Source organism: Hoplias malabaricus, chromosome Y, assembly GCF_029633855.1.
Source record: "Hoplias malabaricus isolate fHopMal1 chromosome Y, fHopMal1.hap1, whole genome shotgun sequence".
NCBI lineage: Eukaryota > Metazoa > Chordata > Actinopteri > Characiformes > Erythrinidae > Hoplias > Hoplias malabaricus.
Window position 1 is genome coordinate 68,464,476 of NC_089820.1, and position 71,672 is coordinate 68,536,147.

The 71,672-nt window shown below is 40.6% G+C and overlaps 5 protein-coding genes and 1 long non-coding RNA gene across 7 annotated transcripts; 4 read left to right on the forward strand and 2 right to left on the reverse strand.

Annotated features, from left to right (window-relative positions):
* Positions 1-2,314: 2,314 nt before the first annotated feature.
* Positions 2,315-7,279, reverse strand: LOC136678369 (proline-rich nuclear receptor coactivator 2-like). Its single transcript, XM_066656412.1, has 3 exons — positions 7,111-7,279; positions 5,841-6,057; positions 2,315-5,322 (listed from the first exon to the last, which is right to left on the reverse strand). Exon 3 carries the CDS (start codon positions 5,299-5,301, stop codon positions 4,825-4,827), a length of 477 nt encoding a protein of 158 aa, XP_066512509.1. The 5' UTR covers positions 5,302-5,322; positions 5,841-6,057; positions 7,111-7,279; the 3' UTR covers positions 2,315-4,824.
* Positions 7,280-11,440: 4,161 nt separating this feature from the next.
* Positions 11,441-16,033, reverse strand: LOC136678968 (uncharacterized). Its single transcript, XR_010796511.1, has 3 exons — positions 15,885-16,033; positions 14,564-15,156; positions 11,441-14,246 (listed from the first exon to the last, which is right to left on the reverse strand). It is a non-coding gene; the product is annotated as an uncharacterized lncRNA (long non-coding RNA).
* Positions 16,034-18,055: 2,022 nt separating this feature from the next.
* On the forward strand, positions 18,056-21,330 carry LOC136679769 (cannabinoid receptor 2-like). The gene is made up of 3 exons (XM_066658442.1): positions 18,056-18,106; positions 19,740-19,798; positions 20,154-21,330. Exons 2-3 carry the CDS (start codon positions 19,765-19,767, stop codon positions 21,194-21,196), a joined length of 1,077 nt encoding a protein of 358 aa, XP_066514539.1. The 5' UTR covers positions 18,056-18,106; positions 19,740-19,764; the 3' UTR covers positions 21,197-21,330.
* Positions 21,331-22,201: 871 nt separating this feature from the next.
* On the forward strand, positions 22,202-31,132 carry LOC136678290 (akirin-1B-like). The gene is made up of 5 exons (XM_066656289.1): positions 22,202-22,558; positions 27,653-27,799; positions 28,060-28,194; positions 29,322-29,393; positions 30,630-31,132. Exons 1-5 carry the CDS (start codon positions 22,360-22,362, stop codon positions 30,638-30,640), a joined length of 564 nt encoding a protein of 187 aa, XP_066512386.1. The 5' UTR covers positions 22,202-22,359; the 3' UTR covers positions 30,641-31,132.
* Positions 31,133-33,101: 1,969 nt separating this feature from the next.
* Positions 33,102-41,886, forward strand: LOC136679299 (rhomboid-related protein 2-like). 2 transcript variants are annotated; one of them, XM_066657746.1, is made up of 8 exons: positions 33,102-33,466; positions 35,141-35,363; positions 36,584-36,732; positions 37,575-37,687; positions 38,831-38,931; positions 39,586-39,646; positions 39,734-39,795; positions 40,191-41,886. In XM_066657746.1, exons 2-8 carry the CDS (start codon positions 35,145-35,147, stop codon positions 40,371-40,373), a joined length of 888 nt encoding a protein of 295 aa, XP_066513843.1. In that variant the 5' UTR covers positions 33,102-33,466; positions 35,141-35,144; the 3' UTR covers positions 40,374-41,886. The 2 variants fall into 2 exon arrangements, with proteins under 2 accessions (XP_066513843.1, XP_066513844.1); XM_066657747.1 differs by having other exon boundaries at positions 33,102-33,463.
* Positions 41,887-47,263: 5,377 nt separating this feature from the next.
* On the forward strand, positions 47,264-48,961 carry LOC136678257 (gap junction alpha-9 protein-like). The gene is given in 2 exon segments (XM_066656236.1): positions 47,264-47,506; positions 47,723-48,961. Coding segments are annotated over 2 exon segments (1,482 nt in total).
* Positions 48,962-71,672: the final 22,711 nt, after the last annotated feature.

The following is a 71,672-nucleotide window of genomic DNA, read 5'->3' on the forward strand; positions in this document are numbered from 1 at the left end:
CCGGAAGAAGGCATTATTTGAGTGGCTAATTATGTGGATCAGACACAGTGATAATTCTAGAGTTTTTAAACCCCTCAGTGTCACTGCTGGAATGAGAGTAGGTGTGGGGTAACAGTGTGGACAGTGAGGGGGAACAGTGTTTAAAAACTCCAGCAGCACTGCTGTGTCTGATCCACCCACACCAAGGCAACATACATGAACACACCACCATCAGTCAGTGTCACTGCGGCGCTGATAAAGATCCAGTGAGGGTCCAGACCACTGAAGAATATGGTGCCAAATAACAGATGGACTGTAGTATGTAATGGTAGTACTGCAGACTGAACCTATATGGTTAACGAAGCTGATAAAATGGACATTTGTTTTTTTCTCCTTACCGTAGATGTTACCAACCTCACCTTCATTTATGATGTAATCCTTGAGTCTAAGACCTGGTACGAAGCTCAGAGTCACTGCAGGGAGAACTACATTGATCTGGTCAGCATCAGAGATCAGACCCAAAATGAAAAAGTGAAGAAAGAAGGGAGGTACAGCAGTGGATCATTCTGGATCGGTCTGCTGAGGGACGACTGGGAGTGGGCTGATGGAGGACACTCTGCCTACAGGAACTGGGCGAGTGGTCAGCCTAAAGGAAATTTTAACTGTACCATGATGATGAATAATGTACTCCAGGACGGTAAATGGTATTCAGTAGAATGTGATCTGTCCTACTTTAATAATTCCACCAACTCTGGAGGACATTCCCACATTGCTGCTGAACTTATTTGTGTAATATTGACACTTCATTATTTTTACAATAGCATCTGCCATTAATAGAGAGGCTGCAGTGAAGTTGGAAAAACTATGCAGAACAAGAGCTAAGAAGTATGTATAGGAATTCCTTACAATGAATTATTCAGTTACTTTAAAAGGTGATGTTCATGATTGTAATAAAATAAACAAGAAGCTTCCTCGCCATTTGCTGCTCATCCGTCTGTTTGTGGAGGTGAAACCAGTTTAATGCGTTTATGAAGCCCTGGTGTTTGTAAATGAGTTATAAAAAAAAACTGGCTTGGTCCGGAATGCTAGGCTTTCTCTCTACGTTTTTTTAGACAATGGAGAGAACGCCAAATGTTTAAAAGCACAAACCGAGATGATGACATTGCTCTATTTATACTCGGTATGTGGGTAATATTGACTTATTTTTGCAGTTTCGAACCACTTACCAAAATTACAGAAAGTACTAGCTACAAAACTAAATAATGTGTGTTGCAAATGAGTTTCTGTGGTAATTAAACAGTTCGCCGGCTTCCTACGTTCCACCTTAAATGTGAGACTATGTGAGGCTTAAGATCGCACTAACTTGTGGACCACAAATTATTTAAAAATGTAATCACAATGCTATGGCAGTACCTCTATGTTTTGAGGGGAAGATAAATGAGTAGTGAGGTATGCGTTCCAAACTTGCGAAGGGACCCTTTTTTTACTTTATTATCTCAGTGTGGTTTTAAATAATTTTACAACTAGAATTTGTTATTTTTTTTTAAAGCATATGTCTTATAGATTTAACAGTGAACATGACACAGCTCTGGTACAGAAGACAATGCATTCAATGGATGCTAATGTAGAGGGACTTAATACATATTTCTGCATAAATAAAATATTTTCAAAATTTTTCATTTTCTTAATCATCCCAATTACTTCGTTAATACTAAAGTGTACCATAACAGCAGTAGTTTGATCAGAGGACGCGTCCCCCTTGAGTGTCTTGGTTCCTTCCTCCAGACTTGAGGGAGTTTTTCCTTGCCACTGTTGACATGTCTGTTCTGACACTAACTCTAAAGTTGCTTTGTGACATCAGTTGTAAAGAGCAATGTATAAATATTTTGATTTGATGAATCCACCTTCTGAACTTAAGTGTTTACGTCACTGAAACTGCAAAACAATTTAATTACTGGAAAATGTGTGGTCATAGTTAGAAAAAATTAGCAGTTAATTATTTTTTATTTTTATTTAACACCTTTGTTAAATTTATGCTTACTTTAACACTACAATGGAGACGGGAATGTCGCTTGGTTGGAACTGTAAGCGAGCAAGGGCTGAAAAAAAGTACCCACTGGCACAGTAAAAGAGCTGAGCCGGTTCAGAGTGTGTTCCTGCCGTGCGCCCAGTGATTGAGGGGATTCAGGATCCTCAATTGTAGAAGCAGTTAGACAAATGGGTGCATAATATGGGGGAAAAAAACCCACACCATTATTCACTTCATTTGACTGAAAGGTGGAGTATGAAAAATGAAGCCAGAGAAATTACGTAAAACACAGACAAGATATAGGGGGGGAGGGAAGAGGGATTTATTTATCTTTGTAAACCAAATTATTCAGCAATGTCAAAAACAAGTTTAGTAAACACCAATTACAATAAAAGGGCTTTAGTTTTTCCTCTAAGTGACATTTAAAAGTTTGGGACAAATACGAAGCCAATTCATTTCAGAGACTTTTACCCACACACAGAATTCAGAAACAATGTGTCCAGAAAAATATAAAATAAAAACAATAAAACCCCACACAGCGACATGTATCCAGAACATCACACTGCAGAGGAAAGTGTGACACATGGACACCAAGCTACTGTTACAATAAAAATATATAGTTTGAAGGAAATGACTTGAAATTTCATTAAAAATAATAAAAACCTGGTCCCTGTTATTTCTATTGCAGAAAGTGCTTGAAGTGTTATAAAATGAAATGTTAGGGCTGAGTGGGAGAGTAAAAGTCCCTGTTCAATTTTCAGATTTTCTTTTTTTTAATTTGCACTTAAAGCTTGTTTTCTCCCACTATACTGTGTATAATACAATATAAAAGCATCATGTGCAAGATCACTGTCAAGTGTGGCACAGTGCAGGGGTTTCCACGTGCTGTAGGCAAATATTCTTTTTTTCCACTTTTTTTTTTAAACAAAAATAATTTCAGCATTTTTAAAATCAAGCCACACCTTTGCATGGCTTACATTCAGTGTATTGCTAAAAAATACTTTATCAGCAGGTTTAAAACAACCCTGCACAATGTACAATATGCTACAATATTTTTTATACATTTCATTATTTACATGGCTCCATCACGCATCCGAATTTTCAGCTTTGTTTTGTCATCTTTCAGATGGCCGTTAATACTCTACACGCAACAGAGAGGTACCAAGAGCTCCACGTTGTTTAATACGCATTTAAACAAAACACGCAGGGATAAAGGGGGGCATCATTAAGGTTTTGCCACAGGAAGAACTTTGTGCTACTTTTAAAGACTAAGTGTAAAGTGGACACTGAGCATGAAAAGGAAGAAAGCGGAAGATTTTGGCTGGGTTTAAATAAAGACCTTTTGGTTTTTTCCTTTTTTAAAAACATGTAAACATTCTAAACTCATGTCCCACAGTGCTTCAAGACACCATCTCCTCACCCCACACCACATCGCAAACAAGGCCATGAAGCAAAACAAAAACAAGGACCATCAAAAACAGCCCTGCGTCCTGCAGCATGGACCTTCCTCTGTGGTTTGCCATGTAGAGGTTTCTAGAAGGTGGCGTCAAGCTCAGAGTGCTTAAAATATACAAACTGATTGTTTTCAATTCATCGATTTTCTAGAAAGAAGTGCACAGGCTTCAGCTGTGGCTCATGTATGGCACTTACAACCACGTAATCAGCAAAGGGGACTCGGTCCAGCTACACTGCTTTAGTAAACGTAAAACATTTGTGATTGATAACCTAACGCAACAGGGACAATGTTATGACAAACCTTGAATTTCAAAACCCATAGTGCAATGCGCACAGCGCATATTTTAAAAAAAGTACAGGTGTTGAAAGTACAAGGTCTGTGGGCAAGAATTGCACTCTTCAGTCTAACATGAAGTCATCAGCATATAGAACAAGAAAAAGAACAACAACACCACCACCACGGCCTGTTCTTCCATGATCAGTTCGCTCTGGTCTCTTCAGAACGTGGTCAAGCAGCTTATTCTTTCCCCATTACAGAAAGGGCATGGTATTCTCCACTCTACAGATCAGTCTGCTACAAATTGATGTGCTTTAGCACCAAGAGGCCCTTGCATAAAGACATGAAGACGACTAAAAACCCTCACACTGAGGGCTTACAAGAAGCCTCATAGTGAAAATGTACAATTTGGAGACTGAAGCATAGTCAAAGTACTGATGTGTAATCGCAGCATACGGTCATTAACGGCCAACAAAAAAGGAACAAAACAAAAAACAGGATCTGAGCAACAAAAGAGAGGAGGAAATCCAGTTAATGGTTCATCGAAAAAGGCGTAAGACTCCACCAATACCTCTCCCACCTGCAAGGCTGCTACAGCACAAAATCTCTTGGGTTACTACAAAAGGTGTTGGTCTCCTAGACCAGAAATAAGCCTAATTTACGTCTTAGAAATGTTCATATCAAAATGGTTAGCCACCATTAAAATTTTTTAGTGTAGGATTTATACTTAATCTTGGCTCAAGAAACTTATCTATTATCAGCATCCTAGACCAAGATTAAGCACGTTTGAGAGGATCTGATTGGAGTCTGGATTCATGTCTAATCTGGGCCTAAGACAGAAGTCTATCATTAGCCTCTTAGACAAAGGTCAAGTGTGGACTAATCCCTGAAAAGATTTAGGCTTAATCTAGGTCCAGAAAACCAGGTCAGACTTAAAATCAAAACCGGCAATTAAAAACATGTTTAAAATATTTTTGCACCACTGCAGCATTCCAGGGGGGGGTAAAAAGAATAAGTGGAGGCTTTTGTTTAACTAAAAGAAAACTTATCACTGGCTTTGAGAGGTCATGGTCAAGGGTGATTCTTATGCTTGCACTTTGAGAAGGCTCTTTATCTGAAAGGCCATCATTTCACGGCCATCACATGGGCCCATGGGTAGAGAAACCCAATGGCTGGGAGGTTTTGGCAAGACGCTAGGGGATGGTGGATCGCTGAACTTGGCCCCTGCGTAACTGTGCCCACACTGAGCTGCTAGGAGCTCATTCAGGTGGGACACAGCTCCTTCCCAATTTTGGTCATATGGAGAGGCAAACCGGACTGAGCTGCTGTTCTTTTTCTCCGCTGACACGGCCTGCCGCGCCTCAGGAGACCAAGAAAACGTGCCACTCTTCTCAAGCCTGCGGAGGAGGTGGGAGCCCATTGGGGCTCCAGGTGACCCTCCCACCACTCCGCTGTTTGAATTACGGTTCCTCATCCTGGAACGGCCGAGTTGGGGGTTCTTCTTCGGCGCCAAGTGATCGGGGTGTGGAGCTGGAATGTTGTATCTCTCCCCGCCTCCCATAATGCTCACACTGGATGTCACCTTAATGAGAAAAAACAGATTTATAAATAAAATACAAGTGAAACATGTGCACTGTGCTACAAAATATGTCATTTCCTAGTCAATTTCTTCTACAGTAAGCACAGAAGGCTAAAATTCCAGCAAAAAAGGTTAAAATTACACATTCAAACACATTACACATTACACAGAGCAGCAATAATAAAAAAAAATTGAATAAAAGAAAGAAAGGAACCAAGCTACTAAAAAAATGTTAAATCCATTAAAGTATTTAAAACGGCACTATTACAGCTGTAGAACTGTACATTGAAAGTGTGTGTTGGGGGGGGGGGGTGGCTGGAGCAGACTCAAAAGAGATATGAATTAGACATTCTACAGTACTAAGTGATTAGAAGGAAGTTTTCAAACTGAAGAATAAAAAGGAAAATGTTATATATCCGGCTGTGATACTTTCGCTTGCCAGTATCAAAGTGCTCTACGTGCAGAGCAGCCAGACGTTGGCCCATCCCCCCACTCCGACTTGTTTTTCTGCGCAGACATACCTCTTTGTGTTCAGCAAGCTGTGTGCGTAGATGTGTTTATTTCTTAATTTCTCTTCTCCGATCGGGCTCCAGGTCCTCGAAGTAGCAGCTCTACTTCTCACTGTACGCTTTAGGCCCACAGTGTCTGAGGTTTTCATGTGCTGGCGAGTGGTGTTTTGTCGTGAAGCCGAGCTGAACATCAGTTCACCCCGGCACACGGTGAACTGGGAAGTCAAATCTGTAGCAACAATAAATTAATGGACGTGTTACAAATTCTGGTCATTCAATTATAACAATAATACATTAGACACTACTGAAAAAAATACTCTTTACATAAATAAAAAGACATTCTGGATGCTTTTAAAACTCTGCCCCAAGATGTGCGCAGTAACAAAAGGAGGAAGCGAGTTCCACAGATTAGAACAAAAGGAGTCTCTTCCTATAACAACAAAACAGTTCAACATGGTCCTATATAAAATAAATTAATATTAATTAATTAATATGTCTATAAAAGCAAACATCTGGGTTTTTCCAGGAAGTCTTCTTGTACATTTATTTTCCAGTGATGCCCTTCTTGGAAGACAAAACCCGAATTGACTGAAAATAATGCTGTGGGACAACGTTTAAAGAAGCCATAAGTCAGTTCTTTTAAAGGAAACATCAATTGAAAAGACGTTAATGGGAGTTAACCTTTACTTGTGATGTTATGGACGCTAGAATTCGTACCAAGCGTGAAATATACATTTTTGCTTGCTAACTTGTGTTCCAAAACCATTCTCAAAACACATGGGTTGATAGCGTTAGGTTTTCCTACGTCACAACATTAAGCAACAATTTAAGGCTGCAGTTGTGAGGCAGACAGATATCCGGTGCAGTCCTGACAGCAAAAAAGTATTGGTTGAGAACAGAAAATAATTAACCCTTTCTGTAGACAAAGAATTAACAAAACATCAGCTGATATCTGAGTCTTGCTTTGGAAAACATGCTCGGTTACACAAGCAACATCTTAGTTAGCTACGTTACCCAAACACCTCAGAGGTAATTAAAACAACGTAATTAGAAGGTAAGAGACTAAAGTTGTTTAACCAACAGTGGTGACAATTAACCTCAAATCGTCCAGATATTAAAGGCCAATAAATGCAATAATTTCTTAAACGGAAAAAAACACGATAAGCAACATAAATTTAGGTAATTCATTCTGGCTCTAAACCAAAACAAAGGGCTCGCTCCCGACATGGCGGCGCAGAGCTTCGGTAACAGACAGAGGACCGACTGAAAAACATCCACTCACCGACTCCCCCCGGGTTTTGATGGTCAAAGCCCGCCGTTTGCTATAGGCCGGTTTTTTGTTCCACAACTCCAAAGGCAACCCTTATTTTCACGGCGTATAAGCAACCTCTGCAACCAAAAACAAATAGCAAATTCTCTCTTAATTCCTCCTCGGTCTTTCCTCCTCCGTCTCTATCTCACGTACAACAAAATGGCTTCTCCACCAAGAATATGTAGTTCACGTCTGGCAGAATCGAGCCTATCAGCGTTGAGTATCGAATCGCAACGACCAATAGGAAAGCGAGGCGGGCTTGTTGCTGCCTGCTCTGGTTGCTTTCGTTACGTCATTAGCTAGGAAACTGTGTCGTCTCACTTTCAAGTTTTTGTTTCCTCTATTTTACTTCACTCATAATTTTACATTTTTGGTACGCTTTTGTTTCCCAAGTCCCCCATAACTCAATTTTCCACTCCATGTTTCAATGGCAACTCACTTTAACCTTTTATTTCACTCTAGTTTTGAAAAACAACAACTGCTGTCTAACTCTCACGTTCAGATATTTAATAAATGAGATTATTGACTTGTAAATTATATTTTCAGATTTCCGAGACACACTAGGATGAAAAATTAGTAAATGATGAAGTGTGACATGAAATATGATCACATTTCCTTTCCAGTTAGGCATTTATAATATTATTTTAATTATAAAAACAATGGTGTAAAAATAGGTTACAGATAGACCTATATCTCATTAAGGAAATGATCAAATACATAAAAGTATACACTGGACTATGGCACTCAGTTCACAGTGCTTCCTGTAAGAAGTACTGAGCCTGAAAGTAACATGTTTGTTAGCTTTATCCTTGTACAAATGAGGTCCCAATATTTTAATTAATGAGACTAATGGGATTTTTATACTATTACATGTACATAAAGCCTCAAGAAAAATCCATGGGCCCCACACCCATCCTGGGTAATTTGTCTCAGGGGAGGAGTAAGTCTTTCACACCTCAGAACCTGAGGATAGGTGTGGAGATGAGGTTATTGCTGTGAAGATGGCAGGACAATGTCTTCTCACAGTCAGTGTGTGAAAGTTTGATGTTTTTGCAAATGTCCAGGGACTGTCTGGCCATTTGTGATTCTTCACACCAATAGATATTTTATTGTGAGTGATTAGTGGTAGGGGTAGAGAAGTTAAATTGATATAAACAGTTAAGTCTCTGCTAGGTTTGGTTTAGGGTGCCTTGCGTTTTGTCCATGTCAATCAGTAGGTGGGTGCGGTAATTATAATAACTGTTAAGAATGTACCTTGGTATTTTAGATCTGTTTTAGTTGTGCCCCATGCCATTTTAAGTTAGTTTCATACAGAAGATATCTACATTTCAATTGACTTCATTTAGATGAAGAGTGAGTAAACATTGCATCTGCTTTGCAAACTTTCACATGCTTCTTATCGTGTGTGGTACCGAAAGAGGCCATTTACAGAAGATTATTATCAATGTCAGCATATACACTATACACTGTTCAAATACTTCTTACATTTTTCCAAAATCAAGAGCATTTGAACAAGTGGAAAACCATATACAGTGTTAAAAACAATAAACATGAAGTCTGTATGGCTCTCGGATTATCCATATTCAGCACCCATCATTTCCAAAAATAATTACAAAAATATGATGTGTCAGATCAGGACACCAATTTACCTCAGCAATAATTAATCTGAAATGAGACAGGCACCCGAAAAGTCTGCAGGACTTCTGGATCCTTTTTATGTGTGTTGCCTTCTTTGCATTATAGAGTTTTAACATACATTTATGAATACAGCAAGACACTGTGTTCACAGACTATAGTTTTAGGAAGTGTTTCTAACACCATGCAGCTATTTACACTATATGTCTATTATTTAGTTTTGCATAAGGGCCAGAATATCACAGACAGCCAATATTTGTTTTGGGTCTTGTCACTTGCAAACAGAGACTTCTGCAGACTCTCTGAATGTTTCAATTATATTTTGTATCGTAATTGATGAAAATGGCACGGTGCTGCAGCAGGGAGTGTCAGTCACACAGCTCCAGGGACCTGGAGGTTGTGGGTTCAAGTCCTGCTCCGGGTGACTGTTTGTGAGGAGTTTGGTGTGTTCTCCCTGTGTCCTTGTGGGTTTCCTCAGGGTCCACCCACACACACGGTAGGTGGATTGGTGACTCAAAAGTTTCCATAGGTTTGAGTGTGCGAGTTGCCCTGAGATGGACTGGCGCCCCTTCCAGGTTGTATTCCTGCCTTGCACCTAATGATCTTCAGCGCTTCAATACTTCCAGGTCTTGATGTGAAAGTTTGTGGGGCCTCCCACTTCGGGGGAGAGGTGTTGGTGCTCCTCGACGTTTCCACCTCAAAATAACATTACCTATAGTTGACTGGGGCATGTCTAGAATGGCAGCAATTTCGCGAACAGACTTCTTTGAAAAGTGGCATCCTATGAGAACGCCACGCTTAAGGTCACTGAGCTCTGCATTTCGACCCATCCTTCTGCCAACAGAAAAGTTCATTTTACGATTTGCAAATTATAGGCCAAAAAATCATATATATTCCTTGTTTAAGTTGCAACAGACAATGTAAACTGTAGGCTTTGTTCACCCTACGGTGTTCACCAAACCCGAGGAACCAATTCTAACAAGTTGCAGGGCTGGGCTCCCAAGTTTCAGGTGAGTGGCTGGAGATAGAGGAAGGGACTAATTGCAGATTCAAAGGGTTACTGAATGATAGCAATGGAGCAGATATACAACTAAGTAATGATTTTTTAGGGGTTTAATCAATGACTGAAGGTGGGATATTAAGACAATATTAAAGATAATATTCTAGTGGGTTTTATATATGTTATATATTATGAGATATGTTTGATCTTATTATGATCAAAGTGCAATAATATTTAATAACACTGCACTTTTTCTAGAGTAGAACACAACTCACCTTTTTATACATTTTATACATTTATGGGTTTATAAATTTTATTTACACGGAACTAGTCAAGTCATTAACATATATGTTTGCGCTTTAAACAAACCTCGGGACTCAAAACTACGTAAAAACCCGTTATTACTATGTATTTATTCAATGTCCACGGCGAATCGCCTTTGTTTTCTCTCAAAGCTGCTGTAGCAGCGCCTTCCGCTAATGCAGCTCGCGCGGATGTATCTCAAATGGCTCCACGTGCCCTATGTAGTGCACTAGTGTAAGTTATGACTGCTACAAACAGTTATGGACGTGAATATGTGATATCTGCCTATATAAATTCGGTCGTAAACTGTCCAATACTTTAGAGGACACATTAAGTGTGGTGGACAATTTCGTGACATAGACAGTACACTATTTAAGGAGCCAGGAGCGATTAGAAAAGTACATTTTAACTCCCTAATGTCTGTTAATCAAATCAATACAGGACTGTGTAGAAGTTTTTTCAAATAGTCATTGGATGCTATTTCACTCTTACTACGTCTTCTAGAATGTACAGACAAGGTTTAAAACTTTATGTTTGTTTGTTTTTTTTTGTAATACACAGATGTGGTGTCAGCTGTGGCTTAATTCGATGCCTTTATATTCCTTGTGTTGTGAATTTTGTCACAGATTTAAAGAAAGATAATATTGGACATTTACATATTAAATATCAGGAACAGATCAAATCAGAATGTATTACTTAATTAGTTTATATTTTCAGACATGTTCTCAAATTCAGATTTATTCCCCACCCCCAGTTCCAGACAGGCCCTTAGGTGTGAGGAAACACAAATGGGCAAAACTCACTGGACATTCACAAAACCCTCAAAACTTCACACTAGGGCTGTGAGACGAGACATAATTGTGCTATCGTCAAATCTATGATCCAATCTCCACACCTTCCCTCAAATGCTGATCTAGAGAAGTGAGAAACCCTGGAATAAACCTCCTTCATAAATTATTCAGTAGGGGATGGGAGTGGGCATTTTAGCATTTCTATTGGTCTATTTATGACATTTTTACACAATTTGAAGGAGGACGGCTTCTGTGATGGATAGAATGATGCAGAAAACAAACAAACAAACAAAAATCGAGATACAGTTTTTTCTTTAGACAGCTGCGATATATAGATGTGATAATATTTTTAAAAAAATATTGGGGCACAGTTTTTACAATGATCACAGTCTAAAAGTTTATCAAATTTAATTTTGCAAAGGCATAGTAGTAACTGCTTTCACATTTAAAGATAGATTTGTGACTTTTATATTTATGATTTACGATTTAAAAAAAAAAAAAGAAGCAGAATTCATCAATGAGGATTTTAATGTGAACAAAGCCTTTGAGACTATTCTGGAACACTGCCAATTCAAAATGGTAATGGTCAGTGATAGGGGCTCATTGCAAATTTCATTCAAGATGTCTTCTAGTGTATAAACAGCACTACTTAAATATAAACCTCAAATCAGAATTTATATATGACCAAATACTACCAATACTGATAGAAATGTGTTTATTATAAACGTCAGGAAATGTTAAATGGAAAAACGATCACGAAATGAAGTATTATCTGGAATAGTGCCTACCAATAAAAAAAAAATCCCCGTCTGCACATTAATCACTAATAAACTAAAAGATTTAACTGAAAAAATAAAGATTTATTAAAATTTAAAAAGCCAGATTAAGACAAAAATATTGAGCAGTAGTGCTGGGCTTGTTTTCTGCCCTCTGACTATTTTCATAAAGGAATAACGACTATATACATGTAAATAATAAAGTAAAATATCTAATCACAGGTACCAAGTAACAATATGGAGACTCTGTTTAGCCCACACACAAGACCCAGCACGAACCATGTAATTTATTGAAATTAATCAACAAAAAAGTTCACAAGATTAACAAGGTCTCAAAAAAAAGACTAAGCCCACACAGCTTCTCAAAGTGGCCCAAACCTAATCATTCTATTCAACTGTTTGCATTATAATTTTCTTGTACTTAAGTAGTCAACCAACATTAGTGTGAACAGGTCACACTCCTACACTGACCCTGATGCACCTAAGAACAATGCTTTATGTGACATACTCCTCTAGAACAAAGGTCAGTGTATGTTTATTTGAAATGAATGATAATCGCGAATGAAAATAAGTGAGAAAATGATCCATTTTCAAGCAGCATTTATACTGACATAAAAATAAAAAAGTGAAAAAGATGTAGTGACACATTGATCTATTTTCTCAGATTTCTTTTAAAAGTCATATACCAATTTTCTTTTTCATTAATCAGCAACATGGTACTAGATTTATGTGGACAGTCCTTTTAGAAAAACAATATGATTGGAAACCATCTGTTTTCCCTTGCCTTATAATTCAATTTAAAACGAAATGCTTTGGACAAAGTACAATGACCACACTATTCTCCTCCATCTTTCCTTCCATGCAACAGGAAATTATTAGGATTATGTGGAGCTGGAATGGTGAAGAAATCACATGAATTCCAACCTGGCTGTTCAAACTGATTCACACTGCTGTGTACCAGATCTGTATTGAGTTACAATGCCACATCTAAAGTGGCTCCAATCAGAACTGAAAATGTCACAAAGCCACACAAACACATCTGTGTAAAACATGAGGGGGGAATAAGAGACGGAAAAAAAGGACAATCTGTGTCAAATATGAAGAGAAAATAAAGCCACTTTTATCTGCTGTGTGAATGTAGCCACAGGCTTCACAAAATCAGCTTTCAAACAGTTTCAAAGTCTTAGGCCTTAGTTTTAGCAGATGAAAGTGAACAAGTCTTAAGCTCAATAAACCAGCCTTCAAGTGATCACACCATCCAAGCAGCAGTATCCAGAAAACAAAGAAATTCTGATTACAGGAGATAATCGCACTTATTTCAAGGCCACGAGGGATGGGGAAAGAATTTTTTTTTCTTAAATTAAAAATCAACAAAAGACTTTAGAACAACTTCCACAACAAACGTGAATAATGACAAACAGCATGCAAAATCCTGATTCAATGGCTGTAGTAAGAAGGTGGATGAAAGGGGTGCACAAATATTTCCCCTTCCTGTCTCATGCTTGAGTATCTGCTTATACATATGATTGGTATTGGTACTCTGTATGTCAACTAACTCCGTTATAGGTGCCTGTAAGTGTAAGAGATAAGATGTATATATTTATTTATTTATTTAAAAAATAAATAAATAAATAAAAAAAAAATAAAAAAAAGCCTCTGTAGTCTTTGGCATAGTTATACTTTCAGTGCTTAATGGCATGTGATAAATTGAAATACTTCCTGATCACTCAACCCCTCTGTGGCATCATGTGTAGCATGTGTGGAAGTTGCTTCTTTTTATAAGTATTCTCTAATGTGGATACAGATTCTATAATTAACGCACCAGTATCATGGGCAAATGTAGTGTGGAAGACAGTCAGTGAGAAAACAAAGCTTAAAAAAAAGCAGAACCCATTACGCCCAGCAGAACTTTCATACAGTTTCCATTTAATTGAACAGTCATGAGAATATCTAAAACATCATTCATTTAACGCTGTAAATGCTCTGAAAATTATAATACGTTCATTGGGTCCCGATATTATGGCCACGAAGAACACACATGCGTTAATTATTGAGGCCAACTGTACGTCACTCAAACTGTGCCTCTGTTTATACTCTCTCGTGCTGTTGGGACAGGAGTCAACCTGTTAGTCTTTGACTGCAGATCAGTTCCATCAGTTCCGAGTTCTTCAGCTTTGGAGTCCATTGCTGTGGCTGAATGGGACTGAACAGTTCCCTTTGTTTGATAATTGGGAAATTGGTGCAGGTTGGAAACCTGGTGCAGTTGGGAACGCTGGTGAAGTTTGGAATACTGACGGAGAATGAAAAATTGATGCAGATTGGAATACCGACGAATGTGCCGATGGGAGGACTGGCAGAGATGGGAGGACTGGTTCAGGCTGGACAACTGGAGCAGACGATTGGACAACTGGAACAGATGCAGATTGTACAGCTAGCAAAGACGACTGGATGATTTGCGCAGACGTTTGGACAACTGGCGCAGATGCAGACTGAACAGCTGGTATAGAGTGGACAACGGTCACAGGCGCAGACTGGGAAATTGGCGTAGATGAGGAGCTGGCTGTCGTGTTTGCCTTACCCTCTTCACCACAACTGGACATCCTAATGGGAGAAATGTTTATTTATTTATTTTAAAAGATGACAAGACTGAAAAGTCTCAAAATCATAAATATCTATAAACAGGAAAGAAGGGTTAATAACATTTAACCCTTATTTAAGATTAAGAGACTTTTACTCATTAACTGCTTCAGTTCTACTGGATCAGGTTTAGTAACAAAACATATTAAAATAGCTGGATCTGGATGTGCCACCTCAAATAGAAACATACAAGGTTACACTGAAAAGAACATTTAGATATACAGATTAACAAAAATGCATCAGAAAAAAAAAATCATAACAGCTACATTTATGCAACTTACCCTCCCTCATTTTGGATGGTGTCCTGCTTTGCTTTAGTTTGTTTTTTGCTGGGCAATTTTGGGATAGAACTGGAATTGCGCCTGGTGATCTTGGTCTTGGCTGTTGGACCACGGAAACCCATTGAAATAAGTTCCCGACGAACAGTTCTTGAGCTGATATTGCTTCCAGATGCAACTTGGAACTCTGCAGTGAGTGCTGCTAGAGGGGACAGACGGTTTTCACTTGCTACACGCTCCAGAACTCGAAGGTCTCTTTCTGAGAGCTTGTGTGGCCTCCCGCTTCGTGGCAGGGCTGTTGTTGCTCCTAAGCGTTTCCACTTCAAAATGACTGCACCTACAGTTGAGCGGGGCAGCTCTAGCAAGGCAGCAATTTCACGTATTGACTTTTTGGAAAGATGGCATCCTATGACAGTGCCACGCTGAAAGTCACTGAGCTCAATAGTTCGACCCATTCTTCTGCCAACAGTGGTCTAATACTTGATTTTCTGCACCAGGTGGCACTTGAAATATCTAATGCCAAGGTCTGTCCACAAACCTTTGTTCATGTAGCGTATCTTTCACCTTTTCCACATACTGCACACACTGGACATCACCTTTAGGAGTAAGAACAAAACAACATATGAATGGCAGGCTTATAATTACATATTTATTATGTATAATTGCATATTTAGATATTTCCAATAAGTAAAAAAGCTTTAAAAAGTTGCTTAGATGTAACTGTACACCTTTTACATTTAATAGACAATCGGTGAATATGCCCCACAAGCTGATGGGATTGGTTCCTTAGGTCTGTGATGCAAGAAACCCTGGCTGCCAGATTCTGTGCTTTTGACACTGTCAAGCTGAAATGCTCAGCCATGGCGCTGATTGCTAATTTCACTCATGATGTGTCTTCTACGATATAAACACCACACAAATGTTAACAGGGTTACACACTTGACTTTCCCTGGTGGGGGGGACAGGTCTTTAAGAATGAAAGCAGTGGTCACAAATAGACTTTTGCTGCACTGATTAATGCCTGACATTATGAATGACTGAACAGTGAGACTGCCATTTGTGTCACATTCTTGACTGAAAGACACAAACACCGCCAAGTCGAGCTGAATTTAAAAGACTGTAAGCCACATCTCGTCCGCGTCTAATATAAATGTCAACATTAAACTCAAAGAGCTGAATGCTTGAACCAAACTAAAGAACAAAATAGAAAAGAGAAATCTAGGTCATTCTTACTGGCTCCAAACCAAAACAAGCTCGTTCCCGACATGGCGGCGCAGGGCTTCGTTATCAAACAGAGGAGAGACTGAAAAACACATCAACTCACCGACATCCCACGGATTTTGATGGTCAAAGCCCGCTGTTTAATACAGTCTGGCTATTTAAATCCCATCTCCAAGCGCAGGCATTGTTTTACGGGGTAAAACATTCTCTACGACCCGAAACTAACAGTAAATCTAGTAGCTGTAACCCTCCTCCCTCTATATTACAACAAAATGGTTTCTCTGTCCAGTATTTAACGTCTGGCAGAGACCCACCAATAAGCGTCGAGCATAGAAACGCAATGACCAATAGGAGAGCGAGACGGGTATGATGTCTGTTTTGTTACGTCATCAGCTAGGCAGCGGTTTTGGTAGCTTTTCACACCTTTTATTTTTTCTTTTTCTATTTTTTTGTACTATTTTCTTCATTATCCTGACTTTTTTTGTACACCTTTCATTTTTAAGTTTCTCCTTATTGGGTTTGCTATTATATAGCGCTCTGTTCAGTTTAATTTTTACTCTTATACTTTTCATAAAATAAATGTTTTCATGAGAAAAACAAGCATTTGAAAACATTACTAATGAAATGTTACTAATTTCCGAATCCCTTCCTCCGAACTAATAAAAAAAAAGACTTATTTTGTATTTGCAATGGGTGTCTGAAACACCTAAACACAACCATTAGTGTGTCCACAAACTTTGACCATGTATGTGAATCAAAAAAAAAAAAAGTTTAATATTAAACACAGACTAATGAAGCCAGAGTCATGTAACTGGATTCCAAGCATAACATATTGTATGTAATTTTATGTATTTTTCACTCTTCGCTAATGCAACCTAATAAAGCATCTTCATACTTACACAAAACATCATAATCTTATTGTGTTTGCACAGTGACAATGAAAATAATGTAATAAATTCTGATTCATTAAGGGTTAATTTTGCATTCTAGTGCAGAGTAATTTCATTCATTAAAGTTTAATTAAACACAGAAATGCAAAATCCTATGAGGGAACATTTTAGCAGCATACAGTCTTGTGTGCACAATAATTAAACAATATTTAATCTTATATGGATACATGCACACATACACAAATGGATTTGTAGTCAGTATGAGACTTTTACATTCAGCAAAGTTGAAAAAACAAACAAAAGTATATTTCATACACAAGGGGAATTCAAAGCCCTTTACAAAGTGGTGAAAAAACCCCCCAGTAAAAAGCAGATAAATTAAGAGCAAGAATAAAAATCATAAAAGGCATTTCAGATTAATTGACTCAGTTCACTTATGAGGGTCGACTCCTATTTCATGTTCCAAAAGATTCTTCAGACAGTAGCAGCTAATGATGTGCAATACCAGACATTTCCTTTCTGATCCGATAGTAAAACACAGGCACCAGCAGATGCGGATACCAGTGCTGATACTGATCTATTGAATAGTTTTTAAACCTGATTCACAAAGGGAATATAAAAAAATATAAAATGTATTTTTGTACAATTATTATAAATTTAATTAATTCATAAGTATTATATTTATTTAACAATAATACAAATTCATAACTATTTAAATAAAAAGGACATTCTGTTTCTCAAAAATCAGAGGATTTTCAGTTATATATAATCTGGATAAAGGCTGCCAAGTGGCTTTCTTTGGTATTTTTTCATCTTGTCTGTGAGAGAGAAGGTGGAAGGAAAAGTAGTTCCTATATTATGCCACTATTTATGGTGCCATTTTATTATTACTAGACAGCTAAGGTATACACCCATCCACATCAAATATCAAACCAATTGGATCTTTGGGCCAGAATCGATTCTTAAATATAAACCCAAAAAATTGGAAGTATTGATATTTAGGTATTGATCCGTCCATCCCTAGTAGAAACAAAAATTTAGCACAATGTTCAATATTTTTTTTCCTTTGAAGCAACTACTATGCAAACTACAATATGAGATCTCTAAATTTCAAGAAGATACACTCATCAGGTTCCTGGGATCATCACAGAATGACACAAGCTAAAGAATCCAGAAGCATTAAGGAAAATTGTAAGTGATATTAAAAATAAACTCTGGAGATATTTAAGATTACGTACAGAGATAATGAAAGGCAACTACACAGAAGGCTAACAGAGTGCGAAAAGTGTTTTTAGTGCCACACAAAATTGCACATGCCATTTCCTTTTCTTTTAGTTTTTATCTAACAGAGGAAGCATGTAGTGTTGTCATCGAATGCACATTGCGGTAAGATCATGTTTGTATCAGTTAGGGTTTCCAGAAGTGGAGCGTAAAAGTAAGTAGTTTACAGCTCAATATTTTATGTTAATTTTTTTGTTTCAGCAGATGAAAGACATTATGACATAATTCATTTAGTTTGATAATTAACTTGATATTTATCTGTGTGATTATTTATCTTTGATTAACTTTTTTTTTAAGCCTTGGCAAATGGTGTATTATTTTCTGTATAAATGTTTCTCATACCATCAGTTTTCAAAAGCATTTTGACTTGGAATTTAAAGGGTGAGGTTTTTAACCCGTTCCCATTTAGATTTAAAAGTGAACTAAGTGTTCAAAATATTAATAAATTCAGTAAAAAAAAAATTAATAAAAATAATAATAATAAAAAATAGAATATTCCAAAGACTTTGGATCATTTGATGCATGTGGGCTCTCACTCTGAAAATATATAATGGCACCAAAATAAATATATTTTAATATGAACAGTTTTAAATAATGTCTTAGTGTCACAAGGAAATAGTAGGGTTTAACAAAACAACAGACTACCCAAATTTTATAACACAATATATGTATGAACTTTACAAGAACTTCAAAAACAAAAACGGATCAAACAAGCGGCATGTTTCCTAATCAAGAAATGGCTGATATAAATGTTTTTCTCAAGAAAGAAAAACAGAAATTGCCTTGTGCAATAACAAACTGGGACCATAGTTGCCATAGTTTCAAACATGAACTCTAACGAAAATATCGCCGTCCTATCTGCAATCTCTTCTTCCTGCTCTTTACCTTCGCCTTCTACAACAGGGAGCAACACTCACCGGAATCCCTCACAATACAAACATTCATTCATTGTCTGTAACCCATTATCCAGTCGCGGTGGGTACAGAGCCTACCCAGAATCATTGGGCTCAAGGCCAGAACACACCCTGGAGGGGGCGCTACTCCTTCACAGGGCGACAGACACACACACACACTCACTCACACCTATGGACACTTTTGAGTTGCCAATCCACCTACCAATGTATGGGTGAGAACACACCAAACTCCTCACAAAAAGTCACCCAGAGCAGGACTTGAACCATGCCCAATGCAAAGAGTGGGTTAGAAGGGTAGAGATTACCTTTGGATGACTTGGGATCAAGACCTAAGCATTTAACCACAGTACCCATCCTCACTAATGCTCTCATGATAGCCATAGAATACTCACAGCAGTTTTCACAGACTATTTAACTATTTTAACATAGTTAATTATTTAACTATGGCAACAAACCACATAGGGTGGTACGGTGGCGCAGCAGGTAGTGTCGCAGTCACACAGCTCCAGGGACCTGGAGGTTGTGGGTTCAATTCCCGCTCCAGGTGACTGTCTTGGTGTGTTCTCCCCGTGTCCGCGTGGGTTTCCTCCCACAGTCCAAAAACACACGTTGGTAGGTGGATTGGCAACTCGAATGTGTGTATCTGTGTTGCCCTGTGAAGGACTGGCGCCCCCTCCAGGGTGTATCCCTGCCTTGCGCCCAATGATTCCAGGTAGGCTCTGGACCCACTGTGACCCTGAATTGGATAAGTGGTTACAGACAATGAATGAACAAGTCACATTCCAGAGTACAAATTAAAATCAATTTGTATTACCATACTTTATTGTTTAGTACCAGTGGTGTGTTTACTTTTTAAACTATCTTTTCATCTAGATCTCTCCAACCAAACTTGGCAAAAATGGCAACAGAGCAAAACTTCCCAGAAACCACAGGTAAAATTTGAAATCTATAAATGATGGATGTATTAGTGATTCATTCCTTTAGATTATTTATCTTAAACAATTTTTTGTAACAATGTTGTTGTCAGCAAACTGTGCACAAACTTATCTCAACCAATCAGATGCTAAATAAATATAAAAAAATATAAGAATTAAATTGTAAAATCATAGTTTGTACTGGTGGTGTTATATTTCACGGTCAATCATTTCTTTAAACATAATGACAATTCATACTCGTTGTCTTTGGTCACACAGTGGCTTACAACAGACATTTTTATTTCCAACGTGTTTGAAATGTGTCTCGCAGTTTCATAATTGGTGTTGATTTCATAAATTGGTGTTGATGCAGATGGCAGCAGCAGTGTGAACTTGTCGGGTTACATGGTGCTGACGGACATGGAGCAGGAGGTAATCAGCTGGCTCTGCTTCCTGACTGGACCCATCACATTCCTGGAGAATATCTTAGTGTTACTGGTCATTGGCTCTTCAGTTCGTTTACGTAAACGACCCACATATCTCTTCATCGGGAGCTTAGCTCTGGGTGATGTCTTAGCCAGTTCCTTTTTCCCCATAATTTTCTTGGAATTCCACATATATAAAAAAAACGACACACCAAAAATATATTTATTCAAGCTTGGGGGGGTCACCATGGCTTTCACTGTCTCGGTTGGAAGCCTGTTGTTAACTTCTATGGACAGATATCTTTGCATCTACCAGGCTCCACGCTATAAGCTTGTTTTGACGCGTTGTAGGGCCTTATTTGGGATTATGACCTTATGGGTCCTGGCTGCTGGAATCTCTTTTCTCCCTCTGATGGGCTGGAGATGTTATTCAAAAACCCCATGCTCTCAGCTATTCCCATACGTGGACCGGAGCTTTATGAGCTGCTGGGCAGGCATCATGCTGCTCGTGCTTCTCCTCATTGTGGTGGCATATGCTCTAATCCTATGGAAGGCCCACAAACATGAGGCAGCCATGGTTGTTTCAAAGGCAGGTCATTCTACAATAGCACGCCAGGCCCGAATGAGAATGGATATCCGCCTGGCTCGGACTTTGGGCATAATCCTCCTGATCCTGGTGCTCTGCTGGCTCCCTAGTCTTTCCATTATGCTGGTGGACGTCTCACGAATTCTCTCCAAAAAGGAGCAGCGGACCTTTGCCTTCTGTGGGATGCTTTGCTTAGTGAATTCAGCCATAAACCCCATACTGTATGCCCTCCGTTGCCGAGAGTTGCGACGAGCACTTGTAAATCTACTGAGGTGTGTGTTTCGAGTGTGCACTTTGAACAAGTGTGTTTCTACCCAACAAAGAGAAAATAATGTTGGACACATGGATAACAAAGACAGAGATACAGTCACCACTGAATCCCTAGACAGACAACACCTAGACTAGCTGGACATTTTGCTAGATGCTTAGTAAACAGAATATTTTTCTATGAAAATTGGTAAATATTGTTGAAATATAGGGATGTGCCTTACAATAAATTAAAGAACTGTGAAGAGAGAGAACTGCTGTTTAAAATGTAATAAAATCAAGTATATGTTGCCTCCATTTGCAATTTTCTGTTCATGTCCTAGTGAACTTTGTATTATCCTGTACACAAATGCAAGACTACTTTGTCTGTTTATCTCCTCAGTATTGTGTGTATAAATGCATAAGGTATTCATTGTTTTAAATAATTATTTTTTTTTGTAAAAAAAAAAAATAGAAATAAAAAATAAAAGCCTAACCTTACTCTTCTGGAGCTGACTGATGTCATAATGGCATTTTGATGAAGATACAATTTTGATGCAAAAATAAACAGATTACATTCAAACATACCTCAATATATCACACATCTTCATATGGGCAGATATGCTTCATTTTTTAGATATTATCAGCTTTGTGAGCAGTCAGTGCTCTTTAAATATTTTAAATAACATGGGCCCAAGCAATGAGCAATTTACATTAAAATATACAAAAGTTGTATAAATTCCTTAGAGAAACACTACAAATAGGAGATGCATCAGGCTCTGTGCTGGATAGGTGAGTAGAGCGCTGGACCTGCTATTTTTATTTATTTTTTTTCTTAGGTGATTGTCTTCGTCAATACATTGATGAGTTTGTAAATTCAGAACCAATCATCCAAAATCTGACCTCACCAAAGTCATTTGAATGCTGAATGCCATCAGCATTCCTCTACCTTAGCGTAAGGCCTTCCCGGTATGATAGCTAAGAAATACACTACCTATTAAAACAATTTGGTTCAGAAGAAGAAATCTTTGATGAGCGGATGTGAGGAAATATAACAAATAGTGACTCCCCTATTTGGGCGAAATGGTACAATCCAGGCATTGTGACGTATTGGCCCATTGGCTGAAGATTGGCAGTTGGAAAATACAAACCCGTGCGAGTAGGAGGGGGGAGGTGGCTAAAGTGTACGCTGATAAAGAAAAGCCTTACGGACTCAGAGAGAGAAAAACGCAGGATATTTTGGGGGGTTATTTTGGTTGTTTATTATCAGAACGCTTTGGTGTTTTTGCTGTTATTTTGTTTTATTAATCTGCTCAGTAATCATGGCCTGTGGTGCTACGTTAAAAAGATCCATGGAGTTTGAGGCCCTGCTCAGCCCGCAGTCGCCGAAACGGAGAAGGTGCAACCCGCTGCCGGGGAGCCCAGCCGCTCCTTCACCGCAGAGGTGCAGAGGTACAGAATCTCCGAGTACCCCCGTCGGTTCCTCCCAGCCTAGTGCTGGGGAGCACAGGTTAACACCAGGTAAGAGAGACGTGTCTCTTTGGGTATAAATAAGGTTCGTGTTACCTTTGTTTCTGGTAGGAGGCCCAGTAGTATAACGCTGGTCATGGGTAGCGTTAGTAATAACCCTAACTTAACAGTTGAGTTCTCCGTATAATTATCCGTGCTTTGTTTCTGGTCAGCTGAATTTATTGTTCTGATGAACGTCTTTTGGAGTAGCACAATTCCCGACAAAACATCTGAGGCCAGGGAATAACGTTAACGTAATGTTAACAAATCGTGTTATGTTAACCGTTTGTCTTCCCTCTCTTCCTGTTAAATTCATCCATTTTTCAGCTGTTCAGTCACACTGGCCAGATTTGATTTTATTGAATTCCAGTAGTAGCTCTACACTAAACAAAACACACATAAAAATACTAATAGAGTACTGTTGTTCTGTTGTGGTGGCAAACAATCACAACCAAAGGACTGGCAGATAAGCACGTTTTGACCGCTTTTGTGTTACACTGTTAAAGTAAGACAAGGGGAATTTTGTATGTAGCAGAAAGCACTTTTTATTTATTATTATTTTTACAGTAGGGACATTTTTTTTACATTAAGAAAACACAGAGTAAAATATAAAGATTGTAGCAATAGATTGCGTCCCAAACCTCAGCCAGTTTCTAAATTAGGACAGAAATGACACACATTTTCATTAGATTAATAGTAACATTGAGATTATGTTCGTTAAATGTAGCTATAGTTTCTGTTAGTAACGTTTACATTGTGATGGGAGGCGCAGCCACAGCCCGAAGAGGAGTCCATTTCAGGGGAAACAACGGATTTAATACAAAATCGGCCCCATATTGTTGAGCTTAGAAGACGTTAAACCGTTTTTACTACCTATTTCTCTGATAATCAGATCTAATTTCCATGCCCAGTATATGTTATTAATCGTTAAACGCGTTTATTTTGCCTGAAACTACGTTGATAAATCGGTTCCGTTTCGTTAGACGTGGTCACAACGTCTTTTGTTTGTTTGAGGTTAATAGCTTTCTGAGATCAGTTTCTTCGTATTCAAATCTCATTTCTAGCCCGTATTTATTCATTTAACGTAACCCATCACGTTATTCACTTTTGTAACTTCATTAAAACTATGTAAAATCGAATCAAAGCATTGGCTACACAAGCTAACCTGTGCTAAGCTAACGGTTAGCTATAGACGGTGGCATTTTAAAAAGTTTAACAACAATGTAAGCACTTTAAAAAGCAAAAATAAAAGGAGACATAAAACGAAGCCAGAGGCACGTCAACAGATAAAACACAACGAATATAAAATGTCAGAGGAAAGGGGGTGAATTTTAATAAACATAAATAAATAAACAAATACAAAGCTAGCCTCTAACCTCATTAAGGTTGAGGTTAATAAGCATTGCGTACACATTGGCTTCTCTATTTCTCTGTTTAACATTAGCCCAACTTTGGAAATCTGGATTTAATTTGTGCGTTTTTATATTTCAGTGAAATATCAGAAAATAAGCTTTAAAAATTATATATATGTATTTTTTTCCTGGAGTGTTCCTGTGACGACTTTTGCTTTTTAGTTCCTTTTAACTGTAAAGCTTTATAGACTGAAGCAAACTTTAACCTATATTCACTGAAGTTTTTGCAAACATTGGAAACAAACCTAATATCGTCTAGAAAGAGGTGAGCTTAAAGGGCAAGGGAATTTCACTGTATGTCCATACTCAGGTGTATGGTCTGTCCTTTGTTTCTTTGAGTTTTGTGTCAGTGTTTCTAGAGAAAGCAGGGGAGATTGTGTAGCTCTGAAATGCAGGTACCCCACCCGTTTGGGATTGGGAAGCTGTGGCTTGTGACCTAGGGACCAGAGGATCAATAACAATGATCACATGTTTCGCTAAAGACAGTTAGAACTTTTTGACTACTACTAAAATTGCGGCCTGACCATAGTGAACCATTATCTGTCAAAACATAAAAGTGCAGGGGTGTGTACGGAGTGGTTGGTACATTTACTGTTATTAAATGTTTTATATGACATTGTTTTGGATTCATGCATTTATTATGTAGGTAGATTAGGTGCTTGTATATTTATAGAAATAACTGCCAGGGTATGTTACCACTAAAAGAACAGTCTTTCCTAGAAAGACTTTGTTGTACATGTTCAGATGCAGGTGTTTAATGGCCTAAACATTCCCACGCTACTCTAGGTGACCTGCTTCTGTACGTGTTAACACTTTAATCTATAATGATATTACTTTACTCAGCACAATGATGGATGACTGTGTTTTTGCTGAGAATGACAGGTATTGATGATTAATCTTGTTGTTTCTGAGTATGCCGCTGTTTTACATTTGTTTACAGACTGACTGTGATGACACTCTGTAATTCAAGAATAATTTACCTGTACAGATCTTCCTTGTATTTGTTAATAATGGGATTCAAATGATTGGAAAGAGGAATGGATGCCTTGGTAATGGTTCTTCCATAGGATTATGTGTTTATAATGGGGTCTCATATCAACTTTCTCATGATTTCAACTAATAATTTGGTGTTCTGTTTTTGCTAGTGTGTGCTCTGCTGAAGTTAAAAAAATATCTCCACTAATTCATTTATTTGTTTGTTTATTTATTACATGTTTTCATTTCAAAATTGCAATTTGATGGCGTGTAATTTTCAAAGCATGGGAGCTGCAATCCAATTTATCTTTTATAACCTCAGCACTCAATTCAACATTCAAATTTGAAACAATTCTTATGCTGCTTTTGGTGGAGAAAATTCCTAGTTGTTAGCCTAATTAAGTAAAATTAATTGCGTTTATAATTGACATACCCATCTCCACAAGTTTACACATGAAGTTGCTGTAACATGCTTTTGTCAAAATACCACAGGGATCAAGCTCCACAGCACTGTTTATCGCCCTATCTAAACAACCCTGTTCAGAACAGGTGGTTTTAGTGCATGTTCCTTTAAGATAATTGAGCCATTGCTCCCCCCCACCCCCACTATAAGCATGCGGCAGTGAGAAGTAAGCAAGTAGAAGATCTTATTTTCTAAGTTTTTGCTTTGTCCCGCTCTTGTCCTGTCTTGTTTTACTCTGCCTTTGTGCTCAACGTAAGCAGGTACTAATGAGATACTCGGATGACGGGGTGGAACAATTCTAATGATTTCCATTAGGTCAGTAGGCGAGTGAAATCAGAATGGCTTGTTTTATCCCATGCTTTCTGACGTGGATGGCCCACAACGAAACTGAATTTTTTAAATATCACAATTTGCCTACGTTCACACAGCAGGTAAAAGTGGCCCAAATCTGATTTTGGTCTGCTGTTCACACTCTCAATATAACATGACCTATATCAGACATCATTCGGAACAGATCATGCTCCTAAACTGACCCGTATGCACAAAAGGACAGTGCTTCAGGCTCTGACCAGAACTAAATATCAAAGAACGGGACCAAATTTTTCATTGCGTAGCGCTTTATCGTAAAAGTTCTCTTTATGTTCCAAATGAGTTCTATGTTAAGAAAAGAGAATATAAAAATAAACACTGTCCAAACATGTTACTTTCATTCTAAGCACAAACTTTCCAGATCGCTCTCTAAAACACGGTCTCCCAAGAGAAGCCATGTATCATCAAAATTATTTTAATTTTTCCAAAATCCATATATAAGCAGCTTCATACCCATAAGAAAAAAAGTAAAACTAATATTGAGCTGTTTAGAATGAAGCTTTTCAGTTTGTTTTATAAAAACGTTAATTGAAATAAAATTAAAATAAAAATGCTTTGGATCGTAGTCCGGAGATCATTCTCAGCGACCGGAGTGACGTAAAAGTCATGAATTCTGATCTGGCCGTCCAGAGTCGCATTGCCACAGTTTGGATATAGGTCAGATCTCAATACCACATATAAATGTGGCCCAAATCTGATTTTTAAAAAGTGAGATTCAATTCGATTTGTTCTGTTCACACAGCCCCACAAGCTGTGTCACATCTGAACATGGTGGGTTAGTGGGCTCCGTATCCCAAATTAATGTGCTAATACACTTGAGACTGTGGGCTCTGTGGCAGAAGACCCAGAAAGGCCCCACTGTAGAAGGAAACGCATAAAAAAAATGCGAGACTGGACTTTGCTGAAATGAGTATTGACAAGCCACAATGTACCAGGAAGAATGTTCTTTGGACAGAGGAGACAAAACAGGAGCTTTTTTTGGCAAGTCCTTTTAGCTGTATGTTCACACACACACAAAAAAAATGCTTTCAAACAAAAGCACACCAAAGGTGTCGTGGGGCTCTGTTATGTTTTGGGGATGCTTGGCTGCGTCTGGCTTGGGCTCAGGGCGAAATGAAATCTGGAATATCGAGACATTCTGTTGTGAAACATACTGCCAAGTGCCAGTAAGCTATGTCTCCGTCTCAGGTTATGGGATCCTCCAACAGGATATTAACCCACAATACACAGCTAAAAGCGCTGAAGAATGGCTAAGAACAAAACACTGGACTATTGAGAACTAGCCTTTTATATGAGCATTGATCTGAATCCTAATGCATATCTGTGGAAATAAATGAGCAGTCTGGAAGAAACAGCCTTAAAATCTGAGACAGAGAGGTTTGCTCAGGAAGAGGGGGCCAAATTACCTGTTGACGGATGCAAAAGTCTTATTGAGAGCTACAGAAATAGATTTTCAGTGATTGCCTCTAAAGGTTGTGCAACACAATATTAGGTCAAAGGTCCTAACATGTTTGTCCTTGCCATTTTCTTTCTTTTTTTAATATAAATATTCAGATTTGTATTAAGTGTGATGGACAGTTATACAGTGATGGATGCCACATACTTTAGACAGTTTCAAGATATTTCTCAGAAGATGTTGTGGGTAGTTTCTTTTTATATGAGCATATGAACAAATGTGTTCACATTAATAATTATGTAAAAATGTACCTGTATTATAAATAGTTCCAAAAATTGGTGTCAAAGTGGCCAAAGCATATACTAGTTTATAATAAAGTTTAAATGTAAGCAATTGTTCTCCTCCTGTAACGCTTTAAATTGAGATACAATTTTTAGGAATCCTTGTTTCATGCCTCTGACTTTATTCCCCCCCGGTTGTGCAATCTACAGAGCAGATCTTCCAGAACATCCGGCAGGAGTACAGCCGCTACCAAAGACGGCGGCAACTAGAAGGAGCCTTCAACCAGGCGGAGGCATGTGGTGCTGCTGAGGGTTCAAGTTCCTGCCCCGTCATCTCCTCTCCCAGCTCACCCTCAGGTCAGTCAAGTCATGTTACTGATCGCTAATGGATACACCCTGTGTTTCGAAAGTGTTCTGAAAATAGGTTCCCCTTCTTACGATTTCCTACATGACACAACTAAGGTTTAGAAATTGTGCAGAGTTTTGTGTAAGCAGTAAAAACGAAAAAGAAAAACCCTCACAAAACTAAGAAGAAACGCTCCAAACAGGGATTTTAAAGCGCAGTGCTGAGAAAGTGTCAACATTGAAAGAAAGTCATTAAAGACATTGTTTCTCAGGTGCCTCGTCATTGAAGAAGGACCAGCCCACGTTTACGCTGCGCCAGGTTGGCTACCTGTGTGAGCGCCTCCTCAAAGATCACGAAGAGAAAATCCGTGAGGAGTATGAGCAGATCCTCAACACGAAACTGGCAGGTAAACAAGGCTAGACTGGCGTAATGTTTTGAACAATAAACACACATTCTTAGTTTGATGCCTCCAGCACATTTCAAAATGGGTTCGGACAGGGTCAGGTTGACCGTGCTGTATCACCTCTTCAACGTCACTCATAAGCTTTTGGGATAAAGGGGATGTATTGCCATAGACTTGATAGTGAAGCTCTTTCTGAGTATCATTTTTCCATGTTGTGCCCAATGTTGGGGTGGCAAATCTGAACTGTGTGCTTTTAACTTTATTACCTAGACTCCCTTACGTCAGAGCAATGATGTTAAAATACGTGCAGAATGTGGTTTGGCATTGTCTTACTGAAATAAGGAAGGCCTTCCCTGAAAAAGACGTCATCTTGATGGTAGCCCATCTCCCCTTAAGGGTTCTGTCTGTATGTGGTGCAGTGTTGTTTGAGGGCCCAGAGATCTCAGCCTTCAGGTCTAGTGTTGTTGTGTGTTTGGCCCTACGCTTCGCATACGGCGATTTCTCCAAAGAATCCTTTAATTTTATTATGTGCCATAGGTGATTTAAAAATGTTTATTTTGAAAAAATGTTAGTTGTTGCACTATTTGTCCATTCAGTTTTCGCAGAGTGGTGAAACCCTCTCTTTATTTCTGAAACACTCAGCGTCTCTGGGATGATACTGACCTGATGCTAATTACCATAATTAGTCGTGAGATGTTTGTTTGTGTAGCATTACACACCTTTACCCATCTTTTACAGCCCTTTCCCAACAATTTTGAAATGTGTTGCTGGCATCAAAAACAGAATGGATGTATATTTTTTCACAGAAAAATACTTAAATATTTTGAAAAATATTGAAATACTGTCTTTGTACTACTTTCAGTGAAATATAGGTTTGAAATTATCTGAACATCATTGCATTTTACCTTAAAGTATTATAATGTCCGCACTTTTAGGAAAAGGGGTTGTAACTTCTCAATAATATTAAGATGTGTTATAATTCTGACCTGAAAAAATTTGATTTTTTATAAATGTCCATACACTGTAAATAAATTGTTACATTTGTATATTTAATGTTTTTGAATTAATCTAATTTCACCATTATTTCCCAAAATACTGATATGGCTCTCTTAATTATGTGTTTGTTCCAGAACAATACGAATCATTTGTGAAATTCACACAAGATCAGATCATGCGGCGGTATGGAGCCAGGCCCGCCAGCTGTACGTATCTTATGTTGTTAAAATCAATTATTAACCTGATTCTGATGTTTTCCCTATTCGTTTCAATGGGGATAAATGAAAGGCTTGTACATATCTCACTACAATATTCACTGCTCACTCTCTTTATTGCTTTTGAAGTGCGTCTAGGTCCAGGAGTGTGTTTTTGTTACTTAAGGGAAACTGTCATTGATGATATGGATGAGCTCCTAAATGAGACTGGAATAGTGAGATTCTTCAGGCTTGAAAACTGAGCTGTTTGTAAACTCCTCACGCCCACAGCTCAGCAGAAAGAGGCTTTATTGCAGATTCTTTGAGAAATGGCTTGGGTTGGTTAGCCTATACAGGTTCCTGAGTTTTCACAACACCAGGAAAAGTGTGTCCTCAGCTGCAGTGGTTGAATCTGGGGTGTATGTAGAGCAGTGGTTCCAGTTTTTTCTGCACACCCCCCCCCCCTCCCTTTGTAGAAGAGAATATTCACAAGCCCCCACATGAGTGACATGTTCATATCTTTGGCTTCCAAACTTCACTGGAATTTCTAAAAATAAAAATGATTTAAATTCTTATAAAGCTCCATTCTGATTGAATTATTTTTTTTCAGGGGAACATCGTAATAAATATTTGACATGCCTCCACTGAGATAAAACTCTGGCATCCATACGACAACGAAAAACTAGAGGTCGCCTGGGTTTCCAGTTCTCGTGTGTTCCATCATCACAAGCAGGGTTCTTGTTCTCAAATATTATATATGATTACCAAAGTAACACTCTATACCTGCAGCTGCCATTATTACTACCTTCATCAGCATGCGTTATCTCACTATTTTAGGGTTCATTGATATTATTTTTTGCCTTTTTCTGAAATTGCTGTCCCAGGAGAAGGTGGAGTTTTTACACCTTTTAACACCCACACAGTGAAACTGCTTCAGTATCACTGTCATTTTTGTATCATTTCCCTGCTCTTGAAAATAGAATAAAAAAAGAGATTTGCATTGGGACAGGATTTAAAATGAACAGACGACCACCGAGGTCTGTGAGGAAATTCAGCCTGTAATTTTCTCTGAGGAAAATGGTCGATTCAGGAATTAAACTGCAGAGGACCCCCCTGTGAAAGAGAAAATTACACCAGGACCCCATGGAAATTTAATCCCATCTGGATAGAGCTTTTTGGTCATTGGAAAAATCATTCTTTAGTTAAACAGTAATTTTAAATAAAGATTTATTTATTTTTTCTTTGCAGATGTATCCTGAACCTCAAACGGATACCAGCTGACACCCTCATGGTTGCTGGAGTACCACGACCACCCCTCACCACCACCACCCTCCCTACCCCCTCAAGACCTCAAAAACCTTTTCTTAGGCCCTTCCCTCCTTTTAAAAAGTGCTCTGGTGCCATGGGTTATCCACATTTAATCCCCCTCTGCATCTCTTCTATTCCTGGAGGCCCAGCTACAACTGAGTAAAATAATAAGATCCGTTCTGGATAAATGTCTCTCTCTTCTCTTTCTGAAACCTAAACGCAGCAGCAGCTGATTGTGGACTGCGCGCCGCTGTAGAAAAAGCTCAGCTCAAACGTCTGAATGTTTCTGTCAAACCTGCCCTCACTGGGCTGCAGCAGCTCTACCACTTTCTCTCTCTCTCTCTCTTTCTCTCTCTCTCTCACTTTTTTTCCAAACTTTACCTGAGGATTGTGGATTTTTTTTTCCATTTTCTTTTAATTTCTCCTTTTTTGAAATAAAGGATCTGTGATAAACCAGTGGTGTTTCAAAACTTGATTTCCTTGTTCTCACTCAAGTCCACGTTCATGTAAATGTATGTGTAATTACAGAGTAAACAGTCCTGATGCTTAAAACATTTTCCATTTTATCACAATTTGTTGTTCGATAGTTAAAAACTGTTGTCCACCTTTTGCCCTGCATACTTTTGTTAGTCCCCCTTCACCCTGTTCTTTAATGCTCAGGACCCACACGGACTGGTATTAGTAGGGTGAAGGCACACTTGTGCTTGTGTGTGTGTGCTGACAATAGTTCACAAACCAAACATGTCCACAGATACAGGTCTACAAGACAGCCAACACAAACCACAACAGATGAGCTACTGTCTGATTTTACATTTACAAGATAGACCAACAACTTAGGCATGTCTAATAGATTAGACACTCTTTTAAAATCTCTAGCAGCACTGCTGTTTCTGATCCACTTATACCAACTCAGTGCAGCATCACCATCACATCATTGTCCCTACAGCACTAAGAATGGTCTATCAGCCCAGTAATCTGTCTTTTGGTGGTCCTGGCCATTAATCACATGGTCAAATAAGGCTAACAAATCATGGACAATAATGGCTGTATTGCTGTCTGAAATTGTAGAAGTATAAATTGTACCCATGTGGTCAGATGGGGTTAAAAAGGGCCAGTGAGTGTAGGAACAATGGGGTGGTTTAAATGTTATGGCGGATTAGGGTATATTTGTCTCCTGATTTGAATTGACTGTTGTGGATCCCAACCTGGTAGTCTTTTGTTTGACTCTACTGCCCTCTACTGGACTCGTCTGGCAAAAACAACGTATTAGTTTGAAAGCTCAACCTTGCAGTTGATCCTAGTCTTGGACTAAGACGCAGTGCCTTTTGGATTTCAGCGTTAAAACTATAATAGAGGAAACACTTGTATATAATGAATAGTATACATTGAGTGTGGTGAGATTATAAAAGATGAAGTCCTTGTGATCAATGGGTAATCCTTAAATCAGTGGAATTCAGATTAAAATTACAGATTCAAAATCAGTGTGATGGCTCCACTGACCCGTACTAAGGGGAATAAAGCCTCTGCTGTTGCTACTCTGGGCTCAGCACTGCAGAAATTGCACTTTGAAACTTTGAAGCTCTTTGCTTCCTCTCCCCTTTACTTCAGGACAGTGCTGCAAAAGTGAATATGACTCTACAACTGTAGGGGGAACCCAGGAGCAAATACAGCAAATAGAAATTAGAGTAAATCCAGTTCTTGTTCTGAAATAATCCACAGATTTCAGTGTTTTCACCTTTAAAACTTTGTTTATTGTAGTTTTAATGTATTATGACAAGTGCGGTACGTTAAACTGTGAATCAGTTATATTCTAATAACTGAGGCTACTGCAACATTTAAGGTGGCACTGAAAGGGCTTGAGGAAAAAAAAAAAGCTGCGGAATAAGGAGCTTCAGTTTTATAGCACAGAAGAGTTTGCTGTGGTTGATGCTGTATCATCGCTGTCCGATTTAAAACATGAATCTTAATATTTCTCGAAAATTCCTCTGAATAAAGTCTTTTTACTTTGACTTCCATTGAAAGTTAAGAAGAGTTTCCCTTCTGTAAATTGCTATTTTGGTAGATGCCTGTTTTAATTGGACAGTGACTATGATTGTTGAACACTTCTGGAAGTGTATGATGCCCTACATTTACCTAAAGTCCATCAGCGGAACTCTGATATCACTGCAGTCTTTTTCGTTATCTGGCTGAAATGAGAAATCCAACCCCAATGGGCTAAGAGTAATCTAAAGCCCAGATTTGAAGACTGCACTATTTACATATATCTGACTTGCAGTTAAAGTCACATTCTGCATTGAGAAATCCTGTTCTGTAGCAATTTTCCCCCTCCACCACCACCACTATCTTTTTCAGGTTTTTCCCGCCCTGTGTGACGTCACTTCGCTCAGGTGTGCCGGCATTCGGAAGCGCAGGTAGAGGGGAAGATGGCGGTTGAAGTTTCTGAACGATGTAAACATTAGATTTTAGCAGCCGCCGAAGCATTTTCCATATGAACGCTCTTCTTCTGTTGTTGCTATCGCAGTATTTTACAAACGCTCGTGCGTCCGCAGAGGAAGGAAGAGCGGGAGAGGAAAAAGCACAGGCTGCAGTTTATCGCTAAACACGGAGTGGGTGTTGTTCATCTCTCTTTCTTTCACACACACACACACCTCCACCGCACGGTTAACTTTCTGAGAGCTTTTAAGGACCGAGTAAAGTTTGGAGTAAAGTTTTCTTGGAAGAAGAACTCCAGCTTTCCAACTTGTTCTTGAAGAAAGGAATAGGAAAAGAAAAAGGTGGTGAGTCAAAGACATCTTTCAACTTCCTTCTGAGGTGTTGCCTTTGCTTTGGATTTTGGAGAAAAAAAGCCCTGTTTATTTTGGATCTAGAACCTTAAAAAAATCTGTTATTTATTTCTCTGGCTTTCCTCGTTTTACTAAATATTCCTGATCTTTACAGTGACTGTTTACAGTGTTTTAGGAGAAAGGTTTTAGTAAAACACTGCAGCTGTTGACTTCTGGGAGGACCTTTTTACCCCATATTCAAAGTGAATATCCTCTAAGCGTTAACTAGTAATTAACAATTCATTCTCAAACCTTAAAAAAGCCCAGTAAACGAAATGATCATAAAAAATAATCTTCTGCTTAAGAAACTTTTCACTGAAGCCGAAGTGAACTTGATTAAAGGTTCTGTCGTATTTGTGATGTGTTTAAGAGTGTTTCTTATGGAATGCTGAATGCAGAGTGAACAGGATGCTGTGTTGTTTATGAACTGAGCCGGAAAATCCCAAAGGAGCAGCATTGAGCTTTTACAGAATCTCACTCTGCATTTCCTGGCTAGATTAAGATAGAGCCACATTCATTAGTTTCAGCACTGGAGGACATGATTAAAAGGAGTTATTGGCCACTTGTTGGTAACTTGGCAAAATGTTTTATATAAAATCTGACCAAAGGAAAATAAATGACTTTCTAAATCTGTAGATACAAATTAATAACAATCGTGCAAGACATTGGTTTCTCTCTCTCTCTCTCTCTCTCTCTCTCTCTCTCTCTCTCTCTCTCTCTCTCTCTCTCTCTCTCTCTCTCCCGATAAACAGAAAAAAGGAGGAAATCAGGTTTGAACACATCCACAGAAAGTACAACAAACTCCTCAGACTGAACTTAGACTGAAAACACAGTTCAAACAGATGTTATAAAATGAAGAAGAGAATGCTAATGGAAAGCTTATTTAGAAATGAATCTATGTATTAATTGTTGAGGTTACATTGATGTAAAATGTGTGTGTGTGTGTGTGCTTAAAACTACCTTGGCTGTCATTGCACCTGAAAAACAGAAAATGCAAATCAACTGAAACTAAGCAGTGTGGGCCAGGCCAGTACTGAATGGGAGACCATTGAGAAAAGCTTGGGTGGCTGCTGTGGTATTGATGGGGACATTAAGCGGCCATTCCCTGTGAACTATGGGGATCCCAATGCCTTAGTGCAGTGACAGGGACACTGTACTGAACCAATGGCGATGTCCATAGAATGTCTGGCAAAACCAACCTCTGTGGCCAGTGCTGGTCACTGACTCTCTGCCTAATAATTGATGAGTGGTGAATGCACCTCGTCCATGTGGAAGCTGCCTGTTGGAACATTAGAGAGTCGCCTGAAGCACCACCAAAGAATGCAAAGTGCTTTGGGAGTATGGCAAAGCATTGCATAATTTAGCATTTTCTAACCGCTGTTAGTCTGTTTGAACCATATGTTCAGTCTTAGGAGTTGGTTGCACTTTCTGTGGATGTGGTCTGAAGTAAGAGTGGAACTTGATGTCCTCATCTCTCTCACAGGTGAAAGCTTTAGATGATGTTTATCTGATGGGGACAGTTTTGGGGTCAGAACCAGGGCGTTGTGCGGTTGTTATAGCTCCCTTTTTTCGCTGTGGCCCTTTTTTACACTGAACCTAATTCCTGGTGTTTTTTCTTTTTTTATTCAGTGAGATGCGGAACGTCGATCCTGATGAAGAGGCAGGTTTCCCGGTGAACAGAGATGAAGAGGAGGAGAAGAATAAAAAAGAGGAAGAGGACAAAGGATGCTGTGACATTTTTCACTTCCACGTCTCCAGGTGGATGCTCCCGGAAGATCTTCGAGAAACGTATTTGGAAAGAGCCAACTGCTTACCACCTCCCATCTTCATCATCCTCATCAGCTTAGGAGAGGTGGGGAGGGTCATTACACTAAATCCAGATTGCACTATAACCTCCTTAGAAAAGCACTGAATGGAGTGTGATGCTCTGGAGCAGCTGCACATGAGCCTATGCTCACCATGTTCAAAGTCAAGTGTCAGAGAGCTATAAGCTCCCTAGGGTTGCACAGAACCAACCCCCACTACAGCCCCACCCACTAGATTAGCTGAAGATCTGCTGGTTTTACAAGTGGGTGGGGTGTGGCCAGCAACAGGTTATTTGCATAAAAGTGGCAGAGCCCTTAAACGGCTCGTTCTGAAAGGGACTGAAACTGGTGATAGAGCTGGTGATATCTCTTTATGGGCGAGTGATTTTGTGCAAAGAACTTTGTGAACATGTTTTGTATCGCCCATAGACCTATGTCTTGGAGCGTTTCGCAGTAGAAGTGTGTGAGTGTGTGTGCGGTGTTTGGGCTAGGAGCAGTGTGTTTAGTTTGGAGGTTTCCTTATGAAAAAGCACTGAGATTTTCTTGTGCGTCAGCAGCAGAGTGTTTTTCCTGCTTCTGAGGAGGGTTTTAAATGAACAGATTCATGTTTCCAGAAGGGTTTCTTTAAAACCCAACCACAGACTGCTCCACTTTCTGAAAATAGCTTCTGATTCAAGGCAAGAAGTGGGGAAACGGTCTGGAGGAGGATTCCAGTCAGAGGTGGAATTTGGACTCATTGGAAATGCTGCCTTAAAGGAAATATATCGTCGCTGTCAAAAAAAAAATGTATCTCCAAAAAAAAAAAATAATAAATTTTGGAAGTCAATGATGTAGTAAACAAACAAAAAAGGCAAAATGGAGATACATACAGATTTATTTAATAGCAACTGTATAAAACTGTAGAGTGGGACACTGAAGCAGCTGCACATGAGCCTGAGGTCACCATGCACAATGCCGAGAGTCAGCTACAGGGTTTGGGTTGTGCTTGAAGGAGCTCTATCCAATACATTTGGGATGAGCTGGGATAGAGAAGTAACCATGGAAACATTAATGTTTGTGTTCTAGTATAAGTCTAGTCCAAGTCTCTTACCAGAAGAGTAGAGGCTGTTACTGTTGTAAAGGGGATCACATTAATATTATTATTAATATTAATACCCTTCATTTCAGAAAGACTGATGGACTTACTGGGTGTGTGTGGTGTGTATCTAAAGCTGCAGCAGCGTATACAAACTTTAATTCAATATTAATGTGTTTCAACTCCTGACAGCTGGCGGTTTTTATTTACTACGCTGTGTGGAAGCCTCAGAAACAGTGGATAACACTGGATCAAGGGATTTGGGACAGTCCCCTCACCTACAAACCAGGCCAAAGACAGGAGGCGTGGCGCTTTATATCCTACATGTTCGCACACGCAGGGTAAGAACACATTTACAGCTCATCCCTGGGTAAACACTTATTTCAGAATACTTTAGCTGAAATAAGCAGAAAAGACAAATACTTGTGGAGGCCTTAAAGGTGTGGTACAGTGTTTTTTGCCATCAGAAAGTAGAAAAAAGTATTCATGAATGCGGTATATATTTTTTATTACTAGTAACACCCAAACAGAGAGACACACACACACACACACCCAAACAGAGACACACACACACTCGCACACACGAGATAAAGAATCAAATTGCTTATTTTTCCTCAAATGAACCGGTTTGTGCTGCGTAGTGCCTGCCCACACCCCCTACGTGGGCAGCCCCCATGTTTCAAATCTCTGTCACACCCAGGCCACTTGTGTTTGTAAAATGGCTGCTTCATAATATGAACAAAAAAAATGGAGAAAATGACTTATTTTACCTTTAACGTGTTCGGTGAGTACTGTGCAAAGGTTTTCAGAATCTTAATTCAGAGGTTAATAAACACTTCATTATGTTAAATCAAGGGTGCTGTTGGTTTAACAAATCCATACGATCAGGAGAATATCTAGAAACACTTTGTTCTTCACTCGCTCACAACACAGCTACTGCTTTTTAGAAAAAAGAAATCACTTTACTGTATTGTACTTGTTGTAATTATATAAAACTATATACAAGCACCCGGCTTATTGACATGAGGAATTATGTCACATAATACTATTAATAATAATCATCTTAGGTGCCTAAGACTTTTGCACACTACTGTAACTGTTAGCAAACTCCATGCTAGCTCTGCTAATAACGACCCTGGCTTCAGTGAAGGTATTTACCTGTGGTTTGTAATGTTTACTCCAGGATTCAGCACATTGTGGGGAACCTGGTCCTCCAGCTGGTTTTGGGAATCCCGCTGGAGTTGGTTCACAAGGGTTTTGAGGTGGCGATGGTCTACCTGGGCGGTGTTCTCGCAGGTGAGGGACATGTTTAATCACTGATTCTTATTTTCATTATTGTAACGTCCATGATTTTGGTGCGTTGTTGTGGCCCTCTTTTTCTCTTCTATTCAGTTTTAGATAAAACTGAAAGTAATGTATTTTTTGAAAATATTGGCGGACAGTTTCAGTGTATAACTGTGGTCATTTCAGTCTGACAGCTATAAATGTGGAGCAATTTGGGCCCAGTAATCTGCAGTGTGTGTAGCTTTACAGTCTGATGTGGACAACTGTGGAATAAACGATCTTCTGAATGATCCTGGAGCTTTCCCTGTGACAGTCGCCTTTTCTGTTCCAAAGCAGAACACTGTACATATCTGTGGACTACAGTGTAGTGTAACATTTAATAGTGTCCTGGCCATAGATTAAGCTTCAGGTTTTTGACTGAGAGGGAGTCATTTGGTCTGGGACAAGACTTCATTTCTTTTTTTTTTTTTTTTTTAAACGCCATACACTGTACTTTACTGTAATCAGAGGTTTGCAAATGAGAGGCAGCTGTGGGGCGTTTGTGTAACTGTCGCTTTATTCACGGACTCTTCTCTGTGCTGCTTTGACAGCTTTTTGTCTTTTTAAGTTAGAATTCTCTCTCTCTCTTTCTTTTCATTAATGGAACACGTGAAAAGTGACAAAGCTTTTGTTGCATAAACCTTTGGTTTTATTTTGTTTGGATTTGTGGTTTTCTCAGTGTTTTAGTCGTTGGGACAGTGCAAGTGTAGATTTAATCACAGTGAATTGAACACTACATTGTCGGACTCCTGTAATTTAGTCAGGGCACGGCGCCCCCTGTTGACCAAAATCTAAAGTGTACTACACTATGGAAAAATAAGGCGTGAAATAAAAATAACTTTTTAGGTGTAAGATGGTAGAATGATGCAGTTGTGGTGTGTGATTATTTCCCTCAAATAATTGTTTATAATTTTTTTTATTGTAGAATATTGCAGGCTTTTAGAGACATTAACTTTATTATACTAGATTTTTAGCGGTATCTGTTTACAATAAAATCACAGTGTAGTACTTAGAGTAGAACATTGTGTGTTTACAATCAGTTTTGTACTGGATCACCATATGAACAAGTATTCATGTGTTATTTGTAATTTTTTCTTGTTTGTTTGTTTGACCCAGGCTCTTTGGCCAGTTCCATATTTGACCCGTACAGTGCTCTGGTGGGAGCCTCTGGTGGAGTGTACGCTCTCATTGGGGGATACTTCATGAACGCTGTGGTGGTAAGATGTAAACAAAGTAGCACACAAGACAAATCATTAATGATATTTTTGTAACTGTAAGTTGCCATAGTGGGGCGTTTAAATGGCTTTTAAAATTAAAGCTTGGTCACCGTGCCAACGGTAAACTCTCAAAGCTTAATTAACTTATTATATCTCAGTTGACTTTGCAGTACTGGGTTGGCATCATATTAGGCGAGGGTTGACGGGAACTGTGGTACCCTCAAGGTGCATAATCAGTGCCTTTAGTTACACGCCATAATTATACGCTTTAAAGTTCAGTTTATTTCATTCGCCCCGTTTCATCTGCAGGACTTTTATTGTGTTCTTTTATTCTCCACAGTTGTGTATTGAAAGATTACAGAGATCCCCCTCTCCTTCTGGAGAAGAGAATGTAATGAACCTTTAGGGAACACAACTGGACTTTAACACCACTGCTGCACCTTTAAAGATACTCTACACTGTTTGTAGCTTTAGGAACAATAATGTACCTCCACTGTCCTTTTTTGGGCGGAGAGTGTAGCTTTAATCTTTTCTTTAAAGATCAAATTAATCACAGTGATCTAAACTAAATAAAGTGATTAGTTGTGGCACTCACTCGTACATTCTCCCCCTCTCTCTGTCCCTCTGCCCTGTCTCCCCGACCCTTTCGAACAGAACTTCAAGGAGATGCTTCCTCTGCTGGGAATTTTCCGGATCTTGGTGATCGTCCTCATCGGTTTGTTTATACATCTGTTCTGAAACAGTTCTTTTTTTCCACTTCTTCATAGTTTATTTATCCTAATAATAACTGCTGTTGTTTCAGTGGGAACAGATGTGGGCTTTGCCCTGTACAGAAGGTTTCTGTCGGATGAGGCTGGATTAAAGGTGAGTGGGAGCTATACCTGGTGGCATTTAACCCCTTTGAAGTCCAGCTATTTGAATGAGAAAAAGAATCTCTTTTATCCTCATTATCACGTCCTCTATTCATGTTCAGTGTCGAATTCTCTCTGTGATGATTGATGCTGGATGGGCTTCAGGAGCAGAAAAGCATTTAGCCACCACTGATTATCAAACTTGTAGTCCCTCACTGAATCAGTTTAGGCTCCATAGAGCGGCCCTCCCACACGGGTGTAGCCATGTTTAAAGCAGGTTTAGTACAGAATCTGACACTTCCAGACCATTAGGGTAGTTTTAATAGTTGGTTTGAGAAGCTATGTTTGTTTTTGGAAAGTTACTTATGGTTTTACTTCACTTTTAAGTGAGAAATCCTTCTGCTCCAGGTCTCTTTCGTGGCTCACATTGGGGGAGGAATTGCAGGGATGACCATCGGCTACGTCTTCTTCAGTAACTACAACCAGAAACTTCTGAAAGATCCACGCTTCTGGTTCTGCATCGTTGGGTACATCGTCTTTCTGCTCTTCGCTGTTTTCTTCAACGTCTTCCTCTCTCCGGCTCCTCGTTAAAGAAGATACTCAGGTCATCAATAAAACCTAGTTCCACTTTATATTAAGTGTCTTTTAATAATCGTGTAAATAAACTCGAACAACACATGCAACAGCAACATATCTACGGGTGATGTATTCGCTTTTACAGATGGATTGCAGTAGCACATGTAATTGTAAAGTCACATATGTATCATCTTAAGTTTTTTTTCTGTAATTACAGAAGCAGAGCTTAATAATTAATACATACCTTTTATATAAAAGTAAAAACCGGTGCTGATTTATGTCCGATCCTATCTGTGTCACATTATTTGTTACAGACACTTAATATAAAGTAGGGCCTCTACTGTGTTTAGTGCTCAGACACTAACAGATACCTCAACAAAGAGTAATACACACAACTTATAGCTTAGCAGGTGCTTTGATGTTTTTTGATGTCGGTATAAATGGTCCAAATGTTTTTCTATCTATTGATGCCATTTGTATTGTACTCTGTAAACTACACATAGGCTTTTCAGGGTTAAGGGTTTGTAAAATTGTATTAGAATTACAGCATTTAGTCTTTCCCCAAAGGCTAATAGCTGTTGACTCAGGTGAACTGTGGTGGACAGTTTATAAATGCTTTTTCATTTAGCATTAATTTTATTTGGGTATTGACAGGGATATTCAGACAGTGGTAAACAGGGTTTATTGAAGCTTTTAACACACTTTGTGTAACATGTAATGTTTAATTTCACTTGCATTTAGCAGGTAGAAGTTACTCCACACAGGGGCGCTGTTATCACACAGCTGCCAGAATCATAGCTTTCCAGGCTACTTTTACTTGACCTATTATTCTAGTGGAATAATAACAATAACAATAAAAAAGGCAATAAATTGACAATCCTGCTTTTAAAGCATATTATTGTGAGATCTGGCAACATGGACTCAGATAGGACAGCTTTGGTTGTATTGTTACATTAAATATACAGCTTCAAAACCTTTGTGATGCTCCACTGATGCAGAAATATACAGAGATGGGAGAATAGAGCCTCTGTCATTGCTTCTCTGAAATCAGCACTGCAGAACCTGCTCTATGTATCCCACTTCCCCTTGCTATCAGGACAGTGCTATAAACGTGAAATACACTCTTCAGTTGTAGTAGAAGCCCAGGTGCAAAAATGCCAAATCTTACCTAGTGCAGCTTTAAATAAAACTAAACAGAGGGCAGCCAATCAACAATCAGAAAAGAGCTCCTGTACATATTTGCCTTAAAGGCATAGTGTGTTGAAATGCCAAATATGGGTGCTTGTAGAATTAATATTCACAGATTTGACCCGTGATATGTTCACACAACGGTAAAAAGAAAGAGAAAGAGGTCGTTCTGAACAGCAGAGGGCAGCAGTTAGAAGAATAAAGGGTCAAGGATTTTTTTTCTATTTTTTTATATAAACCAGACTAAGATGGAAGTGTGGTGTTTTAAATTGTGATTGATATGAAATTGTGAAGCGATGCTGTGTGTAATAACATTTGTCATACTGTTTTTACCATTGGAAAATGTATTAAAGAATTTTTAGAATATTATTTAAATATATTTTTTGTCTCCATTAGTGATATATTCTAGTTTTACAGCCCCCAATTAATACATTTACCTAATTAATTAAAATTAAATGTATCAAATGATGTCAATATTATCATCCATTTTTATACAGTATATGGCCAAAAAATTGTGGACACTTGCTCATTCAATATTTCTTCCAGGGTTTACTCCCCTTTTACAGCAGTCGCAGCTTCTAAATGTTGGCACATTTCTGTGATAATTTGATTGTATTCAGCCATGAGAAATTGAATACCGAGGCTGGATAGTTCTGCAACTCCAGCTCACACCAAATGTGTTGTACACAGCAGTTTAATTCAAAGCTGAAAAGTGGTGTCTATAAAGTTTTGACATACTGTGAAAGTGAGTGTGGGCCATTGTGTCCTGCTCTGATTCTGGTGTTCCCTTTCCTGGTCCTAATACATAAACAGCAGGTTTAAACACACACACATACAAGTGTATTGACCGTGACCTGATGGGAACCAGTCAAAGAGGCGGGGCTTTCCGAGGTTTTGACCTGAACAAATCAATTCAGGCTTAATCTAAATGTAGGGGTGTTTTATCCTTCGATCCATTTTTATTAGATAACGAATGAGAAACATAACACAGGCCCTGGGTCTGTGTAGTAGCCATGGCTCAGAATGACTCACAGAAAACAGTTGCAGATGATAATGCTGTTTTTTTTTTATTTCTTCGGTTAAAATGGAACAACACCAAAACTGCATCTAAATATCACAAAGAAACTTTATGGACCAGCTTTGGTTCACAAATTATACAAAACAGTGTTTAAAAATGTAAGATTAACATACATTCTTCCACCACAGAAGAGCTGTGTATTTAAAGAGTGTTTAAACAGATGTAATTACAATGTGAGAATATGTATTGAGTGCGCCCCCTGCAGGGTGTATTCCCACCTTGCGCCCAGTGATTCCAGGTCGGCTCTGGACCCACCGTGACCCTGAACTGGATAAGGGTTACAGATAATGAATGAATGAATATATGTGTGTGTTTTCTATTTGTCCTCAGCCTGGAGCCGAATATGTGTATGCTTCAAAATATGAGCTGCAATGTAGCAGAGAGCTCGATCAGTCCTTCACTAAACCCCACTAGATTGAATAATAGAGGGCTGTGTTTCAAACCATTTCCTGACGTGAACCCCGACAGCAACCAGACACTGTTAAAGAGAGCATCGGGCCGCAGCATTGATTTCTTGTAAATGGAATAAAATATGGCTACAACAGGCTGAGGCTTAATTACAGCGAGGTGGACGCAGCAGGGTATGAAATCGGACACGACCCATCGATCACAAAACAAAACCACAACCGCCATTGCTCGTAGGAAGAGCAGCATTTAACAAAGAAAAACAAAACGCCACCGTCAGCTTCAGGCTGAAAATTCAGTCTCTACTTTTGCATGGACTAAAGTTTGTGGACACCCAGCATTTCTTCTGTTATTAATCAGGAGTTTGTTCCTCTAACAACATCTACTCTTCTAGGAAACCTTCTGTATCCTGCCATACCCTCTACTGTCAGTCATAACCTGGTTGGCTTCCACTACCATGCTACTCCCTGAAATGTAGTCAGTGATGATGCAAAACACTCTCTCTAACAGTAACCGCAGGCTTTGGAGACCATCACAACAGTGTAATCCAGCTCTCGCTCCACTCTCTCCTCAGCCAACAATGCAGGGAATTTTTGAACCTTTTCAAAGACCTGGGTGTAATTTACTGAGCTGCTGTTGTGAGTCGGATAAAAGCCAGTGTGATCTCTGCTGTAGCTGGAGAGTTTAAAAAACGCCTAGTTTGTGCTGTATGACCGTTTTCTGAAAAATCAGTGCTCTGCAAGGTTTACACATCATGATTCAGTCTCTACTCTGGTACCATGAGTGAGTGGGTACTAAAGGAGTACCCGGAGAAATAGAGTAGGTACCACGCAGGAGAAAAGCACCATTAGGTCAGACTTAGTGTGGGGTGTAAATCCTTCCAACTTTGAACAATGTAAAGAAGTGGAACTGTATTCTCTGGAGTTATCTAACACCTTTGTTGTTACACTGAGTGGTGATCCAGGACTAATTATTTAATCTTTGATTAAAAACATAATTAATTAATCACACAAGTAAAAGCTGCAGTAAATGGCTTTGTTCCTTGTTGAGACTCAGGCTTTTATTAATGCATATTTAGGTGTAAAATAAAGGAATCAATGTAAGATCAACACAGTGGAATTATATTTATTTAACAATGTAATCACAACAATACATTTGGAATGCTAGTGTTGCCTGTATTTTTTGGAGGGAGTTTAATGTTCAGTGTGTTAGGCACGATGCACTGGGTCCAGGAAACTGTTCTTACTTACAGTTTTTAATTTATTATAACGTCTGTGTGGTTTTGATGATTTTTAAACAATAATTTCTTAATTTCTTGAAGAAAGGTTTATTGGGGGAGTTTAGTAACAGACAGAAGCTTTAACGCTACAACACAGCTCATGATTCAAACTCTATACAGCTCCATCTACCAGATTAGGCGAAGTAGATGACGAAACAGGAGCTCCCTCTCACTCACTCACTCACTCTCACACACACTCTCTCTCACTCACTCAGTCATTCTCACTCTCTCACTCTCACTCTCTCTCTCTCACTCTCTCTCTCTCTCTCTTTCTCTCTCTCACTCACTCTCACTCACTCATTCTCATTCTCTCTCACTCTCTCTCACTCACTCAGTCATTCTCACTCTCTCTCTCTCTCTCTCACACTCTCTCTCTCTCTCTCTCTCTCTCTCTCACTCACTCATTCACTCATTCTCATTCTCTCTCACTCTCTCAAGCTCTCACACTCTCTCTCTCACTCTCTCTCTCTCTCATTCACCCACTCTCACTCACTCATTCTCATTCTCTCTCACTCACTCATTCTCACTCTCTCTCTCTCACACTCTCACTCTCTCAAGCTCTCACACTCTCTCTCTCTCACTCTCTCTCTTTCTCAGTCTCTCTCTGAGTATGTGTGTACATGCAAACATGTAAAAAGCTGGCAGACGTAGAGAGTGAGTTATTGATAATGTTTAATACACATTGGTAGTTGGATTGGTGACTCAAAAGTGTCCGGCGCCCCCTCCAGGGCGTATCCCCACCTTGGGAAGGCCCTGGACACACCACAACCTTGGGCTGAATAAGAGCTACAGACAACGAATAAATAAAAAATAAATAAATAAACAGGATTAACACATAGTGGCCACTCATCAACTATTTAAGAGAAGTGCTGAGCTTTGGTGTGTGTTATAAAGTGCTCGTCTTTGTGTGGATAACTTTAGAGCTCTAGAGCTCCATTAAAACTACTTATAGATAATCAAACGAGCAGCTGGAGGGTGTGTGCTGAAACAGGCATGAGACACGTGCAAGTGTGTGTGTGTGTGTGTGTCCAAACCATAAAGAATCATCCCGAATCTGTAGAGTATTCATTCAGGTTCATACACATCTCCTCTCTCTCTGAAGGGAGAACAAGCTGAGGTTCGTAATGGAGCTTTATCACAGTGTACACAGTGTGATGGATTGTGACCTGGCCGCGTCCTTTCCAACATCTGCCCGTCAGCAACACAATCACAAAACAAAGAGAGAGGTCATTAGAGTTCAGACCATGCCCAATGATTTTTAAGAGTATGGCTCTGTAAATAAATAAAAAATGATCCAACTTTCCACATCCTCTCAGAATAAACCCAAATATGTAGGGATGTAGGGTTAGGCGTCTTGCCCAAGGACTCTTATTTATAAAGTGTTGCCCAGAAGGGGATTCCAGCCCTCATCTGTTGATGAACAGGTAATAATGTTACCAACTTTACCCGGCTAAATTGCAGACGCTGTTAGCAAGAAATCAACATTTGTAAATTAGAAGGCTGTTATTTAGGTCAAGAATGAATTTCTGAATATTTCTGTATTTAATTTAACACTAAGTAGTATTTTTACCCTAAAATTACAGCTTCAAAATGATTGTGATGCTGAAATTGCCCTGTAATAGGGAGAAAAAAGCCTCTATTGTTGCCACCCTTGGCTCAGCACTACAGAAACTGCACTATGTAATTCTGGAGGGAGGTGGAGGGGTAGTAGGAAACCACCCCCTCCCCCTTGATTTCAAGACAGTGCTGTAAAAGACACTCTGCAACTGTAGGGTGAGCCCAGGACCAGAAATAGCAAACCAAATCTTACCTAGTGCTCCTTTAACAATCCATTTTGTATTTTTGCATTCATGAATATTCATGACTTGTTTTTTCCAGTGATGCCAGTTTCATCAGTCATGTTTATAAAAGCCCATGACCACGCCCACTGAGGTCAGGTCTCTATAACTAGCCACGCCCACATCAAAACACATGCCCTCACTCCCAGGTCGTGGGTCAGTGACAGCACAGTGGATTGATTTTTCTGCTGAGCTATAAGACAAGCCATGAGCAGTTTCCTTTTTAGTTTGGGCACATTCAGCTCCCAGGAATACTGCAGTAGCTTGTCTTTAATCATGTAGAAGAGCGGAGCGTACTGTCCCCGCTGCAATGGCTCGCTTCAGTTTGTATTCCTTTGTTTAAGGTATGTGACATCTTTTTTCTTTTGGTTTTATTTAAGTCTTCAGAGTGAGAGTGATATCAGCAACAAGATACTTGCATATCATTGCTAATATATAGGCACTGGCATTGGACAAATGTGCAAAGAATGAACTGAAACAGCTGTGCAATAATAATAATAATAATAGTAATAAAAATTTTATTTCATAGGCAACTTTCTGTCACTCAATGACACCTTACAGAAAAAATACAAAGGAGACAATAGAATAAATAAATAAACAAAGTAGAAAACATTATCAACAAGTTAGAGTCAATCAGATGGAAATGATAGACTTTAAACAGGTGGCTCTCTGCATTTATGGATGAGTTTTATAATATCACTGATTGGAATATATCTATATATAGTGGGGTGGATGTGGTCGTGTTGAGTGCACACGTATAATATGTAAAAAACAAATCAGGCACAGAGATGTCTAACAAGTATTAAACTAATCCAGAAAATAGAATAAAGAATAATGAGCCAAACAAGAGTAATGTGCACGGAACTAAAGTGGACATGTGATGCTGGTACATGGGCAGATGACTATGTGTGGTGTATATTCCAGTCTCTGCACACATGCTATAAAACTATTACACACAGCGTCTATCAGAATTATAAAAGAGGAATAATGTTGTAAACACTGTACAGTTTTGCAAATATGCCTTTATTACCCTCCTGTACTGTTCAAACTTTTTCTATTATTTTGGACGCTGAGTTGTACTCTCTGCACAGTTCTATGCAGAAAAACCCATGTGAAGATGGGTGACTGGAACTTTTTGGGGGGGATCCTCGAGGAGGTGCACATCCACTCCACCATGGTGGGGAAGATCTGGCTAACCATCCTGTTCATCTTCCGGATGCTGGTGCTGGGCGTAGCTGCCGAGGACGTGTGGAACGATGAGCAGGCTGACTTCATCTGTAACACAGAGCAGCCGGGCTGTCGCAATGTTTGCTACGACCGGGCATTCCCCATCTCCCTCATACGCTACTGGGTCCTACAGGTCTCTCTTTTAATTCCGTCAACTTCAGTTCCCCATCTCCCGGGTCCTGCTTCAATTCAGTTCTTGTGTATAGATGATAAAGTGCTTTTCCACTGCATGGAACACTGTAGGAAAACTGTGGCTATGGGGCTACCCTCAAGGGCACATATTCGTACCTTATTTAGGGAACATAACTGTATATTATTTAATTGTAATTCATTCATTCATTGTATGCAGGTCATTTTCGTGTCCTCTCCCTCGCTGGTCTACATGGGCCATGCGTTGTACCAACTTCGTGCCCTGGAGAAGGAGCGTCAGAGGAAGAAAACAGCACTTCGGCGGGAGATGGAGGCCTTGGACATGGAGATGGCAGAAATTCGGCGGAGAATAGAGCGAGAACTCCGTCAGATCGACCAGGGCAAGCTGAACAAGGCGCCACTGAGAGGCTCGCTTTTGCGGACCTATGTGGCCCATATCGTGACCCGTTCTGCTGTGGAAGTGGGTTTCATGACGGGTCAGTACCTTCTCTACGGTTTCCAGCTGGACCCTTTGTTCAAATGTGAGCGGGAGCCTTGCCCAAATGTGGTGGACTGCTTTGTGTCCCGTCCGACAGAAAAAAGTGTGTTTATGATGTTCATGCAGTGCATTGCTGCTATCTCCTTGTTTCTTAACACCCTGGAGATCATGCACCTGGGCTACAAGAAGCTCAAGAAGGGTATCCTGGCCCTGTACCCACAACTGAGACACACAGATCTGGAGGATGTCTGCTATCCCAACAAGGCCAAGAAGGATTCTGTTGCTATGCAGACTTGTGTGGGGATCTCCACTGGATGTAAGTCTGCAATACCTTCAGCACCGAGTAGTTACAATCTTCTGATCGAGAGGCAGCAAGACGGACCTCCTTACCCTCCTCTAATCAACCCTTCTTCCGCATTCCTCCCGGTTCAAGCTGACCTTCCTTCCAAGAGTGTATTGGATGCTCCTAAAGACACCTTGCACAGTCCCACGGAGCACAACAGCAACTCCAACAACACCAGCAGTGAGAACACTCGGTCTCCAGCTGGAGAATCCATCACTCCTCCAAAGTAAGAGGATCTAGAGCACATTCCCCCACACGATGAAGTAGATCAAGAATCCGAAAAGCTTGCGGATACATCCCATGCCTATTCTCTGCCAATGAAAAGACCCTGGAAAGTCACAGCCCCCTGGAACTGTGCCCCAGTAGCTGAAGGAACCGCTTCCGATTCAGACTCGACAGGAGATGCCAAAGCTCAAGGCGCAGCTTTTAATGTTCGTTCCAGAGCTTCCTTCAGGAAGGAGACCAGGAAGAGTCGTCCCAGCACACCTGACTCCATCGAGGAGTCGAGTTCAGAGTCACGACGAAGCCCCAGGCCACAGACGTCTCCCAGCCGCAAAACCTCACTCGCAAGCAGCACCAGCAGCCGACGTGCGGCACCTACCGACCTCCAGATATGAAAATGGTTGAAATGAGATTTTAAATGCATTAGCTCCCTGCAGTGTCCCTCATTCCAGCATTCAGTCGTGAACATACTTGACAAATCTCCATCAGTGGGCTCCATAGGTCATCAAGCCTAATGCTAAGAGTTGGTCAGGAGGGTATCAAGCCTCCAGGACTCTGTTGTGGATCAGTGGACTTGTGTTCTCTGGAGTGATAGAGTTTCATTACATACATTTGCTATGAGCTGGAGCGCAGAACTAATCATCTAACACCAGTACCGCAACTCAAAGCTTCTTTTGTTTTTGCAAAACATGTCATGGGAGGTCCCACTGATCTACTTACATTAGCAAAAATGCTGCCCCCTAGACCCTGAAGAAGCTCTGAAAAATCGAGGCCAGGGAGGTTTGAAACTCCAAAATGGAGGAACTAGGAGGCCTTGCCCTTAAGCGAAGGAGCACCTTGCACCATTTGGAAACCAGTGTTATTATAATTTGGCAGCTGATTTTGAGTTAGTTTTAGTCTCATTTTAGTAATTTATTTATTGTTAGCTGTAGTGAAGTTAATTGATGAAAAGCTAAAGATTTTCATCTAGTTTTAGTTCATTAAATTAAAAAAAATATATATATTAATGTTAGTCACATTTTTAAAATGCACTTTTTTTAGAGGTATTAATTATTACTAACTTTCATAAACAATAAAAGATTAAAAGATATGTTCTGTTTAAATACATGTTAACATCCAAAATCAAGGGATTATGGCAACTTGTTTTGTTCAAATATGTTTAGCATTAACTTTAACATGAATGTTTTAAAGCTTGGGGACTGACACTGAGACGACTCTGTTTCAAATGTATTTATCATTGACCAACAATCGATACAAACACCCAGGTGACTCCCAAAAGGAGTTGACTCCCAAAGCATCGTTTATTCAAGTGTCATTGCCATGACAACAGCAAACAGATTATTTTCCTGTTTAAGTTTCCTTGGAGTTTTCAAATAATAAATAACCAGTCTTTTAAATGCAAAATATTTCATCATATTTCATAGTTAATTTTTATTTAGAGCTTGTGTATTCATTCGTTGTGAAAAATAGGTCCCTCAAGAGAACCCTCAATTCACCAGAGCTGTGACAAAGCTGGGCACTGGTTTATTTACTACCTCTAGCGAGTTGGTGAGACACTCCCTTTCTTAAGGGCAAGGCCGACCCTGTTTCTCCAGGTAGGAGTTTACCTCGCCAGATCTTGAGTTTCAGAGTTAGCCAAGGTCCAGGGAGCGGAGCCTCATGACCAAATTGAATTTTAAATGGATTTTCAGCAGTCATCTCAGTGAGGGGACTCTTCTCTGCTGGAATATAAAGCAGATTGTGTTTGTATTTTAGGAAGGTGATGTCTATTAAACATGTACTTTTGAAAGGCAAAGAAAATAATCTTTCCTGGCAACAGGTTTAATGTTTTAAATTTTTTTCTAAATGCCAATTTTCTAAAGGAAGTGAATGCAAATGCACAATGTAATTGTGATATTTTTAAAAAAAGCATTGAAAAATCAGAAATACAGTATCCATTTCCTTTTTGCATTTCCTGTAGTCTGCTTGTCTGCCTCTGTGCCTGCATTAATAATTAAAAATAAAAAATTATTTAGTTTTATAGCTTATTGTACGATGTTTGTGCTGGGTGTCATAATCACCTGACCACATTTTTACTGCCATTGAGAGTGTGTGTTGCCCTGTGAAGGACTGGCGGACCCTCCAGGCACCCTATGATTCCAGGTAAGCTCTGGACCCATCGTGACCCCGAACTGGAGAAGTGAATGAATGATGATGACGATGATTTAAGAAGAATGGAAATAGCCTACAGCTGTCACACTAATTAAAGCTTCTAAAGGCTCAATATGGTGTGTTTCACCAATGGAAGCAGACTGGAGGTCATTTTTGAACCATCCTATTGTTTCAAAGCATGTATTTCACAGTAAACATCCTAAACATTTCAAAAAACGTATGCATTTTTTTGTCCAATGAGTTTTTGCAGCAGTTTTCACTGTGTGTTGTTTGGTTGCAGGCCTACGATGTGCAGACTGGCCAATTAAATGTTTACAGAGAAGGTTATCGACCAATAACGGTAGCTCTACAGTCAGACCGTCCAATCAGAAGATTTTAGGCCACTTCACCACGCCCCCTTCTCACTCAAGCGAACCAATCGGAGTAGGGGAGGGTGGGACTAGTTTGTGAACGAAACGCTTCTCGAAGTTCTATGTAAACTCTAGAAAAACATAATCCCGGACGTTTGTGAAATTCCGCCCAGACATTTTTTAAGTCTAAAAAAGAGGACATGACCAGGTAAAAGAGGACATCTGGTCACCCTATTAAAGATGAGACGGTGTCTTTATCTTCAGTAACCACTCACTTCTCCATCAGTTTCAACCCGTCCAGATTCGTGATGTGGTACATTTCTCCTCTCAGTACGTCTCAGGGGGATTGAGGGAGTCTGAACTTCCACAGGAAAAACACACACTAGAGACCAACTTAAACACAACCTGGCTCCATTTCTGCTATTTTCTGCTATGTTTTCTTATTTGGACTATGAAACCCGCATGCTGTCACAACAGTCTTCTGAGAATGGAAAATGATAAAAGGCCTCTGAAATCTGGATCTGAGACATGTTTGGCATGGCATGGGTAAATTACATTTCGTTTTTATTATTATTGTTGTTTTCTGGAAGCTGTGGTGAATTCAAACATTCATTTGGTTCTTGGGCTTTATTGCAGAACCCTTGTAAAATTATTTGCATTTTCCACCTGTGGAAGCAGGCACCATGAGGTGAGGGAAGGGAGCAGCCATCCCACTCACCCAGAGAGAACAATGCATGCTGGGCCTTAGGACTCCAAGCCTTAGATGGCTGTGGAATTACTGAGAATTAAAGCAGCATTCCCCTGATGATGGGGCCAATGCTTAGAGCGCTGGGCTCTAAGCATTGATCCCCAGATCGTTCCCCACACCAGCACAGATCATTCTGTGTGAAATGCATCGGATTTGGAGCTTTTTTGTTTACAACAGGGATTTTAGTGTTCACCAAGAATCCCTTATACTGGGCATACATTAATATAGACACAGATTCATAGAAAAAAAATGTAAATACTAAGCTACAAGATGATGATTAAACAACTGAGGTATTTTCCAGGATTTTCAGAGTTCTTCTACAGTTTCACCACCAAATCACACACTCCTTCATTTAAAACACTAAGTAAGATATTTTTTGCTCCTGTTCTGATTTTGATCCACTTCTGATGTGAAGTTTGGTGACTTTAGATTTGTACAAATGTACCACCACTTCATCTACGTATATCCAATCACACAGCACTGGAATGCTTACTGTGGTGTTTGACCCTTGTGGTGTTTTGACCAAAGCGTTTTACAGGTATTAAATGAAGACCCTGGGAACTGTGTGAACGTGTGTAAAAATGGGTATATAACGTGTCACCTTTAAATAAAGGGGACTTATCAGCTTTAAATAAATTCCCAGATTATTCCCAGATTTCAGTCGTTAACTTCAGTTCTCTCTTCGTAAAATGTCTTATGAATGTAATTAAATGCTTGGGATATGAAGCTACTCTTTTAATAAAGCATTAGATTTGATTACAATATATACACAGGTATGAATATTATTGTCTTATTCTATATAAATGCTTAGATTTTAATGCCGATCATATCCTCAAAGCAATGTTTTGACAGCTAGAGTAAAGCCAACCCAGAAACTGCAGTGAGTACAACACCCTCCTGATTAATATTCACCATTTCAGCAGTGTCCATAAACTTTTGACTGTATAGAGTAATTATAAGACCAACCTCTAGGTGGCAGCGTAACAAAACAAAACCTCAAAGAGACGCTGATTGAACCTTCTCCCTCTGTAAACGTGCTCCAGAGACGTGTTTATGAACATGTCACAGAGTGTTAGCCTCTTATTCCGCGCAGAGGGAAACGTGGCCTAATTTGCATAAACATTAAGCAACATTTCGTCTCTTGTTTGACAGCTGCAGTCAAACCTGGCTCCTGTTTAAAAACTCAGATTTTGATACAGTAAACACAACACAGCAGCAAAAATTAGCGACTGATTCAGCAGCTGAATGACAGTAAATAACATATTTCTGATATAAATTCTGAATTCTGTATCATGATTTTGAAGAAATTAGGGTTAGCAGTGCTGTAGAAGCTTGTGAATTTTACAAATTCTTACCTAAATATTATATACACATGCATTATTATTACATAATAAATCAACTGAAATTTACCTGGTTTAAATCTACCGATAGAGGAGTCACGGCATGTGCACCTTCATGCTGTGAAGAGCTTTCTATGTGCCAATGTGTTTCCTTTCACTGTATAAAAGATGCACAGGTCTTTCTATATTTTTGGAGGCTTTGTGTATGCTTCTGAGTGAGTGAGAGACAGTGCTTATTAAAAGCATAGTGTGGATACAGATTAATGTAGATATGTTAATTATAGTCCGATTTAATTTTTGACAACAACAAATAACAATTGTGAATTTTCTGTTTTGTTAGACGACATTTATTACATATCAAATACATGCACATCATAGTTTCAACAGAGAAAAGTGGATCAAACAGCAGACTTGGTGGTCACTTGGACAGAAAGCAGACTCCTATTATTATTGTAGAAGATTATTTTAAAAGAAATAATTTCCCTTCTGTCTTTTCTGCAGCTTAGAGTTAGGCTTAGTGTTAGGGATGAGGGTGATTTTAATACAGGCCAATCATCACAGAAACATCCACAAAGAGAAAACTATATTTAGTACACACTGTATATACCCTGCAAATGGTCCTTTTATTTTAAGAACAATCGAAAATAATGCTTTTCTGAAGAGCACTGACTCTGTAAACACAGGGAACAAACGTCACAGGGGGTTCTCGCAGTGATTTTCAGATTAATTGGGAGTTTGTTTGAAGTCTCTCGGTGAATGGGGACGAGGCCCTGAATGAGTGGGGGAGAGGAAAGAGGGAGCTGAATGTGGCTTCGCGTGACTCACCGAAGGTTGCCTTCTCAAAGCCAAAAATCTCTGAATGCCGCTGACCACCCGAGTTTTTATCAATGGTGCCGATTGTCCACCGAAGACCGTTTATGTCTACGAATAACTCACATGTCCAAACATTTGGGCACATCCCTTATATCCAGTGAATTTAAATTACATTATTTTGTCCATCAATAATGTGCAGTTTTGATTGAATTTCAACTGAATTTCTAATAAATTCCACTGGAGGCTGGAAGCAAAAGAAAATATTCTTATCTACAGCAGAGGAACAGGGGAACACTGCAGAAAAAGTTGGGGGGCCCTGTCTTAGTGTATGGCTTAGGTTCTGACGTAGGTTTAGGGTTGAGGCTGTTGCACACCAGACACAATGTAACAAAATGATGTAAAACACAAAAAACATGTGCCCTTTGCAGCTTGTTTCAGATTTATTTTCACAGCAGAAAGGACAAAGATGGACAATATCTCTTCATTGCTCACAGAAAGTACTGTGGAACCGTGTTCCTCATTCTCCACTGGGCGTTTGTGATCCAGAACCAACCATTCAGCATCAGCTCCTGACTGCTTTAACATTTTTCTGGCTGCCATTAAATCCAAACAGCAATGTCATTCATACATTCATTATCTGTAACCCTTATCCAGTTCAGGGTCGCGGTGGGTCCAGAGCCTACCTGGAATCACTGGGCGCAAGGTGGGAATACACCCTGGAGGGGGCGCCAGTCATTCACAGGGGCCACACATACTCACACACTCACACCTACGGACACTTTTAAGTCGCCAATCCACCTACCAATGACTGTGGGAGGAAACCGGAGCACCCGCAATGTCCCCATATGTAATGTAAAGAGTACAGACTCTCCCTGCAGCAAAGGGGAGCAAACTCCTGATTAATGCACTTTGGTTGAGGGGTAATGCTGACTGAAGCTGGATGTGTGTGTACACTTTGATCTGTTCATATTTAGAACACTGTAATGCAATAATAAAAAAGAAATTAATTGCACACTTCAGCTCAATTCACAGTTATATCTGTCATTAACAGCAATCACTGTGTTTACTCCTGCAGTGTTCTCTGAATAAATCGGTCATTTCTGGAAATCATTTATGACCCGAGCAGGGGTCAGAGTACACAGAGGGTTACAGTGGTGTATCACTTTTTCAAACACAAAAACAACAAAACAGGAAACAGGCAAGTCACGAGTTTATCTGCAGTAAACAGGTCCTTACACTGAACAATGAAATACTTAAATATAATAAATAAATATAAAAAACTATATCTATTCATCCAAAAATGCACAGAAGAGTGTAATATAATTACGATTAATTGACAAAGGTTTTTTTAAGTAAACATGTAAAACGTGTATTTTTTTAGCGTTGATCTTTTCTTCTTCATCTTAAAAATTTCCCTTTAATTTTACAGTAATTTTACGTTTAAACTAATTTTATTTGCTACTTATACATTTTGGGTATTTTTTATATTAATATACTTTTTTGTTATTGTTTTCCTTTGGTTTACTTACTGTTATTTTATTTTATATTTTATTACTATTTTTGACTTATGTAACACAGCTGCTATAAGCTTATTATTATTAATATTATTATTATTATTATTATTATTATTATATAATTATTAAAGCTAATTTTTCACAGCATTAAATATAAAAAAAATCACAAAGAAAGAAAATATCACTGTGATATATATAATATATGTGTTTAAAAATACAGAGCCCCGCTGGTGACAGGCTTTCAAAATAAAACATTTTTAATAAAAAATATCAGCATTGTTTATATCTGTTTCCTCTCCTTTAACCACAGTTTATGTGCCTTTTCTTGACATAGACACTGACCTTGAAATTATTCTTTTTTTTATTTCATTATTACTTAATAAGGAGTGGGAATGACTAAATAATGCATGGGAAGTAGTTACTAATGCATGAGAACTACTAAATAAAGCATGTGGTGGCTTCCTACTGTGTACATATAACTTAATATGGCTCAGGGATAAAATATTTACTGCATGGGATTGATTCAATAATGCAAAGGAACAAGATATGTAATGTGTGGGAATGACTTAAAATTGAAATGTTTCATTCGCACGCAAAATAAATCATTCCCACGCATTCAGTATCTCATTCCCAGGGCTCATTAAGTCATTCGCACACGTTACTGAGTCACTCCCATGTTTTATTAATTCATCCCTCTGCACTCTTATGTTGTTCCCATGCATTATTAATTTGTTCTCATGCATTATTAAAATGATCACATTCCTTCATTTTTTTGAAAGGGATGTCCCCAGCAGGGCTCCGTATAAATGAGCTTTGATGGAGAATGATCTAAAGAGGAGGCATTTCTTATCACCATGGGTAGATTACTCCATAGATTATTCTGTAGCCTTGGAGCAGGTCTCCATTCCTGCCTGTAAATACCCCAAAACCTGCCCCTTAAACCCCCCCAACCTGCCCCTAATACCAGGGTTATCTTCAATACCACTCTGAGTTATCGTACCTTGGCTTGCATAGCTGTAAGGCCTCGGTCGGATGTTTTGCTAACGCTGTAAAACGCCAGTGCCTTATCTTTACACAGAGGAGTGCGTTATCACAGGCTCCTGCCGCTTCTCACATGTGTCTGTGTTACACAATACTCTCTCTGTTCCTTTCTAAATGTCATAGATGGTAAATGTCATAAATGTAAAAGCACTAATGACACTTTGTTAATTGTGGAAAAATGAATAAAAATGGTTCAGATAATAGAATAAACATCTTGCACAATTGAAACTGGAAAGGAGATTACTGTAATTACAGCAGTGCAATGACATATCCATACATCACTGTGAAAACACACAACCACTGACAAACAAGTGCAACAAGTGCACACACACACACACACGCACACACACACACACACATATATGCCTGGAGTGGTGGGCAGCCACGTCATTTCTCAAGAAGCTGTAGTGGGTTGGGTTCTTCCTCAAGGGCACTTCACTGGTGAATGTTGTAGAAGAAATGTAAAACTGCAGCTGGAGATAAAAGCAGCAACATTTCTCGGATGTCATTTGTCCAGACAGAAAACTGTTCTTTATTCATTCATTTTTTCGTTGTCTGTAGCCCCTCAGTGTCGTGGTGGGTCTGGAGCCTACCCGGAATCACTGGGCGCAAGGCGGGAACACACCCTGGAGGGGGCGCCAGTCCTTCACAGGGCGACACACACACCCACAAATACACTCACGCCTATGGACACTTTTGAGTCCCTCAGGATGTTGGCGCTCCAGCCAGTACCTTCCGAATGTAATTTATAACACTTTTCCACTGCAAGGTACCTACCCTACTCTGCTGTAAATGGCTCTACTTGGTTGGTTCCACTATAAAGCCCCCCGAGACACAGCTGAAACGTAGCCAGTGACGTAATAAAACATCATCAATAACAGAAAACTGGGATTGTGGAAACCATAACAACACCGGCTGTAATGTTAAGCGTTGTTTACTTATTGTTTATTTGCATATTGCTGTTGTTATTTTGGGACTGAAAGCAGCTCAATGCATCAGTTCAGACAGATCAGTAGAGATTTTCTGTTCCCTGTTGCACTGTCCAGCTCTCGCTGCAGTATTTTGTCATCCACAAATCCAAGGAATGCTTGAACCTCTTCAAAAGACAATGGTGTAATTTTACGAGCTGCTGTTGTGAGTCAGTTAAAAATAAATGCGATCTCTGATGTAGCTGGAGATTTTACAAATGCTTAGTTTGTGCTGGATGTCTGCATTTTGTTAAGTCTCACAGGCCAATCCGTGCTCTACATCGTGATTTAGTCCCTACTCGGCTCGCTTGGAACCATAAGTGAGCAGGTACTAAAGGAACATGAGGTTCATAATGAGTAGAGTTGAGTTTAGTTGAGTAGCATAGGCACCATGCAGTGGGAAAGCGCCATAATTGTCCGTTATCAGTACCTGCTCAGAAATGCTTATATGCCATCAATTCCTCACAGCAATGTTCCAACATCAATGGAAAGACTTTCCAGAAGACCAGACAGACTCACACTTCTGTAAAAGAGGGACACGCCACTGATTACTGCCTCCATTTCAGGAGAAATGAGATTACAGAGTAATAAATCTCCTTTTAGACGGTGATGGGGATTTCCTCGAGGAGAAACAGTGAGGCAAAGATCACAAACTGAACTGAAACAGACTAAAGTCAACATTTTATACTCGCTCTTTATTTCCTTATTAGGCAACATTTTAAAATCACCTGTCATGACCAAACCTCATATCTCCACAACAGTGACTTTCCAGGAGACAAAAAATAACAAATAAATCTCCTTGACGTTGAATTGCATAACATGAGGCGGCACGGTGGTGCAGCAGGTAGTGTTTCTGTCACAGCTCCAGGGTCCTGTCCAGGGACTGTCTGTGAGGAGTGTGGTGTGTTCTCCCTGTGTCTGTGTGGGTTTCCTCTGGGTGATTGTCTGTGAGGAGTGTGGTGTGTTCTCCCTGTGTCTGTGTGGGTTTCCTCCGGGTGATTGTCTGTGAGGAGTGTGGTGTGTTCTCCCTGTGTCTGCGTGGGTTTCCTCCGGGTGACTGTCTGTGAGGAGTGTGGTGTGTTCTCCCTGTGTCTGCGTGGGTTTCCTCCGGGTGACTGTCTGTGAGGAGTGTGGTGTGTTCTCCCTGTGTCTGCGTGGGTTTCCTCCGGGTGACTGCCTGTGAGGAGTGTGGTGTGTTCTCCCTGTGTCTGCGTGGGTTTCCTCCGGGTGACTGTCTGTGAGGAGTGTGGTGTGTTCTCCCTGTGTTTGCGTCGGTTTCCTCCGGGTGACTGTCTGTGAGGAGTGTGGTGTGTTCTCTCTGTGTCTGCGTGGGTTACCTCTGGGTGCTCCGGTTTCCTCCCACGCTCCAAAAACACACATTGGTAGGTGGATTGGCGACTCAAAAGTGTCTGTAGGTGTGAGTGAATGTGTGAGTGTGTGTTGCCCATGAAGGACTAGCGCCCCCTCCAGGGTGTATTCTTGCCTTGTGCCCAGTGATTCCGGGTAGGCTCTGGACCCACCGCCTCCCTGAACTGAATAAGGGGTACAGATAACGAATGAACACATTCTCCTTCATTCTGAAGAACCATTTCAATTCACAGAACATTTATAAATGATTCTGTACAATAACAATAGTTCTAAATAGAGCCATAGACTTCAATCAGGAACCTTGGAGAACCATGTTTTTTGAGAGTGTAGAAGAGTAGGCACTAGCTGTTACTGCAGCAAGTGGGGGACAATGAACAAGACCCTTCATTTAAAAAAGAAACACAAACTTTGGGACATTCAGTGCCAATAGGGACAGTGTATGTATAAAGGACACGTCCCACCAGAGGATGGACATATTTATTCTTCCATTCTTTTCTGACTCTTTATGTGCCTTCCCTCATCCTGGCACCAGAAAGTTTTCTCCCTGAGCTTCTGACGCAAATCCGCACACGCTCTGACCAGTGGCACGTACCCACTCTCCAGCCCATTACATAAGCCTTTATATCCATTAGTTTATAGTTATGAATGCAGGGATGAAACACCACCAACACGTAAACATGCCTTCAGACTCCAGAGTGGCTCTGTTATGAACCACAGAGAACCAGAACTGACTTGATTGAAATGTTTACGAGGGACCCGTATGCACAAGTGTGTAAACTGAGAAGCAAGATTGTTTTTTCATTCATAACAAAAATAATACAAACGTGGCACTGTGGTCCTGGGTTCAATCTTCGCCTTGAGCCACTGTCTGTGAGGAGTGTGGTGTGTTCTCCCTGTGTCTGCGTGGTTTTCCTCTGGGTGACTGTCTGTGAGGAGTGTGGTGTGTTCTCCCTGTGTCTGCGTGGGTTTCCTCTGGGTGACTGTCTGTGAGGAGTGTGGTGTGTTCTCCCTGTGTCTACGTGTGTTTCCTCCGGGTGACTGTCTGTGAGGAGTGTGTTGTGTTCTCCCTGTTTCTGCGTGGGTTTCCTCTGGGTGACTGTCTGTGAGGAGTGTGGTGTGTTCTCCCTGTGTCTACGTGTGTTTCCTCCGGGTGACTGTCTGTGAGGAGTGTGTTGTGTTCTCCCTGTTTCTGCGTGGGTTTCCTCTGGGTGCTCCAGTTTCCTCCCATGCTTCAAAAACACATGTTGGTAGGTGGATTGATGACTCAAAAGTGTCCGTAGGTGTCAGTGAATGTGTGAGTGTGCCCCCTTCAGGGTGTGTCCCCACCTTGCGCCCAGTGATTCCGGGTAGGCTACGGACCCACTGGATAATGAATGAAAGAGTCCAGACAGGGGTCCGGTTGCCCAATAGGTCACACCCAGCCACCAGAGGGAGACATGGAGCCACCATACCTTAATTAGGAGAAATCAGCAGCACCTGTTCCTCTCCTACTTAAGGGAAGCCAATGCACATCTCTGTGCTCAGTCTTGGGTTTCCCTTTTGAAGAGTGCCACACAAGTCTGGCCAGTAATTTTGGTAAAGGCCCTCGAGTGTTCTCCTGGGTCTCTTTCCTGTCGCTCAATTTCCCTTTTATTCCTCTTGAGGCTTTTGTTTATCTTAAAAAAGTGTTCTTTCCTCAGGCCTCTGAGTTTCTAAGTCCTTTTCTTCACCCCAATCATTGTGTTCATTTGGCCGCCTTTTCCCTCTTTAGTTTGTGAAGTCCCCTTTTTACTTAAGACTCCTTTGCTCTCAGCTTTTGAGCCAGTCAGTCTTCCCCTGGGTCCTAGTGTCTTCCAAAAGTTACATAGTGCAGTTTCTGCAGAGCTAAGCCCAGAGTAGAAATCAGACAATGGCTTTGAACTGTAATATTAAAGTAACACTAAATGGTGTTTTAACTTCAACTCAATGCATTATGTTTTTGGAAATGAATGAATACGTGTGAAAATGTAAACACATTTTACATCATATACAGTTATTTTCTCAAAAATCATAATGTACATAGGATGAATAAGCCTTTATAGATATACATCAGGTGTTATTAAAGGTTTATTGTGCGACCAAATGAATCAACTACAGTAAGTAAATGCTACTGTTTGGTTATGAATTAATAAATAGCTTGTTAATAAATACCTTCAATACTGCTCTCTCTAACTCTCTGTTTCTCCCCCTCTCTTTCAAAGGCCTGTAAACTGCAGCTGAATGTTACATATCTGCTGAAAGATTTATGGCCTGTGGAGGGTTTTTATGTGTGTGTTTTTTTTTTTAATGAATGAGAATGCTGTTCGTTAGGTGCAGAATTAGCACTCTCTCTCTCTTTCTCTCTCTCTCTCTCTGTGTGTGTGTGTGTGTGGGGACATGGTCAGGAGCACGTTGTCGGGGATTGAGTCACTAATTTGGCTGAGGTCCAGATGGTCAGCTGCTGCTGGCAAGAAACCGCAGGTCAAAGTTAGCGTGGCTTTATAGGTGTGTGTATTCACACACACGCAACCTACAGTGTTCACTCACACTCAGTCGGAAATTTAGAGAGAGAGAGAGAGAGAGAGAGAGAGAGAGAGAGAGAGAGAGGTGCTCACAAACACAGTCCAGAGGGCATTCAGAGATAACAGAAACGAGGCAAAGTTCTGAGGTTAATGAACATTTTGTCGCTGACTGTACTAGACCTCGTATCTCCACTGAGGTGTTTTTTGAAAACGCCTGCTGTCCTCACCATTGGGTTAAAGTTGCACAGTGAACTGAACCATAAAACTGAACAGAATCCAGTTGCACTGACTTCAAAGTCAAGGAGATTTATTTATTATTTTTTTGTCTCCTGGAAAGTCAATGCTGTGGAGATACGAGGTTTTTACAGGTGATTTTAAAATGTTGCCTAATAATGAAATAAAGAGCGATTATAAAATGTTGACTTTAGTCTGTTTCAGTTCAGTTTGTGATCTTCGCCTCACTGTTTCCCCTCGAGGAAATCCCCATCACCGTCTAAAAGGAGCTTTATTACTCCGTAATCTCATTTCTCCTAAAATCAACAGTTCTTCTGAACTGGAGTCAGTAATCAGCGGCGTGTGCCTCTTTTACTGCAGTGTGTCTTCTCTTCTGGAAAGTCTTGTCATTGATGTTGGAACATTGCTGTGAGGATTGTAGACGCCACACTTGCACACTCTGCAAATACTCATTTCAGAGAGGTGGCTAACCATCCCACTCCCCTACATCATATGGATAGTGTAAATGCAAGTGTATGCTTCTGCATTGACTACCTTCGCAAATCACCTGTGCTGTTGTACACTTTCATATTCACTCTTAAACGTGAAGGTGCTACAGATGGCGATGCCAAAGAAGGACCACTTTTGCTTCCAAAAATAAGTTTAAATGGATACATTCCCTTAAGGTCAAGTGGTGAATTTTTAAATCTTTTAAGTGCTTTTCACAAACACGGTTCTTCATGGAACCAAAAGTGGTTCTTTTATGGCATCACCTCAAGAACCCTTTTGTAGCGTCAGTGTGTTTGTATCACTCTGCTATTACATTTAAACTAGGGCTGAATCTCAAATATATCCATCAACCCTACAGTGTAGTGGTGTAGTAGTATTTTTAGAATCTGTGAAGTGCACTAAGTAGGGAGTAGGATGCTATTTGGAACAGAGCATAGTTTACATGCAGTACTGTAAAGAAACTAATACAATCCCTGCACTTTTGTCACACCTGGGCCCTACTTACGAGGTTTTTTTTTCTGTATATTAAAGTTGTTTAATTTCTTATTCGTTCCATGATGTCGTCAGGCCACAGCATAAGATCCTATGTGACGTTTATTGTGTCGATTCGATGCAGAAGCATGTCATGACAGAAAAATGACATTTACTTTATTGAGATTTATTTATTTATCTATCATTACACATATATAGTGCCTTTCTAGATGCCCAAGGACACTTTACAATCAACATCTATCAGAGTACCATTACATTCACCGCTCAATCCTCACACACACACACAATGGTGACTGCCAAGTTGACAACTGTGTGTATTACATGCTTTGAGTGCTATATTTATTATTGCCATCAGGCTCACGCTTGGAATTAGGCTCCTGTGCAGCTGCTCCAGAGCATTTCATTCTAATTTCTAATGAACAGAAAAGAGAACTGAAAAAGAGGAAGTGTGTAAAGTAGTGAAAGTGTGTGTGTGTTTGCTTTTACTGTAAAACCAGGATTTCTTTTTTATTATTATTCTGAACAACTGCAAACTCCTGGACATTCCCTGATCCTGTGATATATTCGAAATGGTACACACCACTTCACCTTTACGTGAGCGTGGCCAGGGGACAGCAATTAAACTGTGAAATTACAGGACATTGTTTGGGGAATGAAAGCTAATGAAAATGTGACCATCCATTTCCTCCTTCATTTGAAATGATGCTGATCTTTCAGGTCACTTTTTACTGAACCACACGGGAAACCGTTTGGTGTCTGAAGTCGGTTTTCTTTAGCTCAGCACAGGAGGAACTAGTCTGGAAATAAGCAAACACATCTTCTGCAGCATGGGAACATATCAGTGTCAAAATGAAAATGTAATATGGAAAATGGCATTGAAATGTAAAGGTTGAAATGAAAGCTCATTTTTATTTGAATGGCTGAAAGATTTTACTATATTAGCTAGCACTAACAAACAAGCTAACACTGGCTTCTGGCATCTGAAGTTCTATAATTCAGCTAGCTGGAGTGTGTGTATAAAATGTGAGCTATCGTTCAGTTTGGAAACACCATAAAATATCACTATTAATTAATTAAAAGTGAAGAGTGAATGTGGTAATATTACAGAGACTGCTAGGGCCAAAGAATCTATGTCAATGCTGGATTTTTGCAAAAATATTCTTCTATGTTTTTTCCATTTGTATATTTCACTCTGATTTGTTTTCCACCTGCTTTAAGTTGTTATGGCGTATGGCTTTTTTATTTAAAAGTAAACACAGATCTTATGTTAATAAGCTATTTGATAGCCAACATTTCACTGTCCTCTGTTAAGCTTATTTATTAATTATAATCTAACATTCTCCCTAGTCATTGCAATTATGTGTTTGTTTGTTTGTTGTGGGGACATAGCAAAGTAGTTGAGGGGGGCTTATAGGTGTTAAGCCCAAACCTATGCCTGTGATTTGGTGTAGGCTTCAGATCCTCCGTGACCCTGAAAAGAAAGAAGTGCTAATTTAATACATACTTTTTAATTATTATTTACCAGTAAATAAAACCTGTGCGTTCAGTTAGAAAACCAACACATTTGAAACCATAGCAATCATATAGGATACTACAGCAACCATTTACTTTGTACCTAATTAACGCATGCAGTTCTGTTTAAATCCACCTAGGTTTTGCTAAACAAGCACAGTCCCTTATTTTTCACTTGATGATAATAATGAAAATCTGTTGTTGTTGTTGTTGTTGTTGAGGTGAAAATATCCGGTGCCACAAAAAGCACAACTGCCCTCTGCCCCAAAATGAACTCCTGTCACAAGCGCTGTCACCTGCAGTATCCCACGAACACAGCTGTGTAACAAACACCTGACCAACCGAGCGTTCCAGTTCGGACACTGAAAGGGCAGGACTTCAGGAAGATTCGGATGGCTTTGTCCACAGGGAAGAGCGGCTCTTATAAAGGTCAGTGGTTGGTCAAAGGGGGATTATAACAGAGGGCAGCGTCTGTGGCATTAACACAATTACGACACGTGACACCGGACAGTGATACTGACAGAGACGCTGCATCACATTTCAGGTCCACACGGCCTCTGGGGTTAAATACCAACCGAGTCAGAGTCAGGGCACAGAAAGAAGCCGTGATAGAAATATCACCTTATCTATTATGGTTAAAGAGGTCACTCAGCACGGCTGGCCTTAACAGCCTACTAAGAGTTCTTAAAAGTCTTGTCCGATTGATCACTGTCGGCACTTAGGGCCGGGGTAATGTGCTGTAAACTTAACTTAGAGATGAGTTCATTTAGATCAAATATTTCCAAAGAAACGGTGTAAAATAGTGACACACTACTAACTTTTGGCTGCCCCCTTTTGGTGTGTGTTTGTGTAGAAACTCTTCAGTGTGTGGATCCGAGTGAGAAGCATAAGGATAAAAATACACCTCTCTGACAAACACCTTTTATAAATAATCTTCTCACTGTTAACATTAACGATGCAGTGGGACGTTGGGACATTTTGTTTCACCACGCGGTATGCTTTGTCATCGCCAGCTCACTCACTCACTCACACACACACACACGCACACACTGTTCTGTCGAGGAATATTAGATGGAAATAGAAGGCCACATGCCCTTGAATGTTGTCCCTGCTGCTTGTGAACATGTAGAGAGTAAGGTTAGGGTTGAGGCTGATGGTTACGGGTGATTCCTTGTGCTGAGTAAGCGTCACATGTTACGTCCACAAACAACAAATCATTTTTTCCACACTTTGTACGAAGCCTGGGGATAGCTGCTCAGTCGAATATGCACTGATCAGCCATAATATTTTGCCCTCCTCCTTGTTTCTACACTCACTGTCCATTCTCTCAGCTCCACTGACCACACAGGAGCACTTTGTAGGTTTATGATTACAGACTATAGTTAATTTGTTGTATACATTGTTTGCCCCATTTCACCCTGTTCTTCAATGGTCAGGACGCCCAGAGGACCACCACAGAGCAGATCTGGGTGGAGGAGTGGAATCAACAGGGTGCTGATGTTTTTTAGAGAAGCTGGTCACAGAGGTAGCGTCGCAGTCACATGGCTCCAGGGTCCTGGAGGTTGTGGGTTTGAGTCCTGCTCCTGGTGACTGTCTGTGAGGAGTGTGATGTGTTCTCCCTGTGTCTGCGTGGGTTTCCTCCGGGTGACTGTGTGTGAGGAGTGTGGTGTGTTCTCCCTGTGTCTGCGTGGGTTTCCTCCGGGTGACTGTCTGTGAGAAGTGTGGTGTGTTCTCCTTGTGTCTGCGTGGGTTTCCTCCGGGTGACTGTCTGTGAGGAGTGTGGTGTGTTCTCCCTGTGTCTGCGTGGGTTTCCTCCGGGTGACTGTCTGTGAGGAGTGTGGTGTGTTCTCCCTGTGTCTGCGTGGGTTTCCTCCGGGTGACTGTCTGTGAGGAGTGTGGTGTGTTCTCCCTGTGTCTGCGTGGGTTTCCGTGACTGTCTGTGAGGAGTGTGGTGTGTTCTCCTTGTGTCTGCGTGGGTTTCCTCCGGGTGACTGTCTGTGAGGAGTGTGGTGTGTTCTCTCTGTGTCTGTTTGGGTTTCCTCCGGGTGACTGTCTGTGAGGAGTGTGGTGGGTTCTCTCTGTGTCTGCGTGGGTTTCCTCCAGGTGACTGTCTGTGAGAAGTGTGGTGTGTTCTCTCTGTGTCCGCATGGGTTTCCACCGGGTGACTGTCTGTGAGGAGTGTGGTGGGTTCTCTCTGTGTCTGTGTGGGTTTCCTCCAGGTGACTGTCTGTGAGGAGTGTGGTGTGTTCTCTCTGTGTCCGCATGGGTTTCCTCCAGGTGACTGTCTGTGAGGAGTGTGGTGTGTTCTCTCTGTGTCCGCATGGATTTCCTCCAGGTGACTATCTGTGAGGAGTGTGGTGTTTTCTCTCTGTGTCCGCGTGGGTGTCCTCCGGGTGACTGTCTGTGAGGAGTGTGGTGGATAGTAACTGGATTCACTCTGACCAGATTCTGTTTACACGTATTATTAAAATGTGTCCACAGTCAGACCAAATGAAGTCTGATTTTACTGCAAAAATAAAAATCACCTGCAAATACATCATTTACTTTTTCATTTCTTCCCCAGCTTTAAACGTGGTTTCTCACCTGCTGCTATCCATGTATTTTACACATTCAAACTTCAATAATAAATGTCTAAAACTGACAATGAATCATCTACATCAGCCAAGGATCAGCCTGTGTCTTCAGCCTTGGATTTCTGCAGTCGCAGGAGCCCAGAGGGATGTTTGTACACGACAGATTACTCAAGGCTGGTGGCAAAAACCGGTTCCTATTTTACAGAAACAATTTCATCATTGCTTTGTAAACAATGATGGAAATTCATCAGACACTGGTTTCCAGAAAAACATCTCACCTGTGTTTATGAAGCACCAGTGTCTGTAAATGGACAAAAAAAAAAAAAAAACTCTCTCAGTCCAGTATGCTAAGCTTTCTCTCTGTGCTCATGGCAGAGGCATCTGGTGTGTTTTAAACCACAGAGAGAACTCCGTCTGATCTGTTAATGTCTGCAGTCATGCTAACAGCTCCATTGTATATGTATGTTTGCTGAAATTCATACAGCTCCTCATTCCCTCCATAGTGAAAGGTACATAAGTCATTAAACTACAATGATTCAGATAGCACTCAGATTCCCACGGATGAATAAATAGAAATGATATTGTGTTATAAAAATATAATGCACTGTTAAGCTCTAGATTCAATAATCTCATGATGTGTGTAATGCACTACAAAGAGAGTAGGGAGTGATTTTGGATGTGTTTTTGATGTTTTTCTTTAAGAACTATGGCCCCCTTGTGGACTGGCATGATAATGCAGCTGTGTTCATAATCATCTGGACTGGGATATTTCATAAAAAGAGAGTGAAAATATATATATATATTTAAAGAAATATCCCAATCCATGAGGATGAGGCCATATTTTGACAGATGTGCATGTAAAGATGTTGAAGTATTCTTGCCTTTTCACGGTTAGGTCAGTGTTTGATTGATAGGTGACAGGAAAAATAAATTTGCTTGGTTTGAACGATGTAAAATGGGTCGTGACGTACTTCAGCTACAACAGAAAAAAACTACAACTACAGTGGCATGTTATAAAACTAACATTTGCTTAAATGCAACATAGCTCTTATTCTGAGGTTTTGTTGTCCCCCATAATCTCCGTTCTCTTCCAGTTTCTCTGTTTACCTCAGACTCTTTCCTGCAGTGAAACTGAACTCTGCTCTGGATTACACTGATGAAAGGGTGTTGTCCACCTTAATCCTGCTAACTTCACTCTGGCCTCTCCACTGTACTCTACTCCCTTATTATCTCTTCTCTTACATGATAACCTCATCTTAGACCAGATCCTGAAATGGAGCCCTCTCGTAAAGCCTCTCTGATGGTTCTGTTTAGGGTTGGTCTAATTATGCTGCTGGATTGTTTCACAGCTGAAGGGTCTACGTTGTACAGCATTAGCCTTGGTTTGTGATAATATCCTCTTCGTCTGATGACTAAACAAGTCCCAGCTTGGCTTGTGGTTCTTCAAGTATGGAATTCATTGCACTAGCACCCAAAATATCCATTCTATTCTGTCCATTTTCCAGTGGAGAGGCTTTTGAGCTCCATGGGGTAATTTCCAGTTTAGCGCTGGAACACTGGAAAATTAAAACTGTAGCTTGAAACTGCATTCTTTTATGTTACAGATTATAACTCCAAACATTTTCAGACTCCCTTCAGCCAATGTTCTTCTTCTGAAAGGTATTGATTGGAACCCCCACTGGAAAGAGCCTGTTGTGATTGGTTGGCTCTGGTGCATTCTGGGAATTGTAGTCATGAATATCAGCAGAGATTGTTTGAGGAAAGGCATGGGATATTCTCATTAAGTCCTTCAAAAGGAGACACACAGTCACACCTATGGACAATTTTGAGTCACCAATCCACCTACCAACGTGTGTTTTTGAAGCGTGGGAGGAAACCGGAGCACCCTGAGGAAACCCACGCAGACACAGAGAGAACACACCACACTCCTTACAGACAGTCACCCGGAAAAGAAACCCACGCAGACACAGAGAGAACATACCACAATCCTCACAGACAGTCACCCGGAAGAAACCCACGCAGACACAGAGAGAACACACCACAATCCTCACAGACAGTCACCCGGAGGAAACCCAAATGGAAACAGGGAGGACACAACACACTCCTCACAGACAGTCAACAGGAGGAAACCCACACAGACACAGGTAGAACACAACACAATCCTCACAGACAGTCACCCGGAGGAAACCCACGCAGACACAGGGAGAACACACCACACTCCTCACAGACAGTCACCCGGAGGACACCCACGCGGACACAGAGAGAAAACACCACACTCCTCACAGATAGTCACCTGGAGGAAATCCATGCGGACACAGAGAGAACACACCACACTCCTCACAGACAGTCACCTGGAGGAAACCCATGCGGACACAGAGAGAACACACCACACTCCTCACAGACAGTCACCTGGAGGAAACCCACACAGACACAGAGAGAACCCACCACACTCCTCACAGACAGTCACCCGGTGGAAACCCATGCGGACACAGAGAGAACACACCACACTTCTCACAGACAGTCACCTGGAGGAAACCCACGCAGACACAGAGAGAACCCACCACACTCCTCACAGACAGTCACCCGGAGGAAACCCAAACAGACACAGAGAGAACACACCACACTCCTCACAGACAGTCACCCGGAGGAAACCCACACGGACACAGAGAGAACACACCACACTCCTCACAGATAGTCACCTGGAGGAAATCCATGCGGACACAGAGAGAACACACCACACTCCTCACAGACAGTCACCTGGAGGAAACCGATGCGGACACAGAGAGAACACACCACACTCCTCACAGACAGTCACCCGGAGGAAACCCACACGGACACAGAGAGAACACACCACACTCCTCAGAGACAGTCACCCAGAGGAAACCCATGCGGACACAGAGAGAACACACCACACTCCTCACAGACAGTCACCCGGAGGACACCCACGCGGACACAGAGAGAACACACCACACTCCTCACAGACAGTCACCCGGAGGAAACCCACGCGCGCACAGAGAGAACACACCACACTCCTCACAGACAGTCACCCGGAGGAAACCCACATGGACACAGAGACAACACACCACACTCCGCACAGACAGTCACCCGGAGGAAACCCACGCAGACACAGAGAGAACACACCACACTCCTCACAGACAGTCACCCAGAGGAAACCCACGCAGACACAGGGAAAACACACCACACTCCTCACAGACAGTCACCATGAGGAAACCCATGCGGACACAGAGAGAACACACCACACTCCTCACAGACAGTCACCCGGAGGAAACCCACATAGACACAGAGACAACACACCACACTCCTCACAGACAATCACCCGGAGGAAATCCACGCAGACACAGAGAGAACACACCACACTCCTCACAGACAGTCACCCGGAGGAAACCCAAATGGACACAGAGAGAACACACCACACTCCTCACAGACAGTCACCTGGAGGAAACCCATGCGGACACAGAGAGAACACACCACACTCCTCACAGACAGTCACCCAGAGGAAACCCACGCAGACACAGGGAAAACACACCACACTCCTCACAGACAGTCACCAGGAGGAAACCCATGCGGACACAGAGAGAACACAAAACAATCCTCACAGACAGTCACCCGGAGGAAACCCAAATGGACACAGGGAGAACACAACACACTCCTCACACACAGTCACCAGGAGGAAACCCACACAGACACAGGTAGAACACAACACAATCCTCACAGACAGTCACCCGGAGGAAACCCATGTAGACACAGGGAAAACACACCACACTCCTCACAGACAGTCACCCGGAGGAAATCCACGCAGACACAGAGAGAACACACCACACTCCTCACAGACAGTCACCCGGAGGAAACCCAAATGGAAACAGAGAGAACACACCACACTCCTCACAGACAGTCACCTGGAGGAAACCCATGCGGACACAGAGAGAACACACCACACTCCTCACAGACAGTCACCCAGAGGAAACCCACGCTGACACAGAGAGAACACACCACACTCCTGTCAGACAGTCACCCGGAGGACACCCACGCGGACACAGAGAGAACACACCACACTCCTCGCAGACAGTCACCTGGAGGAAACCCACGCAGACACAGGGAGAACACACCACACTCCTCACAGACAGTCACCCGGAGGACACCCACGCGGACACAGAGAGAAAACACCACACTCCTCACAGATAGTCACCTGGAGGAAATCCATGTGGACACAGAGAGAACACACTACACTCCTCACAGACAGTCACCTGGAGGAAACCCCTTGCGTTCACAGAGAGAACACACCACACTCCTCACAGACAGGTCACCTGGAGGAAACCCAGGCAGACACAGAGAGAACCCGCCACACTCCTCAGAGACAGTCACCCGGAGAAAACCCATGCGGACACAGAGAGAACAAACCACACTCCTCACAGACAGTCACCCGGAGGCCACCCACGCGGACACAGAGAGATAACACCACACTCCTCACAGATAGTCACCTGGAGGAAATCCATGCGGACACAGAGAGAACACACCACACTCCTCACAGACAGTCACCTGGAGGAAACCCATGCGGACACAGAGAGAACACACCACACTCCTCACAGACAGTCACCTGGAGGATACCCACGCAGACAAAGAGAGAACCCATCACACTCCTCACAGACAGTCACCAGGAGGAAACCCATGCGGACACAGAGAGAACACAAAACAATCCTCACAGACAGTCACCCGGAGGAAACCCAAATGGACACAGGGAGAACACAACACACTCCTCACACACAGTCACCAGGAGGAAACCCACACAGACACAGGTAGAACACAACACAATCCTCACAGACAGTCACCCGGAGGAAACCCATGCAGACACAGGGAAAACACACCACACTCCTCACAGACAGTCACCCGGAGGAAATCCACGCAGACACAGAGAGAACACACCACACTCCTCACAGACAGTCACCCGGAGGAAACCCAAATGGAAACAGAGAGAA

What these genes read in the sequence shown, in the direction of transcription:
- LOC136678369 (XM_066656412.1), bottom strand. Translation starts at nt 5,301, where the DNA reads ATGGGAGGCGGGGAGAGATACAACATTCCAGCTCCACACCCCGATCAC.
- LOC136679769 (XM_066658442.1), top strand. Translation starts at nt 19,765, where the DNA reads ATGGCAACAGAGCAAAACTTCCCAGAAACCACAG. An exon ending in AAACTTCCCAGAAACCACAG is followed by an intron (nt 19,799 to 20,153) that starts GTAAAATTTGAA and finishes GTGTTGATGCAG; the next exon opens with ATGGCAGCAGCAGTGTGAAC.
- LOC136678290 (XM_066656289.1), top strand. Translation starts at nt 22,360, where the DNA reads ATGGCCTGTGGTGCTACGTTAAAAAGATCCATGGAGTTTGAGGCCCTG. An exon ending in CTCTCCCAGCTCACCCTCAG is followed by an intron (nt 27,800 to 28,059) that starts GTCAGTCAAGTC and finishes ATTGTTTCTCAG; the next exon opens with GTGCCTCGTCATTGAAGAAG. An exon ending in CCTCAACACGAAACTGGCAG is followed by an intron (nt 28,195 to 29,321) that starts GTAAACAAGGCT and finishes TGTTTGTTCCAG; the next exon opens with AACAATACGAATCATTTGTG.
- LOC136679299 (XM_066657746.1), top strand. Translation starts at nt 35,145, where the DNA reads ATGCGGAACGTCGATCCTGATGAAGAGGCAGGTTTCCCGGTGAACAGA. An exon ending in TCCTCATCAGCTTAGGAGAG is followed by an intron (nt 35,364 to 36,583) that starts GTGGGGAGGGTC and finishes AACTCCTGACAG; the next exon opens with CTGGCGGTTTTTATTTACTA. An exon ending in CTTGGTGATCGTCCTCATCG is followed by an intron (nt 39,647 to 39,733) that starts GTTTGTTTATAC and finishes CTGTTGTTTCAG; the next exon opens with TGGGAACAGATGTGGGCTTT.